Consider the following 70,735-nt stretch of genomic DNA (forward strand, 5'->3'; position numbering starts at 1 on the left):
AGTGACTAATTGTAGTGTCTCTACAGAACAAGTCTGCATTTTTAAATAAACAGTCAACATCCCGAGTAATAAACAACTTTTAGAAGTTTACAAAATTTTAGTATTCTTTGCAATTGTAGTATTGTACCTTACAAACATCGTGGTTGGCATGTTTTGAGCACGGTATAAGCGTGTGGCATGAACACAGCATAGCAAATTTGAGATAACCGATGCTTGTAACAAAAGACATTTAATTCACGTTATTCGACAAAATTGACAGAACACATTTAATTTGCATTATTCATATATTTTAGCAAAAGTTCAAGCATGGCCCAACTTGGTGCGTGTAACGTTTGCAGTGGGCATGTTGATTTATTCCGAGTGTCGCACGCGCACCTACACACATTCTTCAGCACTGTTCATGTTGAAAGCTTTGCCGCTTGAAAGGCAGTGTAAATTATGAAACAGAAGTGCGAGTCAGACAAGCCAGCTGACGTCACAAAGACTCGCTGGTGCGTGGCGGCCGGAGGATGTTGCGCTTCACGCACTGCGTGATCCACTCGATGCCTTCATTGATGCCCTCCCTGTAATGAGTTAAAAAAGAAAATGTGACGTTAGTACGAAGCTTGTCATTAACAAGCGCTCTAATGAAATTAATTGTTGCAGGGTGGCAAGGCCGCGCAATGAAATGAGCACAAGGAGAAGTGTAAGCAAGGGTGACGCTGCACTGGTGTGGCGCACTGTAGTGTGAAAAAATTACGCACATAATACGCCCAAAGAAAGAGGTGCGAGAACACAGTCTGGAGGCACGATTTACAGGAGTCCCACACTGCTACACATTCTTGAAAAATATGTCCAGTGTAATGTTCGCCTTTCCAATGCACTGGCTCCAAGATGCCACCATTCCACTTTTGCCCATGAAATGCTTACACAAGGCATCAGCCACATTTAAAAAAAAAATGGTTATCAGGGAGTACGCTGCCAAAACCATCTGCCAGTGGCAATTGAGTAATCGGCACTTAGTCAAGTTATGGCTTTTTTTCCTGTAGCCCTCTGCTAGATTGCGGCAGAAATAAATATTGATTGAATATAAAGAAAAGAAAACCAAATTCTTCACCACTAAATATGAATTCTCACATTAAATTTAATCTGTGCACAAGGTGTCACAGGTTTCAATAACAGTCACACTGCAAGCAGCCACCCTGTTGCACACGTGGACGACAGTTTGGTATGTCATGTGTGCCCAGTATAGCTTAAAGCTTGTATACACAGGGAATTTCTCCTGTCGTTTCACAATCTGCAAACTTGCAGCACTGTGCAGCAAGCTGGCCTGCACAATATTTGCCCAAAACAAGACCTTCAACACGTCAACTCTTGAAACCAACACGCGAACAGAATTTTTTTAAAAAGTTATGCGGTTTTACGTGCCAAAACCACTTTCTGATTACGAGGCGCGCCGTAGTGGAGGACTCCGGAAATTTTGACCACCTGGGGTTCTTTAACGTGCACCTAAATCTAAGTACACGGATGTTTTCACATTTCGCCTCCACCAAAATGCGGCCGCCGTGGCCAGGATTCGATCCCGCGACCTCGTGCTCAGCAGCCCAACACCATAGCCACTGAGCAACCACGGCGGGTACGCGAACAGAATTGCGATAAGCTAATGCGTGCCACAGGAGGAACCACTGGTGCATGGTATAGCACACAATACAGGTTGTAGGGCAATGGAAGATGTCCTGCTGACAACAAGAGAGGTGAAATGCCAAAATTGGATTTAGTGCCACAATTATTAGTCAGATAAAAGACAATGAAAGGGGTAGACAGTTTCTGAAGCTCATGCCAGTCGCAGCCCATTTCATTCTAGTGTGTACGAATACAGGCTTCCGTGCACTGTGGTGTCGAGGTGCCATCCAGTGCCTTGATAGTACACCACATAAGAGAGCCCAGACCCGAGCTTCGCAGGGAGCCGTTGATCAGCATGCTACTAAGGAAATACTGCTGCTGCTAGCTGTTTACAGCCTTGCACTTAATTTTGTTATTTTCTTTCAAACCTTCCACATACAAATATTGCATAGGCATGCTTTATGTGAAGTTAGAGTAAAACACAATGGCATTGAATCTTTGCATGGTCAACAAACATGAATGTACAACCATTTGTGTATTATTAAGAACTGGTTCAAGCGCACGGAAAACATGGCTGAATAAAGGTGCGCGCACACACACAAGCACAACTTTCAACAATTTATTTTTGATCCCGACGCTACTATTTATACATCGCAGTAACCTGGGCACATCAGTGCTCAAACCTTCCAAGTCACCTAGAGTCAGTTCTCATAGACACTAGCACCACAGTGATATCTAGTAATTTTTGTAGGAAGCTCTGCAAGTTGGACCAATCTGGAAAGTCTTACCCATGTAATGCGGATGCTCCAATCAAGTGACAGTCCCTCCTGCCGATGAGATGAGAGCTTTCCCGAAAGAGCTGACGCATTTCTGCAGCATTGTAGCATCCCTGAAATGAAATCGACAACAGCAAACACTAATAGAGGCATTTCATAAAAAGTAGCAATTGGTTGACTTTATTAAAAATACATAGTACATAAAAAAGAAGAAAGAAGGAAAAGTCCTGCTGGCCACACTGCTAACAGGCTATAATACTCAATGACAACTTAAGAATCCTGCACAAGATCGGCCCACAAGTTGCACTGAATCTCCCCTCTGTATCTCCACACTCCAAAACACGAAACAAAGGTTTTCAGCACAAACAAGACCAGGATACAAAGAAACATGTAAAAACACTATTAGCATAACAACTGAGACGTAAATCAATGCTGATCCTGTATTTACGTGTGTTTTACCGGTGCAAGAAGAAATCCTCGTAAAAACAGGACCAGCACTAAATTGCAGCTCACTTTTAGGTCAGCATGGGTCCCGTTTTTATGTTCATTTTCTCATGTCCTGGACTTGTTTGGCTAAAAACCTTCATTCCAGATGAACCTGATGATGATGATGAATTTCATTTATGATATTTTTCTTCGCGAACGTATTTTCCGAGCATTTCTGATATTCAAAAGAAGTTTCCATACTGTGATAACTGAATGAAATAAGCTCCCTAACAAAGTGGGGTTTTGCTGCATTTCCACCAGTGATATGTTCCATGTGGCATGCCTTTTCTTTCTATTGTAGATTCTGGCACTTTGATGCTATCTGTGTACTTTTCAGTGATAGAACAAAGCTGGAGCCAACATTCGACAAAGAGACTTGACGAAGCCTCTGTTCTGAAACGTTGACTCCAGTGACATTCGTTGTTCGACGCCTGTTAAGCACTACAAGCCTCCATCCTTCTCTGAACTTCTGTCTTGTTTGCAGTGCATTCTATTTGTGTGTTTACTGTCTTAAACTCACGAAATCAAGCTATAAAGTCGAGTCACCTTGTAGTACCATTGGCTCCAGCGACCTACCACCTCTTTTGACCACTGTCAACGAGTTTAGTGAATCATAACTTAAACAACAACATTGTTAAAGCAGCAAGTGTGTGCGAGTGTGACTATGTAGCCTAAATAAGACCCTAGCTTATACATCAACCAGTATTCTTGTTATCACTAGAACAACTGGTAACAAAAGTGTTGCGCGAACTTACACTAATGTCTTGCTTGTTGGCCACCAACAAGACAGGAACACCGTGAAGTGCATCATTTCCAATCATCTTTGCTGAAAAAAAGCACGGCATCAATAACTTGGTAAATCAGTTTCGTGTCTCCTTTTAAATTTGAGAGACCTTGTAGCAATGCTTACCGAATGCAGCCTTGGATTCGTCGATACGGCTTGCATTTGAAGAGTCCACAACGTATATGACGGCATGAGATTCTGCATAGTACTGAAAAAGACAAATATTCACACAATTATTTTTCTATGGGACATGCCACTTGACAAGGACATTAACCAATAATAGTCTTCCAGTCATATTAATTGTTTCAAATGATTCTTTCTTTCTCTAGGACAATAACTTAATGGAATATGCTTGCTAATAATATAGTTTTACAGCTTTCTACTAGCTTGTTTTCGTAGCATCCAAACTAGTGATGTGTTCTATGTGACGTTCTAGTAAACATTTTATTTTGGTTGACTTGATGAATTGCGGCATGTTGGTGCTACCTGCATGCTTTTCTTGAATTTACTCTAAAAACAAATAGCAAAATTAAGTGACTGTTATTCAGCCCTGCATAAATCGTGCTTTGAGATCGCAGTCTGAATAATTAAGTGTAGAATTATTGTTCATCCTTACACAATAAGAAGCCTGGGAATGACAGCTTAAGAATGTAGTTCTATGATTATTACTTCCAGCAAGAACCTGATAAAGCATTTCCTGGCATGATTGAAAACCCAGTGGAATGCCATCCAGTCGGGCTGAAGAACCATAGCAATGACAGCAACTGAGCAATATCAAATTGTGAACAGCTCAAGCATAAAGAAGTGGCTCATAACAGTTCAGTTGTCAAAAATTAATGTGAGTAGATGCTACTGCAACAAGGTGTTTTCTGGCAGTCACTAGTGGATTGCTTTACTGTGAAGTGCACGATACTGAGGACCAAAATTTGAAAAAGGTCTTTTTCCTTTTGAGGTGCTATATCGACATTTTTCTAGTGTCAGCCATGGCTTTCTTTAGTTCAATACCAGTGACTACTGCACGACTTGGTGGCCTGTACGTTATTGAATTGGCACAACAAACTCTGCATGCAAGTGGAAAATGTATAACGTGACGCGTCCGCTACTTTGCAACTGCTATGCACTTGAGCCAGCGCTCCACCACATGTACGTATTACCACGAATGGGCACACAAGAGTTGGTTGCGGAGAAGTAATGGCCCATTCACGGTCACCAAACATACCTGTGGACACAACAAACTTCAGTTCTTATATAATTATAGCGTGTGCAAACGCCATCCACACAAGGAATACACTCACAACTCACGCACGATGTTCTTTAAGTTCTTTAGTGAAATAGAAACCGACTGAGATTGAAGGCAATCACAACACCGCCCGAAGTCCTCGTTTGTGAATATTTCATCACTGAGGTGTCAAGTGGCTGTAGTCAAACTGAAAGATTGATAGTGAACGCTTGTACGCAAGGTAACGCGTCAAAATCAATGCATATATGGCGCTGTCCGCGCTACTGTTAGCGCATATAAAGCGTTATTACAAACTTGAATTCAACAAAACGTAGCAGAATGCGACTTCCTAGCTTCTTTTTATTATTTTGTTTTGGTTTTTATTTTATTTTGCTTGGAATCGAAAGGGATTCCATTTTTAACTCTTAGCTCTTGAAGTACGTATCATGCTCAGACACTGCCAGGAATAAGCGCATGATTATTACAAGAGCATCAAAATTCGTAGTGCGTCAACGTCCCAGAACAATGGATGAAGGCCTCCCCTGACTTGTCTATGACGAGCACCCTCGGGAACGTTAGGTCAACTGTCAGTGACGGCGCTTACCTTGTCCCATAGCGACTGTAGCGAGTCTTGGCCCCCAAGATCCCAAAAGTTTAGCCGTATGCCGTGGATGTCGATCTTGCCGACTGTTTGAAAGAGAACGATACATTGTCAGACTGTGTACAGTAAATATAAGCAACGAAAGAACACATAGTGATAAAGCAAGCGTTTTGCACTCACTGTTCAGGCCGACAGTCGTAGTAATCTTGTGAGGGTTTAAGCCCTTGTACCCCTTCGAGAACTTCGTTTTGGTCTGCTCCAGATAAGTCTGCACAAAGCCGACGACATGCGTTTTGTTTACATCCCAAGTTTCTATTGAACTGGATCGATTGTGAATTGTAACTCAAGCAGCCGCCAAGAAGTATCGGCATACCCGAGTACACGAAAATGAATGCGTGCGACAACACTTTTACTGTTCATACATGCAAACGTCGAGAAACACGAGCACAATTACCGTTTTGCCAGCGTTGTCAAGCCCGAGAATCAGCACATAGTACTCGTCGCGCTGGCTGATGTACTTCCATAGGCCGGAAAGCAGCGTGAACATCTTAGCAACTGTCTCAAAAAAGACCACGCTTTCATTAGTGCACTAACGATCCAAGGTGCGAGGCTTGCAAACAAGTGGGCGAACTTCTGTAGAAACTAACTTCGTAGCAACGAAAGCAGCGTCGTCCACGATGTGCCTGTAAAAGTGCTTTCTCCTGACAGTTTTGAGCAGCGTTGCCAGACTTCAGAGCGGATTATGCTATGGTCAGCGACTGGGTTTGCGTTGGCGCGAGCTTTGTAACTGTGTGGTCACTATCGTCGCTTTTTATGGCTTTCCTTCAGCTTGTACGAGATCCATTTATTGTTAAACGTAGCAGCAAATTTATGTAATTGTAGATTCACCTAAATGAACGAGGCAAGCAGTACAACTGGTACGCATAGAGCAGTGTGAGATGTCGAAGGCAAAATACTAAGCAAAACGAAACCGTTGATGAAGCACAGCTGTTGGTCCCCGCATAAAGGGACCGCCTCGCTTCCTATATTTGCTTTCGCTCACTTCAAGATCAGCAGAGATATGCTGCTACGTAAAGTGTACATCACGTGCGTACTTTTCGGTTCCCTTTATAGCTGCGTGGGATCAGGTGACTCGGGTGAGTAAGCACGATTGTCATAACAGTTTCTCTAGAATGCGTCAGAAGGAGTGTATCTTTCGCAAAGGTAAAATGTTGGCCGAGACATGATGCATAATTTCAAGTACAAAATCTAAGCACACATCAAATACGCCTGGAAACCATTTGGAGTCGCGTACAAATTTTGTAATTGTATAACTCTGTGTTTCCAAGCGGAATATCTTAGAAATGCGTATCACTATAAATCATGCAAATATTTACGCATGCGTCGTCTCTGAATTTAACATTATTTTTAACAGCAGACGCAACCCTCAAAGAGGTGACCAAGCTAGAGTACCAAATTAAACAAATTTTACAGATTCACATTTTGATTACATTTAGATCACGAAGGCGCGTAAACATATATGCGCTCGTAGGCTAAACTATCCTGTAAAATAACGCATTCTTTTCTTTTTTTTAACCTACACAATATGCGGATTCGAGAGCTAAAAGCACCACCTTGCGATGCTTCTCTACCTATTTAATGACGTGGTGAAAACGTCCAGCGTGCCGAGATAGGCCGCCACCGTAGCGTCCAAAAAATTGCCTATTCGCGTTCTAAACAATTTCTCATTTGCTGTGCATTTGGGCGTCGTTGAATAGCCCCTGTTTTAAACTAGGCAATACAAAAACTTTTCACATTTTAATGACTTCCAGGTTATGCAATAATAAAAAGTGCACGAGAGAAATGCCTGGGTGGAGCTGCTATCAATATCTACGTAATGCAATTGATTATATTTACTTGTAATATTTTATTTGAGAATGGAGCTCACCCTTTTCCCGATGTCGCTGTGGTGTTTGCGCATATATAGGATCAATACGCGTATTTATGTAGGCGACTGCGTGTCAAATAAAATAGATATAAGTGTGCGTTGCAACGCGTCTGTGTGTGCTACTTTGACGCTTATACAACTTGACACTTTGCATTACTGATAACTGCTCTTTTCAAAACGCATCTGTTAACAGATTTGAACAGAATCATTCATCACAGGAATCTTCTGAAACACCTTTTCGACCCAGAGAGGTACACCAACGACGTTCGTCCGGTCTTCTATCACACGAACGTAACGGTGTTGACATTAGACCTGCTGATCCAGGAGATTGCCGATATGGTGAGCATGTGCATTCCCACGTCGTGTCCACAACACTTCACTTTCTGTTCGTTTTCAGGACCATTCAAGGCAGACGGTCAAAGTGAACGTTATCATCTCCGCGGTAAGCCTTTAGTTTATTTTTTTTCGTGGGTTATGACGTGCGCGAAACGTGCCTACGAAATGGTTTTACAACAATTGCGTACTGCGTGCTACAATGACGTCATGAAACAACTAGTCACGGGTGTCATTCTCGAATCTTGCCTGAATTCTTCTACAGAAATGGAGAGACGAGTTCTTGACGTGGAAGCCTGACGACTATGGTGGCGAAGATTTTATCACAGTCCCAGCTGAAAAGATATGGGTACCGGAAATCGCCGCCATGAAGTAAGCCAGCAGTCGTCGTTTGGTTTATCGACGATTCTCTCTAGTTCGTGACGACAACATAACTTGTGCTCTCCTGACGGCGTGTAAAGTATGTGCGCAATTTCTCACATCATTGAGCATATACCGAATTCGTCTTGTACTGACCTACTATAACGGCATTATCGTGTTTTCTTTTTTTCGATTAGTAAAAGGTGATGACTTGGAAGGGGACAACGCTATACGTTTAGCGTTCCTTTTTTTTCTTTTTTTTTTCTTTTTTGGGTAATGTTCGCATGATTGATTTCAAGATTGCCCGACGGTACTGAGAGAGAGAGAGAATAAACATTTTTATTAGGTAAATGCAGCTAGGGAGAGGCGTCCTCATTCCAGGATGCCTTGAGCTCGGGCCGCGTCCTGGGCCCTCGCAATCAGCCGTTGCTGATCCTCGAGGTCGAAGCTGGCCAAGGCTCTCTCCCAAAGCTCGTTAGTGGGGTAAGGGTTCGGATGATTTAATGGTGCCGCTCTGCAACCCCCTACTATGTGCCTGAGGGACCCGGGCTCTGCGCAGAAGCGGCATTGCGGAGAGAATTTTGTAGGGTCTATGAGGTGATTTCCGGTTGGGTGGGGGAATGTATTGACCTGTAGAGCTCGGAGGAATCGCTCCTGCTCTCTAGGTAGTGACTTGTGTGGGGGTGCATATGTTCTGCGGGTTAGCTTGTAGTGTTGTGTGATGTCTTGGTAAGAGACTAGAGGGTGCATGCGCTCGAGTTCAGATTCCTCGGCGTCGGCTCGGTGGGTCAGATCTCGAGCCACGTGGTTGGCGACCTCGTTGCCAGGAATGCCTTGATGAGCTGGCGCCCAGATGATCATGACTGATCTCGTTGGCGGCTTTTGCTTGATGATCCGGAGTGTAGTGGCATGAATTCTGCCGCTAGCAAAGTTGCGGCACGCCTGTTGGGAGTCGGTCACTATGACTTCAACCTCTGTTTGGGAGAGAGCGAGGGCTATGGCCGCTTCCTCGGCTTGGAGGGGATTGTGTCGTGTGAGCGAAATGCTGCTCCGATGTTCTGTGTTGACGACTACGGTGGCTGTTGTGGCTGCGCGTCTGGAGTAAGAAGCCGCGTCAGTGTAGGCTGTAGAGGATAAAGTTCCGTATCGCTTGTGTATGGCCAGGGCGCGGGCCTCCCTTCGCTCTGCGTGGTGCACTGGGTGCATATTGCGAGGTAGAGGACGTACGGTGATGTTTCTCCGGATGGCATGGGGTAAGCTCACAGTCTGAGGCGGCGGATGGCTCAGAGGGTACTGAGGTACTGACGGTACTGAGCTCTAGCCTTGTCGTGCATCCTATAGTGTACTCAGTCATGCTTTTGTTGTAGATGGTGGTTCAATCAATCAATCAATCAATCAATCAATCAATCAATCAGTCAGTCAATCGGTTAAAGCAGAGTAACAAAATAAATACATGCAAGCACGTGCTTTCTTTTCTGCTACCCCTCTGCAGAGATCTTTCGCCTCTCCTGACGTCATCACGACCAGGTGGCAGTTACGGCCGCCCGATGGCGCGCGTGAACGCGTCCGGGTCCGTTTCGCTGGACCACTTGAAGCAGCTGCCGGCCAGTTGCATCGCCACGCCGGAGGGTTTCTGGTCGAGCCGCTACGACTGCCAAATGGTCGTGCACACGTGGGACATCGACGGTCGCGAGGTGCGCTTGCAGGGCAGTGTGCGCGTCGACGTCCAGGACAACCCAGCCTGGGATGTGTCGCAGCCGAGGGTCAAGATCCTCTTCCATGCCGCCATGGGTGAGCAGAAGTGGAATTGTGTACACAGCATAGGAGGGGCTGCTTACGAGCTAGTTGGTTCGTAATGGACTTGCATATGGTTTCCATCGGCGTATTGGAACAAGATCAGCGAGAAGGCTGACTCAACACAATTTAGCCGCAGGCGGATCCGGGGAAGTCTCAAAGGAAGGAAGGGAGGGAGGCTGGCATTCGCCAGTCGCTTAAGCCTTCTGTCGTGTTCGCCTTGTTCTTCACTTCCTTCTGTTCCTTTTGTTTGCTCTTCGGTAAGATAGGCATGGCGTTTAAGAGCCCCCACAATGGGACCCGCAGGAAGAGTACACTAGTAATGAAGCGCCGTTTGGGGAGCGTTCTACCAGGTTAGCAGCGGCCGAGAAGCCCAATAGACTGTCCTCCTGGAGATGGAAGAAAATGGAATGACTTGCCTGGAGGCGAGCCACCCTCCATCAGCACTTGCTCGCCTCCACTTACTTCGACCGGCGCCCTCAAGCGACAATTATCCCCATGCGTTCCGAAGACGCGCCTCCATCTCTGTTGGAAGACTGACTGTTGGCCTTATTGGTCTTGCATTCTGTCTATGGTAACTCAGTACAAAGTGGCGGCAGACAGACCCAAAAAAACGGATGCTACAATCGACTGTTCATTCACCCACCGATATATGCATACCGTTTGGTACGCATGCGCCCCATAAACGTCATCACGTCGTTGCGGGAAAATTTGTGACACAAACATTGCGCATATGTACCTCAATTTTGTCACGAACGCTCCCCACGCGACTGCCGCCTTCTTTTTCTTTCTTTTTTTTTTTTAATCATCCCTTGCTTTCTTGCAAGAGGAATGCGCTGCACAAGTGACAGTGATGCGCGCTCTGCGTTTCATGGCGATCGCCGAGTTGCCCGGATGGTATACGGTATACGCCTACGTGGTTGTCCCGTGTCTCCTTCCTTCGTCCGTTATTTTATTTGGCGCCTTCGTTGTAATTATGCATAATGAACTCGCCCACCAGCACGTGCTCGGTATACGGGTTAAGGTGCTTGCCACATAGGCAGTGTTAACGTGGCAGTCTTGGCCGGCAATGGCTCCGCGCGTGCGTCTTTCTCCGTGCAGGAATTTGCTATTTTCGCGCGGGTATGTGCTAGTTAATGATGAAAAACTTTATTTATCCCTCTTTAAAGGGAAGGGGGCAATGGAATAGAGGGCGGAGAGAGGAACTACTTGAAGTAGGTCTCCTTTATCCTCTCAGCCCACTCCAGGATGGCCTCCTGAAGATCGGGCCTCGAGCTGCGCAAGGCAGCCTCCCACTGCTCCTCACTAGATATTAATTGCTTGAGGAAAGGGGGAAGCGGGTGCTTAGGGCACCCCTTAGTTAAAGGCGGTAGAAAGGCTGCACATCCGCAGCCTTTCGGGGAACATTAGAGAGTTTTCGCGTATCGTTATCGTCTTGCCGTTACCAATACCGGATGCCACGACTCCACATGCCTGGGCAGCGCCCAGACGTCCCCAGTTCTATTCCAATTCGCCCGCGTTACTCATTCTCCGTTGTGACAGCAAGAAATAGATTATAAGCACTCTTTCATTGTTGTTATTAAGTTCGGTTCTTTGTTTTGATGCTGCTAAGCCTAGAGGGACGGAATCGAGGAGGGAAAGTGTCTAATTACACCTAAAGGGTGGCCTCACAGCTATGAACAGCGTTGATCGACGCTAAGCCACTCGGGCGGTGACCTGTTAGTCCACTTAGCCACAACACGTACAGACCAGTCCAAGTCAGTGCCATTCTACCGCCGACAGACGGCGTATTGGGTCCCACAAGGGTCCCATCAAGGGTCCCACACCTTGGGACTTTTGATATAGAAAAATGTGTATTCAGAATGCAGTGTAACTAAACCCCCTCACTCTATTTTTATTTTCATGAGACCTTATAAACATGTGTATCCGAATAGAGGAATGTGATAAGCAGATTTGACGTACAAATAAAGACATGAAAAAAAAAGCTGCACCAAAATATGTAAAAAAAATATCCTAGAAACTCGAAGGAAATGCGACCGCCGCGGTAATTCAATTCCAGAACACCGCACACGTAATGCGGAAACTGTACTTTCGGCGACAAGTTGGGCCCCATTTTGCACATTTTCAGCAAAATTTCTACCTTTTCCAGTTTTTCAAAATTGGGGCAGGTAATTATCCCAGTGTGTTCCCTGGCATTGTTGTCCGTTTGCTTCACTCGGTTGCAACTAAAGAAAGGCTTGGTGCTATAGGTTGAGGGTTTTACACTACTTATTCTTGACTGCTTGGCAAACAGGCTGTCAGATGGTGCTGAGAAAAAGGTACGAGCCGAGCTTGGCGTGCCCGACCGTGGCGGTGGTGTTGCTGACGCTGGCCACTTTCTGGCTGCCCACGACGGGACCCAGGGTGACGCTGTGCTGCGCCAACCTCCTAGTCGCTATCATCTGGCTTTCAACGCTCACCGAATACCATGCGGGATCAATTAGCACCGCGCCTCATGGTACGGAGTGCCAGCTTTCTCCTTTCTTTTTCCCGTGCTTCAGTAACGATTTCATTTGGAGCTAGTTGACACTTACTTACCTTAGCGTGTGGTCTAAGACTGTAAATACGATAGGAAAGGCAACCACTAATCAGCCACTAATGAACCATGTAATCTACCATACTAATCAACCATATGTCAACTTTCTGGCTGCCCACGACGGGACCCAGGGTGACGCTGTGCTGCGCCAACCTCCTAGTCGCTATCATCTGGCTTTCAACGCTCACCGAATACCATGCGGGATCAATTAGCACCGCGCCTCATGGTACGGAGTGCCAGCTTTCTTCTTTCTTTTTCCCGTGCTTCAGTAACGATTTCATTTGGAGCTAGTTGACACTTACTTACCTTAGCGTGTGGTCTAAGACTGTAAATACGATAGGAAAGGCAACCACTAATCAGCCACTAATGAACCATGTAATCTACCATACTAATCAACCATATGTCATCTTGCCTCCTTCCTGTTTCTCTCTGTAACCCTAAGCTTAGGATCTGCGATTTTACCAAGAAACAGCTACAAAATAGAAACGTGTGTGGCCAATGGAGGACGCGATGATAAAGCCGGTCGAAGTCGACCAATCACTAATCTCAATGCAGCTCGAAAACTATAGTTCATGGTGCGATGCTTTTCTTCGTCTTCGTCGAAAGAGGCAGAAAAGCGAGTGCGCTACGCTCCAAGAACAAACATCCTCTGCAAGATTTGTGCATACCGTATATGCATGCGTGTAGTACTGGCTAGCAGATGACGCGGAGAAGCAATCTACACCCCGGCCTCCGAGATCGGGAGATGCGGTCCGCACGCGCCGGCCGATCTCGGAAACCACGTCCACAGTAACAATGTTCCGTCGCAGGCCGCCTCGCGGCGATTCCGTTCTATCTCGCTGCATAGCGTACCTGATTAACTCAAGCAGGCTTGGTAACTATTTATCACCGTCCCGTTTCAAAGGGGATGCCAATAAATCGTCATCATCGTCGAGCTGCGAATTACTCTTTTATCGGCAGGTCAAGAATAACAGTTTATTTATTTATTGTCCATTTACACTTTATAAACAGATTTAAAATAAAAAAACATAGTGGAAGGAGAGAAAAGCCCGCGGCTGCACGCACCGTATATGCGTCGCGATATTTTATGCAGAATTATTGGTTGTCATCCCAGCAGTACGAAAACTCCCCATATGTATTTCTTCAGTGTTTATAATGAACGACTCCATGTCCGTTTATTTTGGTCGGACAGTGCCAATTAACCTATAGAACGTTCTCCGAAAATTTCTTTCATTTATTGCCCGACAAACAATACTAATTTTCAGCACCTCAAGTTCTCCTGGCACAGCATATGGTGTTGCACTAGGAAACTTGAAGTTTAATTTACTAAACTGCTTTGTCGAATACCACTGTTTAATTTTATTCACGCTTGTCTGGTTTGGTTCCTTCACCTAATTGTTATTATTGCGGTAAAGCTGAAACCATCGACGATTTCTTTGTAGAATGTCGTAGGTGTAGAATTCAAAGGAAACGAGTTCTGCAGAGTCCTCTTCGCGAACTTGGGCTCGTCCTTACGCTTCCAGTGATTCTCTCCCTAGAGGCGTTGGCAATAGGTTACTGCAATCAACCTATGTGTTGTCATGTTTAATATTTATGTACGAAACAAAGAGACTCTCATGCAAATTTTTTCAGGGTTTTGTTCCTATAAATAATCATATCTGATAAAATTCACATTAACAGTTCAGATAATGGCGCTATTTTAACACGATTGTTCATTTATGAACAATCGATAACTTAGTTCTTTTCAGTTATTAGTTTAAATACGATAATTAATTAATTATTACTTGATTCCTTAATTATTATCTCTTTATCTACAAAATTCATTTTAGTGCTATTTTAGTATCATAGACACATCGGCATTGTGCTCGTGTATAGTGATGACCTCGGAGTGAGCGAAGCCCTCTAGCAAGTCATACTCCCGATACTCCCCGACCACCACGTACGCGTCTGCTGCAGGACCACATGGAAATTTTGGACGAGCTGGCTACAGAGTGCTGCCGCTCCACCAGCTATTCGTCAAACCTAAAGTCCGACCTCCGTGGAATCGCAGAAAAGAGTTCGCGGGTTACAAAATAAAATTTATGCTAACTTCGGTTTCTTCATTAGCGCACTAAATCATCTCCGCGCTCTCTACTGCTTCGTAAAGGTAGCTTTTCCTGTGGTATGCGCGCTAAGGGTGGAAAACGCTTTACAGGAACAAATAGTTGGAGTGAACTCTTTGTTTTGCAAATTGCAGAAATTAAGATACCTACAGAAAATAAGACGATGAGCAAAACGTGAACAAGGTGAATACAGGAGCCAACGTTTCCACAAGTGGACTTGTCTTCTTCAAGGCAGAAAATAAGAATTTCTCAAGCTCAGTGACCTTGGGAGCCTTTGATAGGAATTACGAGTAAAGTGAAGCCCGTTTGTTACCTTGGGACCGCAAACCCAAATAATCAATAACTCTATTAATCTCATTAGACGTCACGCCGCAAAGATTATCACCGTAAAGTCGGAGTTGAACCAGACCCAGAGCAAACTATTAACTGGACTGCTTCACAGAGCAAATATGAGAACTCGCACAAATTTGAGCTATAAAAAAATAAAGGAGGAAAATACCAGTGACACACGTGCGTACATTTTAATGATTAATGTTCGCCTAGTGTTACCGACTAGCCCAATACATTACCAAAGTCGTATTAAACTATCAAAGGGCTCTGTTATTACGCAAATGAATCAGTCAATTAGTCAAAAATCTATGGGCACTTTGCTGAGCTAAACTGCGATAGGCGAAAGCCTATCTATGACTGCCTCTGTTGCTGTTGTCCGAACTGTTGGCTACGGACGCCGCCGTGGCCGCCAGCAACGGATGCAATCACAGCCACATGGCTGCAAGGTTTGTCGCCGATGTGCGCGCACCCCCCCCCCCCCCCCCGCGCATGTCCGCGCCCTCCCACGCGCCCACTCGCACAGCGCTACTGGCATAGCCTCTCCTCTCCTTGCCCCCCTCACCGTTGGCGCCTCCTCTCCATGCTCCCCTCGCCGGTGATCACCTCTTTCCTCCGTCCACGACGGACTGCGTCCAAACACTCATGAGCAACTAAAGGCTTACGCCTTAATAAATCACGCTGAGTCTCGCCGACGCTCGTAAATGCCATCTTAGCTTTCTTCCTCTTCCTTTTCTCGCCAGTGGTGTTCCTGTCCCTATCGGCAACGCTTTCTGCCGTGTCCCTGGCTTGGGCCGTCGCCACTCACAAGTTGCTGCACTCCGCCGACCGATGCGAGGCTCCCCGAGGCCTGGTCCACTTGTTGGAGACGCCTTTCTGGCAGTTCCTCTGCGTCGGCGGCTTCCAGCCGGCTTCGGCGGCGGCCGCGCGGGAAACGGAGATGGAGCACCTCAGCCACGAACCACAAATGGCGGCCGAGGTGGCGGCCCCGGCTTCGACCAATCAGGAGCCGCGACTCAGGGAGGAATGGCGCGCCGTGTCGCGAGCTGTCGACCGGGCGCTGTTCGTCGCCTTCGTCGTGTCGTTCATCTCGTTTCGTCTGGTGTTCGGGGGGCCCCACTGGGGGGCGAGTTCGCGCGTTGATGAACAACACTAGCAAATCCCGCTGAAATGACGACGACAACAACAATAATAGTAATAATAATAATAATCAATCAAACAAATCAAACGTTTATTACAGTGACATAAAAACTGTTACAGCGCAAACACATGCAACCACAAAGTATAAGGGACAGGACACAAGTGCCCAGGAACAGCTACGTAGCTTTCGTACTGGTGCGCTTAAAAAGTAATACGCGAGACAAAATGTACAGAGAAGACAAACGCGGTTGACAAAACGACGTGAAGTGGAGAAACGAAAATCCGGGTACACCTAAGCACTTCTTATGAGCTGTGAATTAGAAGGCGTTAATGTCCAATTGAACGCCGCTGAGTGGTCCTTCGAGTTTTGCGCTGCGAGTAATGTTACCTTAGCCACGGCCGCTCAATACTAGCCGTAACTGCACTGGAACGTTACGATTTTTTCTACTCTCGAACGAAACCGAAAAGAAAGAGATAAGTGACGCATCAATCCGTTAGAGATTATTGGCGGATTTAATGCGTAATTTATCTGATGGTTAGTGCATAATTGGTAATACGTTTTGTGTAATGATTATTACGACAGGTGGCACATACCCAGGGACACATACCCAGTGACCCAAGATGGTATCACAGAGGTTCATTAAAAATTAAATTATGAGGTTTTACGTGCCAAAAACCACGATCTGATTATGAGGCACGCCGCACTGAGGGACTCCGGAAATTTGGACCACTTGGGGTTCTTTAACGTGCACCTGAATCTAAGTACACGTAGGTTTTCGCATTTCGCCCCCATTGGAATGAGGCCGCCGTGGCCGGGATCCGATCCCGCGACCTTGTACTTAGCAGGCCAACACAATAACCACTAAGAGAGAGAGAAAACATTTATTTGGACCATCGAGGTCATCGATCTTGAGCTCGAGCGGATGGTGTCCTTATTCCCGGACTCCACTGGCCATGGCTGCTCGACGTACTTGCTGGACGAGGGCTTCTTGTCCCGCCAGGGTATCGCTGGTCAGCTGTACCTCCCACAGCTCAAATGACGTGCTAGGCGTCTTTAGGTGTTGAGGTTTGCTCCCGCACCTCCACGAGATGTCAAAGAGTGTAGGGCGTGTGTCGCCTCACCAGGGGCAGATGCCGCGATATGTATGTGGGTACATTTTGCTGTATCTGCAGCAACCACGGAGGGTGAGAGGTTCATTGAAAATCTGCACGTGCCCAGTGACACGTGACCGGTGACCCAAGTTGGCAGATACCCTGTGACACATACACAATGGCCAAAATTGTCGCGAAACGAAAACAGTTATCCCGATAGATGCCGCAAAGTGCGCTAAGTATACTAAGAATTCTAATAGCAATGAAGTTTTTGGTTCAGGCTGGCCACCTTCTCGTGAGCCTTACACTCGGGCATTGCCTGCAGTTGCGGCTCATCTGTGTTACCTCATCTCTAAACACGCGCGAGTTTGTCGTCAACAAAGACGTGTCGGCACCGTTAGTGCGGCTTTCGACGTGTCGTGTCGACAGGAAGCCATGTTAGTTTCACGCGGGGTTATTGGAGAGAGAGAGAGAGAGAGAGACAACTTTATTTGCCACTTCAGGGTAGGAAGTTAGGGCAGGTAGGCCTAGTGTGGCTCCCAGGTGGGGGCGACGTCTTGGGCCCACGAGACGAGTGCCAGTTGCGTTTTCTTTTCTGCTCTTGTCTGCTTGTCTTCTTGTCTGGTTTTTGGATATTGGTGACAGTCAAATATCATCTGGTGGCGGGAGTATATGTAAACGCTGAAATGGAAAAGAAAACGGCATTCTAGATTGACGCTTGCTTTTGAGTACACTGTCATATAAACGGAAGTAGGTAAACTGAAGCAAAACACGCCATGATAGTGGTAAATGGTGAGTGGTCCGCCTTGCATGCTGCTAATTAAAAGCGCGAGAAAATGACGAGGAGAAAGAAGAGGATGGTGCTAGCGGTTAAATACACCCAACTGCTATACCTATTTTCCAGCTCAACGTGATATGTGTGAAATTGGAGGACCGAAGAATACAGGAAAAACCACGTACGAAAATCACGGGCCACAATATAAAGTAGAGCGAACAGTCATATTTGCCTAAGCGATGTGTCCTCCCCGTGCAACGTATAAAAAAATCGTGGCTCGTTTGTTGATGAATAAGTTCAGGGTACGGTGGCGCATGACGCGTCGTAATGCTTTTGCGGCTAGAGTTTAACGTTGATGTGGAAAAATGGAGTCGTCGAAGTAATTGGTTGGCCCTGTCGTTTTCTTTGCCCCCTTCTATTTCTCACACTGTTGCTTGCAGTGAGTCACCACTTAGACCCACACTGTACTGCTGCTCCAGTTCTTCGACAGCGCCGAAACCAAAGGCAGTGGGTGGGCATGTACCAAATGCGGGAGCGACATCCAAGCGGCACAAATGCCGAAATATTTTGCGTCGGTCTGTTTGTCCACCCGTGCGTCCGACGCTGACAATGTTCACTGCAGTCGCCGCCTTCGGTGGTAGAGTGACGCAACTGAATGAAGACAAAGACGATCGGCGACAATCTCGACGAAGAAGACGATGTCACAACAGCTTCGATCAACAAAACGGATACGATTTTTTACAGTCGAATTTTTATAAATTTTCCTTGCAATATTCTTGTATTTGATCCTAGCATTACTGTTATATAACTTGTTATGTTTAGCTATGTTTAGGAAAATTGTTAATCTGTCTATTTCTATTGCTCCATTGCACATTACTTGTTGTTCCTTGCAATATTATGTAAAAGTTCAGGTGCCCCATTCTTGGCCAATCCCACAGGGTGAGTATGAGCCATATTATATGGTCATAATCATCATCATCAGTTTGAAAAAGGCAGCGCTCGGTGGGCCAGTAGTTTTTTGTTTTGTACCATACTTTACCTTGCTAGCGGTGACAAGATTCCGAAGACAACAACACTTTCTCGGTCAAAAAAGAAAAAAATGACTGGTCCTTTGCTGCAACGGATTACAGACGTTTAGAAGTTACATGGAATGTCCGCTTGTGTCAGCTTCACGGCAATGCGAAGTTTCGATTGCCCTTCTATACGATGTCGAATTCAGCAGTTAAATCTATCATGAAAACGAGTGGGTTCACACCATCAAACTTGTTTTTTTTTTTCGTCGTGCGACGACCACTGGACCATTTCCTCCTCTTTTGCCGAAAATATAATCTAGAAAGAAAGGCCTTCTTAGAGCAACCCATGTCGCTTATTGGCCTTCCTCTCTCTGTGCTTAATATTTTACCTGTTGATGTGAGCAACCTTGGTCGAGCACGAAAGAAAGTGCGTCAGATTGTGCATGAGTACCTCACTGCTACAGAGAGACTGTCATGTTAAACACCTTTTCCTTGTTACTAGAGTGGATTCTTTAAATACCTTCTAGCGGCTTCGCCAAAAATTGGCGTGACTCCTTTTCTAATATTTCCTTTTAGAATTTACAATCGACATTGTTTAAATGTAGGCACTACAGACCGCTAAGTTAACGGGAAGCAAGGAAATACATTACATTTCATTTGCGAACACTGACCAATTCCTAACAATAATTAATTAAACTTCTAATTTACAGTACTATCGTCCCACGCTCCACTATACAAATCTAGTTTGTCTCTACTTGTAACCATACGGAAAACCGCCTGCTTCTTGGCCAATCCCCCATAGTGGGTACGCGCCACTCTCAAGGCCACAAGACAAGACAAGACAAGACAAGACTGACCAATCCCACCTCGTGGGCGCGCGCCACGTGTTAAAGACGACAACGAGGACGGCGTCGCGAAGCCTATCGGGAGGGCTGGCTCTTCTTTAGGCGCACGAAGCCCAGAAGATGGACGGTGGCAAAGTTGGCCTCAGCGTGTCGACCCGTGCGCAGCCGGGTGAGACTAGCGACGAGCGACGCGAGGCCAACTCCCTGCCGGAAGACGGCGCCGGTCCTTCGAGTCAAGACCGGGTCGCCGCCGACGTTGAAGCCCGGCGCCAGAAGCCAGCCACCGACGACGCGGGAGAGACGTCGAAGGAGCGAGAGCCACCCGCTCCACTTGCACCGATCGGTTCCAAGAGCCAATCCAGGGATGGTCGTCGCGGCTCACCTTCCAGGAGGAAGGTCATACTCCAAAAATACATTCCCGAGTCCCAGGTCGTCGACTACGAGGAGCTGGACACGCGCAGGGTGAAGTTGTCCGGCTTCCCCAAGGGCGTCAAGACGGAGGACGTCCTGCGCATCTACTGCCAAGACGCCGTCGAAACCAAGCACCTCACCAAGGGCGATATTCTGATCCACGTCTTCGCGGTGTACGACTCCGTCGAAGAGGCCGTCGTGGCCGCTGCAGCGCTGGACGGCTTTGTGATCAAAGGATCTCCCATCAAAGCTACGTTCATGGCCGGGCGTTGGAACGACCCGGGAACGCGCCCGAAGGTGTCGTCCCGCACGCTGGACATATGGAACGTGCCGAGCGAGTTCCTCAACAAGGAGAAGCTGGCAGCTGTCTTTAAAACCGGCGACGTTATCAAGGTGTCCTCTACCGGGCCTTGCAAGGTTAGGTTCTCGTCGCCCAGTAAGCTCATCGGCGCTGTCAAGGACCCCGCTTGCCGCACTCTGGCCGGGCAGAACTTGAAGTTCGCGATGGCCATTGACTCCGCGGAATCAAAAGGTCGTGCCAGAGCCAACGCCAAGCGAAATGCCAGGGCAGCTAAGCGACCTAAGAAGAGCAGTAAGCCCGGAACCTCGAAGCCCAACTCGTCTGGTCAGAACAAGAAAGCCCGAAAGAAGTAAAGCACAAGCACGTGACACCGCGCGGCAGCTTCGATGCTGCTGAGCTTCAGCACGTTGCTGCAGCAGGAGTTCGTCTTTCTTGCAAAACGCGCAACCTGACACAAGTACCCGAAGGCGGCTCTGATCAAGCATTGGGTTGAAAGATGGTCTGTGGTGGAAACTTGCTTCCATTGGCCGAAGCGCAGCGGTCTCACAAATGATCACATATGGCAACGGACACCTTCATGCAGCAGCCGAAGGTTTGCTTGAAAAGACCGAGCTTCACGTTACTGCTAAATAAATACATCCAATGATAGTCGCACGGGATTGTCTTTTTCAGCTACAAATACTTTCTTTTTTACTTGTATTGGCTCACAAGTTCCTGTGGTGATACGGTCACGCCAAAGCCCAATAATTGCTCCCAGAGCAGAGCAGCTGCGGGAAAGTGCGGTTTTATGAGTTGACAACTGCGCTGGCGCTGGACAGCAGCACAGAAGCTGCTGAAAGACAGCAGCCCCGAAGAGTTCAACGCCAGGCCGAGCTGTTGCTTTATGATTTGCAATGTCCGTTTCCTCAATGAGGAGAAACGCCGATAGTGCAGTAAGTAATGTTCAATTGCTTCTATTTGTTTCTACTTCGTTGCAAAAGTGGCACAAAGAGAAATCTCCAAACCAGATCGGTGCATGCATAAATGTAGGGTTGACGACTCGACACCGCAGCCTTTCATGCTCTAGGACAGTTGGATGAGGGGCGCGCTGCATTCTTACCAATTCTTCTATGAGCAACGACATCATACCTAGTATTATCACCAGACGACGTCAGCATATCTTGCTCTGTGTCTTGAAGTCACGACATTGTCACCAACCCTAAACCCAGTACTTTGAGGCCAACTTTATTATCAAACTAGAATACCTTGTCTCTCAAACATTTATGCTTCCCATGTCACCAGTGTAGTAGACGTGGTAAAGTTTCGAATGTAAGTGTCGCCACTGCTTTAAAGGCGAAAGTGGTGAGCGCTTGGTCTGAGGAATATGCTTCTAGCGATTTGATGTCGGTTTCTCTTCTTGTTGCTCTTAGCCACCCGCATCACGGCCAATCCCCCAGTGTGGTTATGTGCCACGAATATTGAGAACAGCAAAAATACTGCTCGTGCATTGTCCGCTTCCCCGTAGTGGGTTTAGCCATAGTGGGCTTGTGCCCCTGAGGTATAATAATAATAATAATAATAATAATAATAATAATAATAATAATAATAATAATAATAATAATAATAATAATAATAATAATAATAATAATAATAATAATAACCATAGTCGAAGAGCTCGGTGTCTCCTTTAAAGCCGTTCGCTATTTTCCCGTTCCCTTTGCTTCAACAAGTGGGGAAGAAGTGGGTAGCTTCCCAAGCAAGTTAACGTCATATCAAAGCCATATCACATCAAATGCCACGTCCATGTGCAAAGGAGAAAACGATGCGCTCGTCGTTTGTCAGCCGCTACTGGCCCAAATCAGAGGGTGCGCTGAACTGATCTTCCAGTAGCGTAGCTCGGCGGCGATTTCCCGCTGTGGCCGCCGAACTTGTGCAGAATGCTGCATAATTAGAACAAACCGCTTAAAAAATTATTTAAATTATGGCGTTTTACGTGCCAACGCTACGATCTGCTTATGAGGCACGCCGTAGCGGGGGACTCGGGGTTAACTTGGGCCACCTGAGGTGCTATAAGATGCACTCAAATCCAGAGAGAGAGAGAGAGAGAGAGAACAACTTAAGTGAAAATGCCTGCAGAGTCGGTTAGGCTCCCTCCACGCAGGGAGGACAAGCTTTTACCGCGACGCGGCCACTACGTCAGTCTCGTGCATTGTGCTCCTCGAGGTCTTGGTTCCTCGCTACTTCCGCGGATCCGAGAGGGCCGCCGCCCCCTTCCTGGGGGTGCTGCCCCCCTTCTCCTCGGTTTCGCGAGGTCGCTGCCTCTCTAGAGCTGCCGAGACCTGCTGGACGGCCTTGAGTTGCGTATCTTGGTCATAGCTCCTCGTTGCAGCCTCTAGCTGCGGCGGGATCGTCGTCTTCTCGCTGGCTCAAATCCAAGTACACGGGTATTTTCACAAATCAAAATATTAAAAAACACTTCATGGCATGCTTTGTGTGGCAAATCCTTCGAATTAACACAAGATTCCAATAATACCTAAAATCTGCGTATAATGTCGCCACTATTTTTTTTATTATTTCACTCCAACCAATCATTTTTAATTCGATTTCCTTATTTCACTTGCGTCGGAGGGCGTATTGCGAGTTGGTCTTGGGCCAAAAGTTTCGTCTTGCGGCGCTTGGCAACACGGTTGAACGCAGTGCTAGCTCGATGCATATACTATGTGAACCAGTGTCACGTGAATTAGTTTCGCTTCATTATACATGTACATATATAAAAAAAAAGAATTGTCGCTGTCTCAGAAGTGAAACGCGTTGCCGGACGGCATCGTCAGTTGTGCGGGGCGTAGGAAGCGCTCGAGTCGCTGCAGTTTTGCCCGCCGCAGTTGGACATGGGCGAGCGCAGGCCCTTGAAGAAGTACAGGACCACGATGAATAGCATGGAGCTCGCCGTTGTGCCCACCGCGAACGAGCAGAAATCCAAGCCTCCCTCGGGAGGGTTCGGCCGGCCGGAGGTCCGCGCTGCAGCAGGCTTCGGCTGGGCTGGGAACCGAAACACTTCTGTAGGTCGAATAGCCGTAAACGCGAAAGAAGCCGCTTTGCTGCGCTGAGTAGTTATGAGTAGGGTTGCGTGTTGGCTGTATTTACTTTTCTTCAAATTTGGGAGTTATATCTATCGGTGTTTATTATTGCGATTGCGATCATGTGGACACTCCAGCCGCATCTTTGCCGTCGCCGTGATGTTTCGTGTAAAGTCCGAGGGTGATATGACCGTCGCCCCGCGTCGTGTGCTGTACCTGCGAATGAAAGCACGCGAGGGAAACCGACGATCTGGGCTCAATCTGGCTCGAGCGAAGGCGGAAACCGGAGAACAAACGCGCCGACTTTCGTCGCGCGAAAGGCCCTGGGTGGATGGGAGGGAGGGAGGGGGGTGCGTGAGGCGTTGTGCTCCGACAGCAATGAAGATAGCAATAGGGGCTTGTTGGTACGGCATATTTTATTTGGTATAGAATTTGTTCTATATTATTATTTGTTCTTATTTTGTTCAAGTGCAAACCAAGAGTTAAAGAAACAGTGATCATGAGTAGAAGCAGGTGTGAAATGACGCGCTTGATAATAGAAGTCAGACACATATCAACATTCGGCGATGCATGCGTCAGTAAACCTTCCATTTCATTATCTTCGAGAGAGCTGAATTATCTTTGTTCGCGTTGAACGTGTACATGTCTTTGAAAATGTGAGTCAAGAAACTGCCTACGTGTGGTTACCAGTTTATATCTTTTGTTTATTTTTCCAAAAATGTTACACGTGGTGTGTGACGGGTCGAGGGTGTATATATAGCGACGAGAACGAGAAATAAATCTGTTGTTGAAAATAGCGCTGTGTGTGTCAGATGTGCCTTCTGTTGTCCTTGTCAAGCTTGCGCTATAACAAAATAAGCTCCGACAGCAAGTGCGCATTTCGCAATCAGGGGCGAGGGCAACTGACGATCGAGGCTCAATCTGGCGCGCCATATATGGAAGAATGTGAGGACTCGACGCGAGAGGGAGGAGGGGAGGGGTCGGTTCCGACTCCGCCAACAAGTGCGTACTTAGCACGAACGGGCACGGCTGCGCGCGCCGTATATTGAGAGGGATCCGCAGACGGCTGATACCTTTGCGGGCGCTGTGTTCTCGCCGCATTGACCGCGCTCATCGAGCGTGCTGTGTTCACGTTTGCTTGCGCGCGCTAAACACCCTACTTGTTAATTCAGTCAGCAATTTTTTCGAAGTTTACATGGCTAACAAAACTACTATCCTTATTTCGCATAACTGTGTGCTAATTTGTTATCGCAATCGATGCTTCGCCTTTAAGGCCAAACTGGGACTTCTTTTTTTTCTCCCTTCCAATCGGTGTTTTTCGACGTGTAATTTGAATGCCGGAGAGAAATGGATCTTTATTGGGGCTTCGAAAACGTCGAAGGGTGAGGAGGAATCCGCTCTGCTCGCGTGCAAAGAGCTTTGCGAGGAGAAGCTTGTCCTCGGTACTATCTAGTCCTCTTTTCTTGTCACGCGGAAACTTATGCCTGGCCTAAATATTTGGAAACAGCAATGCTGCTAAAGACATAAGAGAAAAGAATGGGACGTAGAATTGAAAGTAAACTTAAGACAACGAAATGCCCGCTTTTTCGTTTTTCACACCGATTCAAAGAAAACGGCCGGTGTTTGTCGGTATGTACCGAAAACAGGGAAGCCTAGTTATGAGCTAGGCATAAGGATAACCCTGTAATTCACGGTTTATGTGCAATCACAGTTCCTTGTAATATTATGCTTGAAGTCACGGAAAAAAGATAAATAAAGCTTAGGATGAATTTTTCCTCTTGCAAGGGCACAAAGTGACAACAGCGCATGGTGGCGCTCAAGTGAGCACGCAACTTGAGCGTATACTTGCGCAAACTATCATTCGGAAGTGGGAGTGGGATAACTACGCCATGTGAAGGGCTATATTGCGATGGAGCTGCTTAATGATGTCGTTGAACTGGCCACTGAGTGTCTCTTTTTTAATGCGTAAGCATTCTTTGGCAAGCACCCGAGCAAAATATGTACGCGAAAGGTGTAATGTAATGCACAAAAATACGTAATTTGCGAGGTCAAGACATTTCATCGCTATAATATTGTAAGCGTAGATTACTGGTAGCTGTATGAGCGATAAGGAAAAAATGAAAGAAAAAAATTGATCAGAGAGAAAACAGTTCTGGTCAGGCCACCCTGAAAGCTTGCTTTCTCGCATTACGAGTCTGTGTGCAGAAAAGCGTAATGTGGGGCTGCTGAGTATAAATATGGGAATAACTGATTGGTTCAAGCGATAATGGTATAATAGTAATATTAATAAATGATCGGTGGCGTTCACAAAAAATTGGTGACGTCGCCGTCGTCATGTCAAGGTCGTGAAAAAAGAAAGAACAGAAAATAAACTTTGAAAATTGGAAAGAAGACAGCTGTGGGGAAACTGGTTGTGACGTCGTTCCGGCTCAGTTGATACGATCGCTTTGAAGGGGCCATGCGGCTTCCCGGAAACTCATCTCCATACCGTTCAGTCATCCAATTTCAAAACTGATTGGTATATGCAATAATAATAATAATAATAATAATAATAATAATAATAATAAAAACGTTGCCGTAGCCGCGTCAATGCGCGGCCGTGCAAAGTACGAACTTGTTGGCGGAGTCGAAGCTGCCCCCCTCCCTCCCGCGCTGCCTCCCCGCTTTCCTCCATATATCGCGCACGCGAGATCGAACCGTGATCGTCAGTTCCCCTTGGGCCCGGTCGCGAAATGCGCAATTGCTACCGGAGCACAACGCCGCTACCGCTCCCTCCCTCCCATCTCCCACCGTCTTCCGTCGCGCCGCCTCCCGCGCGACGGAAGACGGCGCGTTTGCTCTCCGCTTTCTTCCTTTGCGCGCGCCAGATTGAGCCACGATCGCCGACCTCCCTTACGCGCTTTCACTTGCACTTACAGCATACGACGCGCGGCGACGACAAAAAAGCGCCTGGATGTAATTGCTATCGCAGTACAAGAAAATAATGAGATCCAACGCACATGCTGGGATCTAATGGAAATGCAGCTTTATCGAAGCGGTGAAATAAGCGCTATACAGTTGTTCATCTTCCGCACCACGTTTGGCAGCACGGTGATCTCGTGTGTGACATCTCTCGACAAACATCAGACGTCGCCATCCTCCTCGCGAGCGACGTCTTTGTGTCGACGTGCCACAGCTGGTATGCCTCCGCGTGAACTGCTGCTTTTATTTTCGGCAGAGCTTGTCGTTGCTGTAGTTCATAAAACGACCTGATGTTGTTCAGAAAGTTGTTATGGGGATTCGTGTTGTCTAAAGGCAGGCGTGGCAAATGTGGATGTACGAACGCACGGCAATCGATCGTGCTCTAATTTCTGGTTCCTTCCTGTGCTCCTGTTTGCTCTAGCCTTCTTTTCAGGAATATATTCAGGGCATAAACGCCTGATAAACACTACACGAGATCGCACGTTCCCCGAAGTTAAAGCCCACCGTACGCATTGCGTTTAGTTGTGTAGCATTTAAGTAACCGCTTCGCGAAAGCTTCACCTTACACCGATTCCAGATTATATAATACGCTGACGAAGACGTTTTAAGCATGGTCCGAAGACGACGACGCTCTGGGCACCGTGCACTGTCTACCATCTTGTCAGCTGTACAGGTATCGTAAATATTCTGCACTTACATTTGTGAATTCTTTTAGCCCCGTAGCAATATATATATATATATATATATATATATATATATATATATATATATATATATATATATATATATATATATATATATGTATATATATATATATATATATATATATATATATATATATATATATATATATATATATATATATATATATATATATATATATATATATATATATATATATATATATACACGCTGTGTCCAGCAGCTAAACCTATGTCAAGATATTGCGAGTCCTATCGGGGAGCTGAAACGTCAGTTACCGGTCCCGGTAGTGGACCTGAAAGGGAGCCTGGGCACCGACGTCTGCTCGAGGGCGCCCGTCTGCCAGGAGCAGCGCCTGCCCAAGTCTTGCGTCACTTCCCTCAGGTCGTCTACCAAGACTTCCAGGAGTGGCGCCATCGTGTACGGGTCCGGAACTTCCGGCGCCTTCGTTTGCGGCGAGATGCCGCTTCCGGCCGTGCTGTACACTGCGTGCACATCATTGCTGGAGCGCGTTCCACTTCTAAGCGTAGACGGCAATAAGTGTGACTGTAAAGTATGAGCGCATAAGTGACAAAATTTTTTACTTGTCACTGCCCAAAAAAGAAAAAAATAATAAGAAAACGAAAGGAGCCTTAGGTGTCCGCACGGACACCTTGTTAACTAGCACGCTAGTTAAGCACCTGTCTGAAAACGTTAATTTTCGCATCGTAAACAACCTGTAAGGTATGCGTGTGGTGTCTTGAAACACGAGTTTTCCTGCGATGTGAGCTAGTTGGTGCAAAAAAAACATGGATAGACGCGATGCTTAAAAGCGCAACAAGGATTAGGTTAGGTGCCACAAGAAGAGAAAGTGAAGCGCTTCACATTCTCCGTGTTCTTTTATTCCGGCCGCTCACTTTGAAGTCAAACTGCAACAAAATTTGACTTGACTAAATTGGTTATAAATTAGTATTGCGCATACAACTGACGCAATCTTGGCAAAGCTTCTAGGACTGTTAATGGTCTAACTGACGTATTAGCCGCCCTTAAAAAAGCGTCCAAGCAGGCAACGCGTGCCCCTTGTAGTTAGGTGATATGACTAAGTCTCAGAACATCCCCTCCCAGACTCGAGCGGCACCCTATCTCTGAGGTCATGCTGCGGAGCCGCGCATTCTGAGTCATGCGCCACTTCCGGCAAAAGATTATGGCGGCGTTGCTCTTTGGTTTTTTTTTCTTATTTTAAAAATTTTGGTATCAAACACGTCTACTCTTACGGCCCTATTACGCCCGTATATAAAACCTCACATTTTGCACGGTGGTTGCTCTATGCCGACACTACCCCAAGCTAGACTCATTGTTTCGGCAAAAAGATTTTCGAGCCAGCCGTACCCAGGCCCTAGCTCATGTGGCGCAAGGAAGCTACTGAATTATTTAAATTTCTCAAGCTAAAATACGTAGAAAAATCGTAAAGTACGACTTACACACAACCTACAGACATGATGGGCGTCGGATTGTAATTTGACTACACGAAAACCAAATAAACCCCTTTTCCTGCGTTTCTACCAGTCATAGACTGGCTACGGCGTCCGCCATTTGCACGCGCCGGTGCTTGAGTATCTCGGGGGCCACGGAGCGGTGCGCCTAGTTTCTTGCAATACATCCAGATGGCGCTCACCTCTGCCGCATCGTGGCCACGCAAGAGGCCGCGTTTCTACCAGAAAGCCCGCCTTCTTGCATAGCGTTCGCGGCCAGCGTTAACGAAAAAAAAAACATGTAAAACGCAAAAACGTTTTTCTGAGATAACTCCACGACCGTTTTTAAAGAAATCTGTCGTATTTGAGAGATAAAGTTAAATTCTAGTGACTGTTGGAAACGGAATTTCAATTTAGGGCCTGAATTTTATTAAGAATCTTTTTTTAATTTGAAAGCTTGAAATAAATGGAAGCACGAAGTCTACAAATTAACAGCTCAGCATCAAGTACAGATATTGGTTTTCACGGCATCCATTATATCACTGAAAGCAGACAAATTAAATATGTCTATTTATATCTTGCATATATTTATTACCTTGTGTACAAGAGTTCTGCGAAAGCTGTATTTCCCTATTACAATGTTTTAAGATTCATGTTTAACATATCCATTTCGTCCGCTTTAGATGTACTGTTACATTCAATTTACACAGTTGTGATATCTTTTTTCATTGCTGAGTGACAGAGCTGAAAACTTGATAGTTTCGGTTTCTGAAAATTTTCGACACTTGCCACTTTTCATAAAAGATTGACTACTTTAATCGAAAATTCGAGACTAACAGGCACTAGACGTTCAGTTTTTATTTTAAATGCAACAAACTTCGTCAAATTTGGTGCAGTGGTTGCGGAGAAAAACGAATTCTCCTTTTACATGTATTTAGACAGGAGCACGCGAGCTAAGGCTTCGTAAGCTTTAACTCGGGTGCTCCTATCTAAATACATGTAAAAGGTGTGCGTGGGCTTACATACATACATACATACATACATACATACATACATACATACATACATACATACATACATACATACATACATACATACATACATACATACATACATACATACATACATACATACATACATACATACATACATACATACATACATACATACATACATACATACATACATACATACATACATTACTACGTAATGCATTCGAGAAATGGAACGAACTTGTGGTCCCAGAGGACGTCCTGGACGTCCGGAACGGCTTCGTGGAAGGCCGGCTGGAATCCGCGGAGGCCGCACCCTGCCGATGCCCGGCGGCCTGCGTGCCGCTGGACGACTCGTCCGCCGCCTGCTTCGACGGCGCCTGCATCGCGGCTCCCTTAGGGTCACTCCGCGAGCTCCTATTCACTTCCTCGGGCATGGCCGGCGCTTTCTTCTGGCTCGAGCTCGTAGGTCGCGTTGGCAGCGGAGGCAGCTGCAGGTCGTCGTTGCTCACCTCCTTCGAAAACGACACGAGGGAATCGCTCGGCGTCGGCGTCGGCGTCGACGTCGCCAGTGGACCGGCTGGGACCTGCGTTGATGACGTAAACGAGTGGTACGGTGAGCCGACAAGTGAAGTAAATGAAATGCGGGATAACCGCGGACGTGCTTGTAGAGCAGAAGACGGCAACCAACAAGTACCTGAAGTGATTCGTTCTTTCATTGCGTCCGCTAGGCGGAGAGGCCTGAATGCCAGTCCAACGCAGGCAGACAGGGCGTCACTATGACCGGGGTTGAAGTTTATTTTGGTTCATTTACAAAAGAACCAAGCCACGCAGAGCGAGGCTAAAGGTGTTATTCACACCGAAATAAGGACTACCCTCCAGGAACAATAAAAAGCATACATTGGCAGTTCATAAGCACGTACCTGTATGCAGTAGTAATGCAAGCGCATACAGGAGTTGCAGATATAGGTGCACGTTATCGAGGAAACACAAAGTACAAATGCTAACAAAAACTTCCACAGCGCAGAAACAAAGCTAGCGTACTTAGGGCTAGATTTACTACGCATAAATACCCAAGACAGTCACTGGCCGTCGCCGCAGCACCGCCAGCCGTACGCATTTTAAATCAAGGATCCGGGACCTCAAAGATGTGCGGCGTAATGCTGACGCATTTCTCCAGCATTCACCGCTAAATCACCAATGGACATATTTGCATCGAAGACATTTATGTACCGTTCGTTCTTTCATTGCGTCCGCGAAGGACAGAGCCGTTAACCAGTATATCTGTAGCGATGCCGGAGCCCTCTCCCGCGTCCGCCACAGGTTACTAAACCGACTATAGTTACTAGACTTACTAAAACTTCAGACGTCCCTAAGCTCTCGCGCGAAAGCATTTGCCGGCAAGCACAAAGGGAAGTTTATTTGGACATTACAAAACGTAAATACACACAACCAGAAAAACTGCGACTTATAATTATTTCTTCCACATAACGAAAAGACGGTATGCCAGCAATAAGTTTATTTCCACAGTGATGTGTTGCTACCGCGGAACGAGAACAATACCAGCAGCCACAAAATTATGAACAAACAGGCAGGACTGACTGCACGTCAACAATGCAGCGGAGTTCTACCCTTGCTTTGTCACCGATTTACCTATTTTCGCGAACCCCGCAGCAGCACGGGTTATTTAACAAAACATGACGAAATATTTATCCTACCGTTGAAAAATGCTGTTTCTAGAACCTGTATAAGTCTGTGAGAACTACGTTCTCATAATTTTTTTTTATTTGGCTTACTGTTGGCGTTCTACGGTGAACGTGCCCTGCAACTATAGGCGGCGCGTGAACGCGCAAATTTTTGCATGGGCGCCTTTTTGTACGACCAAGAAAGTCCGACCACCGACCGCGAAAGCGTATATAAGAGTAAAAGATTGTTACTGTCTTTTAAAAGTAAGCCACTCTTTTTGGTTCCCTCGATTGTTTCGCAGATAAAAACGCAGCGCACTCTCTCCATGGCCTCCGACATCCGGAGGCGCGGGCTAACACCGTGCGCTGCCCGATCTCCGAGGCCGTGCTTCGCTCATGTTCTGTCTTACCTCTTGCGCCTTCAACTTAGCCGGAGCAGGCGAAAGAGGAGGAGGAGGAGGAAGGGACGGCGCAGGGTTCCTGGCCTTCTTACTGTCCGTGCTTCTGGATCCGCTCAGCTTCGACGCGCTAGTCCTGGAGCGCGAGCGATCCTTGGACGGGACGGAGCGCTGCTTGTCGCCCCTGGTCTGAGCGCGTGCCTTCTTCGCCTTGGACGGCTTGGCCTTGCGCAACCGGGAGGCCCGGGGGTGCAGCGGTGGCGTGGAACCCGCTGTGGCCCGCAACGCTTCCGAGTCCATGGGCACGCTGGTCGTCACCGTCTCGGTCACCGCCGCGTCGGCGTCCTCTTTGGACGCCCCGTCCTCGTTCTGCCGTGCACTCATCTTCGCGAAGGCCGCACTTGATCGTGATCCTTGAGGACAACGGTTGGAGCTGCTTCTCGCCCTGTCTGGTCTTCTTCTTCCTCTGCCCGCGTGCCAGCTTGTGTGTTGCCATTCGCGTTCTGGGAAGCTTTAGCTCGGGTGCTCCTACATGATGATGATGATGACGACGATGATGATGATGATGAAGTCTTAATTAATGTCCTAAACCCACTATGGGGGATAGGCCACGAGCTGGGTGGTAATATGATTAAAAAAATAAAATTAATTAATTAATTAATTAATAACACAGAAAAGGAAATCCTACATGATGATGATGATGAAGTCCTAATTAATGTCATAAACCCACTATGGGGGATAGGCCACGAATCGGGTGTTAATATGATTAAAAGAATAAAATTGATTAGTTATTAAATAAATAACACAGAAAAGGAAAATAAATGTATAACCCAAGATGAAAAATAAACTGTGATGCTTCTATCTAAATTCATGCAAAAAGAGAATTCGTTTTTCTCAGCCACGAGTGCACCAAATTTGACGATGTTTGTTGCATTTAAAAGAAGAACTTAAAATGTAGTGTCTATTTCGAGTTTTTTTATTTACGCCGCAAATTTTTTTATTAGAAATTGGCAAAAATCGAAAATTTTCAGAAAATGATACTATCAAGTTTACAACTTGATAGCACAGCAATGAAAAATTATATTAGAATTTGATGGATTGCATCTAATAGTGCATCTAAAGCTGCCAAAACTGGTATGTTACACATAAATCTTTAAAAAAATTGTAGTATTGAAATACACTTCTTGCAGAAGCCTTGTACACAACGTAAGAAAATCATGTAAGACATAAAGTGACACATCGGATTTGTCCGCTTTTGATGATCTAATGGATACCGTTCACAGAACCGTGATATCCGTTCATGATGCAGAGTTATTAATTTGTAAACGTCGTGCTTCTAGCTTTGTTTAGAAATCTGGGATTTCTGAAAATTCTTTCAAAAATATTCAGGCCCTACATCAAAATTCCGATTCCAAGAGTAACTAGAACTTAGCTTTCTCTCTCAAGTTCAACAATTTTTTTTTAAGTTGGTACAGGGGTTACCTCAGAAAAGCATTTATGCATTTCACATGTATATGAATAGGTCGCGTCGGAGTTGGGCCCCAGCTAAAGCTTCCTGCCGCACGCAGCCCCTCTCAAGCTTATAAGATATCAATTGTATGTGTTATTAGGAGGCTAAATTCTAACAAAGTGCGTTAGTCATCATTGCGTGTTGCTTTGCCAACGGTGGTATCTGTGGTCGATCCGACGTGCCCGGCACACGAGGCTGCACGGGACCTAACTCACCGTGCGATCCCGGACTCCCTGTCGGCAGGATGGGAGGGCGAGCGCGACATCCTCGTCACTTACAACTATTCATTTCCTTGTCTCCACATGCTGCATATCTTGTACCCTTCCTGTATCCTGTATCCTACATCCTGTACCCTTCCTGTTGTCCCCACTGTGGGGCCAAACCCATGGTGTATCACTCCATATGGGAATGCCCTAACCCTTCAGGTGTTCCTCCTGTACACGACCCTACCCTTTCCTCTTAGGAGTCTGCGCTGCTCAGCACAAGCCAGCAGGAACAGCAACGGCTGATCCAGCGGGCTCGCGAAGTCGAGCATGGCAATGGAGCCCTGGACTGAGAGCCCCACTCATCGAGGAAATTTTCTACTTGCTTTATGAAATAAATGTTTATTCTCTCTCTCTCTCTCTCGCCTAGCGTTATAAGTTAGTCAAGAGAAGCATGCCGCTACCGCACAAAGCACTCAATAAAGCACGAGGAGTCACGTACAGGCGGCTTCAGACGGGCACCTGCCCGTGCCCGGCCTTCCTGCACAAAATCTTTCCGGACGCGCACCCTCACAATGCGTGCCGCTACTGTAAGGATATAGCGAGCCTTGCTCACATGCTTTGGCCTAGATGCTCACATGCTAGATGCCTAGATGCCTCGCATGTTCACAGGCCTAGAAAATTTCGATTCTAGGAATATTTTTCACTTCTCCCAAAAAGCGCTTTTTTGTCGCTTATGTCGTTCCCTGCGATAATACGCGTGCTGTACAGGGGTATACGCGAAGAATAGGCTGAAATTTGAAAATCGGCTTTTTCGGCAAAAAGGTAAGGCCTAGAAAATTTCGATTCTGGGAAGATTTTTTACTTCTGCCAAAAAGCGCTCTTTGTCGCTTAAGTCGTTCCCTGCGAAAATACGCGTGCTGTACAGGGGTATACGCGAAGAATAGGCTCACATTTGAAACTCGGCTTTTTCGGGGAAAAGGTAAGGCCTAAAAAATTTCGATTCTGAGAAGATTTTTCACTTCTCCCAAAAAGCGCTTTTTGTCGCTTAAATCGTGCGCCGCGATAACACGCGTGCTTTCAAGGGGTGCAAGCGAAGAATAAGCTGACATTTGAAAATCTGCTTTTTCGGCAAAAAAGGTAAGGCAATGAAAATATCGTTTTTCCGACGAAAAATAAAGTGTCTCTAATGCGCCGGTTCTCCGCATGTATCAGTCCCAGGGCATGCGCAGAGGCCCTTTAACGCGCGAAATGAACGATTAGGCAAAGAATAATTGTCCCCTAAAATTGAAAGAATGGTAAGCCTATAGCCCATGAAAATATCGTTTTTTCGACGAAAATTGAAGTGTCTCATAGGCGCTGGTTCTCCGCATATATCAGTCCCAGGGCATGCGCAGAGGCCGTTTAAAGCGATAAATGAACGATTAGGCAAAGAATAATTGTCCCCTAAAATTGAAAGAATGGTAAGCCTATAGCCCATGAAAATATCGTTTTTCCGACGAAAAATAAAGTGTCTCATAGGCGCTGGTTCTCCGCATATATCAGTCCCAGGGCATGCACAGAGTCTGTTTAACGCGATAAATGGACGATTAGGCAAAGAATAATTTTTCCCCTAAAATTGAAAAAATGGTAAGCCTATAGCCCATGAAAATATCGTTTTTTCGACGAAAAATGAAGTGTCTCATAGGCGCTGGTTCTCCGCATATATCAGTCCCAGGGCATGCGCAGAGGCCGTTTAACGCGATAAATGGACGATTAGGCAAAGAATAATTTTTCCCCTAAAATTGAAAAAATGGTAAGCCTATAGCCCATGAAAATATCGTTTTTTCGACGAAAAATGAAGTGTCTCATAGGCGCTGGTTCTCCGCATATATCAGTCCCAGGGCATGCGCAGAGGCCGTTTAACGCGCGAAATGAACGATTAGGCAAAGAATAATTGTCCCCTAAAATTGAAAGAATGGTAAGCCTATAGCCCATGAAAATATCGTTTTTTCGACGAAAAATGAAGTGTCTCATAGGCGCTGGTTCTCCGCATATATCAGTCCCAGGGCATGCGCAGAGGCCGTTTAACGCGATAAATGGATGATTAGGCAACGAATAATTTTTCCCCTAAAATTGAAAAAATGGTAAGCCTATAGCCCATGAAAATATGGTTTTTTCGACGAAAAATGAAGTGTCTCATAGGCGCTGGTTCTCCGCATATATCAGTCCCAGGGCATGCGCAGAGGCCCTTTAACGCGCGAAATGAACGATTAGGCAAAGAATAATTGTCCCCTAAAATTGAAAGAATGGTAAGCCTATAGCCCATGAAAATATCGTTTTTTCGACGAAAATTGAAGTGTCTCATAGGCGCTGGTTCTCCGCATATATCAGTCCCAGGGCATGCGCAGAGGCCGTTTAACGCGATAAATGGACGATTAGGCAACGAATAATTTTTCCCCTAAAATTGAAAAAATGGTAACCCTATAGCCCATGAATATATCATTTTTCCGACGAAAAATAAAGTGTCTCTAAACCGCTGGTTCTCCGCATATATCAGTCCCCGGGCATGCGCAGAGGCCGTTTAAAGCGATAAATGAACGATTAGGCAACGAATAATTTTTCCCCTAAAATTGAAAAAATGGTAAGCCTATAGCCCATGAAAATATCGTTTTTTCGACGAAAAATGAAGTGTCTCATAGGCGCTGGTTCTCCGCATATATCAGTCCCAGGGCATGCACAGAGTCCGTTTAACGCGATAAATGGACGATTAGGCAAAGAATAATTTTTCCCCTAAAATTGAAAAAATGGTAAGCCTATAGCCCATGAAAATATCGTTTTTTCGACGAAAAATGAAGTGTCTCATAGGCGCTGGTTCTCCGCATTTATCAGTCCCAGGGCATGCGCAGAGGCCATTTAACGCGATAAATGGATGATTAGGCAACGAATAATTTTTCCCCTAAAATTGAAAACATGGTAAGCCTACAGCCCATGAAAATATCGTTTTTTCGACGAAAAATGAAGTGTCTCATAGGCGCTGGTTCTCCGCATATATCAGTCCCAGGGCATGCGCAGAGGCCGTTTAACGCGATAAATGGATGATTAGGCAACGAATAATTTTTCCCCTAAAATTGAAAAAATGGTAAGCCTATAGCCCATGAAAATATCGTTTTTTCGACGAAAAATGAAGTGTCTCATAGGCGCTGGTTCTCCGCATATATCAGTCCCAGGGCATGCACAGAGTCCGTTTAACGCGATAAATGGACGATTAGGCAAAGAATAATTTTTCCCCTAAAATTGAAAAAATGGTAAGCCTATAGCCCATGAAAATATCGTTTTTTCGACGAAAAATGAAGTGTCTCATAGGCGCTGGTTCTCCGCATATATCAGTCCCAGGGCATGCGCAGATGCCGTTTAACGCGATAAATGAATGATTAGGCAACGAATAATTTTTCCCCTAAAATTGAAAAAATGGTAAGCCTATAGCCCATAAAAATATCGTTTTTTCGACGAAAAATGAAGTGTCTCATAGGCGCTGGTTCTCCGCATATATAAGTCCCCGGGCATGCGCAGAGGCCGTTTAAAGCGATAAATGAACGATTAGGCAACGAATAATTTTTCCCCTAAAATTGAAAAAATGGTAAGCCTATAGCCCATGAATATATCGTTTTTCCGACGAAAAATAAAGTGTCTCTAAACCGCTGGTTCTCCGCATATATCAGTCCCCGGGCATGCGCAGAGGCCGTTTAAAGCGATAAATGGACGATTAGGCAAAGAATAATTTTTCCCCTAAAATTGAAAAAATGGTAAGCCTATAGCCCATGAATATATCGTTTTTCCGACGAAAAAATAAAGTGTCTCTAAACCGCTGGTTCTCCGCATATATCAGTCCCCGGGCATGCGCAGAGGCCGTTTAAAGCGATAAATGGACGATTAGGCAAAGAATAATTTTTCCCCTAAAATTGAAAAAATGGTAAGCCTATAGCTCATGAATATATCATTTACCGACGAAAAATAACGTGTCTCTAAACCGCTGGTTCTCCGCATATATCAGTCCCCGGGCATGCGCAGAGGCCGTTTAAAGCGATAAATGAACGATTAGCCAACGAATAATTTTTCCCCTAAAATTGAAAAAATGGTAAGCCTATAGCCCATGAAAATATCGTTTTTTCGACGAAAAATGAAGTGTCTCATAGGCGCTGGTTCTCCGCATATATCAGTCCCAGGGCATGCGCAGAGGCCGTTTAACGCGATAAATGGACGATTAGGCAACGAATAATTTTTCCCCTAAAATTGAAAAAATGGTAAGCCTATAGCCCATGAAAATATCGTTTTTTCGACAAAAAATGAAGTGTCTCATAGGCGCTGGTTCTCCGCATATATCAGTCCCAGGGCATGCGCAGAGGCCGTTTAACGCGATAAATGGACGATTAGGCAAAGAATAATTTTTCCCCTAAAATTGAAAATATCGTTTTTCCGACGAAAAATAAAATGTCTCTAAGGCGCTGGTTCTCCGCATATATCACTCCCCGGGCATGCGCAGAGGCCGTTTAAAGCGATAAATGAACGATTAGGCAAAGAATAATTTTTCTCCTAAAATTGAAAAAATGGTAAGCCTATAGCCCATGAAAATATCGTTTTTTCGACGAAAAATGAAGTGTCTCATAGGCGCTGGTTCTCCGCATATATCAGTCCCAGGGCATGCCCAGAGCCCGTTTAAAGCGATAAATGAACGATTAGGCAACGAATAATTTTTCCCCTAAAATTGAAAAAATGGTAAGCCTATAGCCCATGAAAATATCGTTTTTCCGACGAAAAATAAAGTGTCTCATAGGCGCTGGTTCTCCGCATATATCAGTCCCCGGGCATGCGCAGAGGCCGTTTAAAGCGATAAATGAACGATTAGGCAACGAATAATTTTTCCCCTAAAATTGAAAAAATGGTAAGCCTATAGCCCATGAAAATATCGTTTTTTCGACGAAAAATGAAGTGTCTCATAGGCGCTGGTTCTCCGCATATATCAGTCCCAGGCCATGCGCAGAGGCCGTTTAACGCGATAAATGGACGATTAGGCAACGAATAATTTTTCCCCTAAAATTGAAAAAATGGTAACCCTATAGCCCATGAATATATCATTTTTCCGACGAAAAATAAAGTGTCTCTAAACCGCTGGTTCTCCGCATATATCAGTCCCCGGGCATGCGCAGAGGCCGTTTAAAGCGATAAATGAACGATTAGGCAACGAATAATTTTCCCCTAAAATTGAAAAAATGGTAAGCCTATAGCCCATGAAAATATCGTTTTTTCGACGAAAAATGAAGTGTCTCATAGGCGCTGGTTCTCCGCATATATCAGTCCCAGGGCATGCGCAGAGGCCGTTTAACGCGATAAATGAACGATTAGGCAACGAATAATTTTTCCCCTAAAATTGAAAAAATGGTAAGCCTATAGCCCATGAAAATATCATTTTTTCGACGAAAAATGAAGTGTCTCATAGGCGCTGGTTCTCCGCATATATCAGTCCCAGGGCATGCGCAGAGGCCGTTTAACGCGATAAATGGACGATTAGGCAACGAATAATTTTTCCCCTAAAATTGAAAAAATGGTAAGCCTATAGCCCATGAAAATATCGTTCTTTCGACGAAAAATGAAGTGTCTCTAAACCGCTGGTTCTCCGCATATATCACTCCCCGGGCATGCGCAGAGGCCGTTTAAAGCGATAAATGAACGATTAGGCAAAGAATAATTTTTCTCCTAAAATTGAAAAAATGGTAAGCCTATAGCCCATGAAAATATCGTTTTTTCGACGAAAATGAAGTGTCTCATAGGCGCTGGTTCTCCGCATATATCAGTCCCAGGCATGCACAGAGTCCGTTTAACACGATAAATGGACGATTAGGCAAAGAATAATTTTTCCCCTAAAATTGAAAAAATGGTAAGCCTATAGCCCATGAAAATATCGTTTTTTCGACGAAAAATGAAGTGTCTCATAGGCGCTGGTTCTCCGCATATATCAGTCCCAGGGCATGCGCAGAGGCCGTTTAACGCGATAAATGGACGATTAGGCAAAGAATAATTTTTCCCCTAAAATTGAAAAAATGGTAAGCCTATAGCCCATGAAAATATCGTTTTTTCGACGAAAAATGAAGTGTCTCATAGGCGCTGGTTCTCCGCATATATCAGTCCCAGGGCATGCGCAGAGGCCGTTTAACGCGCGAAATGAACGATTAGGCAAAGAATAATTGTCCCCTAAAATTGAAAGAATGGTAAGCCTATAGCCCATGAAAATATCGTTTTTTCGACGAAAAATGAAGTGTCTCATAGGCGCTGGTTCTCCGCATATATCAGTCCCAGGGCATGCGCAGAGGCCGTTTAACGCGATAAATGGATGATTAGGCAACGAATAATTTTTCCCCTAAAATTGAAAAAATGGTAAGCCTATAGCCCATGAAAATATGGTTTTTTCGACGAAAAATGAAGTGTCTCATAGGCGCTGGTTCTCCGCATATATCAGTCCCAGGGCATGCGCAGAGGCCCTTTAACGCGCGAAATGAACGATTAGGCAAAGAATAATTGTCCCCTAAAATTGAAAGAATGGTAAGCCTATAGCCCATGAAAATATCGTTTTTTCGACGAAAATTGAAGTGTCTCATAGGCGCTGGTTCTCCGCATATATCAGTCCCAGGGCATGCGCAGAGGCCGTTTAACGCGATAAATGGACGATTAGGCAACGAATAATTTTTCCCCTAAAATTGAAAAAATGGTAACCCTATAGCCCATGAACATATCATTTTTCCGACGAAAAATAAAGTGTCTCTAAACCGCTGGTTCTCCGCATATATCAGTCCCCGGGCATGCGCAGAGGCCGTTTAAAGCGATAAATGAACGATTAGGCAACGAATAATTTTTCCCCTAAAATTGAAAAAATGGTAAGCCTATAGCCCATGAAAATATCGTTTTTTCGACGAAAAATGAAGTGTCTCATAGGCGCTGGTTCTCCGCATATATCAGTCCCAGGGCATGCACAGAGTCCGTTTAACGCGATAAATGGACGATTAGGCAAAGAATGATTTTTCCCCTAAAATTGAAAAAATGGTAAGCCTATAGCCCATGAAAATATCGTTTTTTTCGACGAAAAATGAAGTGTCTCATAGGCGCTGGTTCTCCGCATATATCAGTCCCAGGGCATGCGCAGATGCCGTTTAACGCGATAAATGAATGATTAGGCAACGAATAATTTTTCCCCTAAAATTGAAAAAATGGTAAGCCTATAGCCCATAAAATATCGTTTTTTCGACGAAAAATGAAGTCTCTCATAGGCGCTGGTTCTCCGCATATATAAGTCCCCGGGCATGCGCAGAGGCCGTTTAAAGCGATAAATGAACGATTAGGCAACGAATAATTTTTCCCCTAAAATTGAAAAAATGGTAAGCCTATAGACCATGAATATATCGTTTTTCCGACGAAAAATAAAGTGTCTCTAAACCGCTGGTTCTCCGCATATATCAGTCCCCGGGCATGCACAGAGGCCGTTTAAAGCGATAAATGGACGATTAGGCAAAGAATAATTTTTCCCCTAAAATTGAAAAAATGGTAAGCCTATAGCCCATGAATATATCGTTTTTCCGACGAAAAATAAAGTGTCTCTAAACCGCTGGTTCTCCGCATATATCAGTCCCCGGGCATGCGCAGAGGCCGTTTAAAGCGATAAATGGATGATTAGGCAAAGAATAATTTTTCCCCTAAAATTGAAAAAATGGTAAGCCTATAGCCCATGAATATATCGTTTTCCGACGAAAAAATAAAGTGTCTCTAAACCGCTGGTTCTCCGCATATATCAGTCCCCGGGCATGCGCAGAGGCCGTTTAAAGCGATAAATGGACGATTAGGCAAAGAATAATTTTTCCCCTAAAATTGAAAAAATGGTAAGCCTATAGCTCATGAATATATCATTTACCGACGAAAAAATAAAGTGTCTCTAAACCGCTGGTTCTCCGCATATATCAGTCCCCGGGCATGCGCAGAGGCCGTTTAAAGCGATAAATGGACGATTAGGCAAAGAATAATTTTTCCCCTAAAATTGAAAAAATGGTAAGCCTATAGCTCATGAATATATCATTTACCGACGAAAAATAACGTGTCTCTAAACCGCTGGTTCTCCGCATATATCAGTCCCCGGCATGCGCAGAGGCCGTTTAAAGCGATAAATGAACGATTAGCCAACGAATAATTTTTCCCCTAAAATTGAAAAAATGGTAAGCCTATAGCCCATGAAAATATCGTTTTTTCGACGAAAAATGAAGTGTCTCATAGGCGCTGGTTCTCCGCATATATCAGTCCCAGGGCATGCGCAGAGGCCGTTTAACGCGATAAATGGACGATTAGGCAACGAATAATTTTTCCCCTAAAATTGAAAAAATGGTAAGCCTATAGCCCATGAAAATATCGTTTTTTCGACAAAAAATGAAGTGTCTCATAGGCGCTGGTTCTCCGCATATATCAGTCCCAGGGCATGCGCAGAGGCCGTTTAACGCGATAAATGGACGATTAGGCAAAGAATAATTTTTCCCCTAAAATTGAAAATATCGTTTTTCCGACGAAAAATAAAATGTCTCTAAGGCGCTGGTTCTCCGCATATATCACTCCCCGGGCATGCGCAGAGGCCGTTTAAAGCGATAAATGAACGATTAGGCAACGAATAATTTTTCCCCTAAAATTGAAAAAATGGTAAGCCTATAGCCCATGAATATATCGTTTTTCCGACGAAAAATAAAGTGTCTCTAAACCGCTGGTTCTCCGCATATATCAGTCCCCGGGCATGCGCAGAGGCCGTTTAAAGCGATAAATGGACGATTAGGCAAAGAATAATTTTTCCCCTAAAATTGAAAAAAATGGTAAGCCTATAGCCCATGAATATATCGTTTTTCCGACGAAAAATAAAGTGTCTCTAAACCGCTGGTTCTCCGCATATATCAGTCCCCGGGCATGCGCAGAGGCCGTTTAAAGCGATAAATGGATGATTAGGCAAAGAATAATTTTTCCCCTAAAATTGAAAAAATGGTAAGCCTATAGCCCATGAATATATCGTTTTTCCGACGAAAAAATAAAGTGTCTCTAAACCGCTGGTTCTCCGCATATATCAGTCCCCGGGCATGCGCAGAGGCCGTTTAAAGCGATAAATGGACGATTAGGCAAAGAATAATTTTTCCCCTAAAATTGAAAAAATGGTAAGCCTATAGCTCATGAATATATCATTTACCGACGAAAAAATAAAGTGTCTCTAAACCGCTGGTTCTCCGCATATATCAGTCCCCGGGCATGCGCAGAGGCCGTTTAAAGCGATAAATGGACGATTAGGCAAAGAATAATTTTTCCCCTAAAATTGAAAAAATGGTAAGCCTATAGCTCATGAATATATCATTTACCGACGAAAAATAACGTGTCTCTAAACCGCTGGTTCTCCGCATATATCAGTCCCCGGGCATGCGCAGAGGCCGTTTAAAGCGATAAATGAACGATTAGCCAACGAATAATTTTTCCCTAAAATTGAAAAAATGGTAAGCCTATAGCCCATGAAAATATCGTTTTTTCGACGAAAAATGAAGTGTCTCATAGGCGCTGGTTCTCCGCATATATCAGTCCCAGGGCATGCGCAGAGGCCGTTTAACGCGATAAATGGACGATTAGGCAACGAATAATTTTTCCCCTAAAATTGAAAAAATGGTAAGCCTATAGCCCATGAAAATATCGTTTTTTCGACAAAAAATGAAGTGTCTCATAGGCGCTGGTTCTCCGCATATATCAGTCCCAGGGCATGCGCAGAGGCCGTTTAACGCGATAAATGGACGATTAGGCAAAGAATAATTTTTCCCCTAAAATTGAAAATATCGTTTTTCCGACGAAAAATAAAATGTCTCTAAGGCGCTGGTTCTCCGCATATATCACTCCCCGGGCATGCGCAGAGGCCGTTTAAAGCGATAAATGAACGATTAGGCAAAGAATAATTTTTCTCCTAAAATTGAAAAAATGGTAAGCCTATAGCCCATGAAAATATCGTTTTTTCGACGAAAAATGAAGTGTCTCATAGGCGCTGGTTCTCCGCATATATCAGTCCCAGGGCATGCCCAGAGGCCGTTTAAAGCGATAAATGAACGATTAGGCAACGAATAATTTTTCCCCTAAAATTGAAAAAATGGTAAGCCTATAGCCCATGAAAATATCGTTTTTCCGACGAAAAATAAAGTGTCTCATAGGCGCTGGTTCTCCGCATATATCAGTCCCCGGGCATGCGCAGAGGCCGTTTAAAGCGATAAATGAACGATTAGGCAACGAATAATTTTTCCCCTAAAATTGAAAAAATGGTAAGCCTATAGCCCATGAAAATATCGTTTTTTCGACGAAAAATGAAGTGTCTCATAGGCGCTGGTTCTCCGCATATATCAGTCCCAGGGCATGCGCAGAGGCCGTTTAACGCGATAAATGGACGATTAGGCAACGAATAATTTTTCCCCTAAAATTGAAAAAATGGTAACCCTATAGCCCATGAATATATCATTTTTCCGACGAAAAATAAAGTGTCTCTAAACCGCTGGTTCTCCGCATATATCAGTCCCCGGGCATGCGCAGAGGCCGTTTAAAGCGATAAATGAACGATTAGGCAACGAATAATTTTCCCCTAAAATTGAAAAAATGGTAAGCCTAAAGCCCATGAAAATATCGTTTTTTCGACGAAAAATGAAGTGTCTCATAGGCGCTGGTTCTCCGCATATATCAGTCCCAGGGCATGCGCAGAGGCCGTTTAACGCGATAAATGAACGATTAGGCAACGAATAATTTTTCCCCTAAAATTGAAAAAATGGTAAGCCTATAGCCCATGAAAATATCATTTTTTCGACGAAAAATGAAGTGTCTCATAGGCGCTGGTTCTCCGCATATATCAGTCCCAGGGCATGCGCAGAGGCCGTTTAACGCGATAAATGGACGATTAGGCAACGAATAATTTTTCCCCTAAAATTGAAAAAATGGTAAGCCTATAGCCCATGAAAATATCGTTCTTTCGACGAAAAATGAAGTGTCTCTAAACCGCTGGTTCTCCGCATATATCACTCCCCGGGCATGCGCAGAGGCCGTTTAAAGCGATAAATGAACGATTAGGCAAAGAATAATTTTTCTCCTAAAATTGAAAAAATGGTAAGCCTATAGCCCATGAAAATATCGTTTTTTCGACGAAAAATGAAGTGTCTCATAGGCGCTGGTTCTCCGCATATATCAGTCCCAGGGCATGCACAGAGTCCGTTTAACGCGATAAATGGACGATTAGGCAAAGAATAATTTTTCCCCTAAAATTGAAAAAATGGTAAGCCTATAGCCCATGAAAATATCGTTTTTTCGACGAAAAATGAAGTGTCTCATAGGCGCTGGTTCTCCGCATATATCAGTCCCAGGGCATGCGCAGATGCCGTTTAACGCGATAAATGAATGATTAGGCAACGAATAATTTTTCCCCTAAAATTGAAAAAATGGTAACCCTATAGCCCATGAATATATCATTTTTCCGACGAAAAATAAAGTGTCTCTAAACCGCTGGTTCTCCGCATATATCACTCCCCGGGCATGCGCAGAGGCCGTTTAAAGCGATAAATGAACGATTAGGCAAAGAATAATTTTTCTCCTAAAATTGAAAAAATGGTAAGCCTATAGCCCATGAAAATATCGTTTTTTCGACGAAAAATGAAGTGTCTCATAGGCGCTGGTTCTCCGCATATATCAGTCCCAGGGCATGCACAGAGTCCGTTTAACGCGATAAATGGACGATTAGGCAAAGAATAATTTTTCCCCTAAAATTGAAAAAATGGTAAGCCTATAGCCCATGAAAATATCGTTTTTTCGACGAAAAATGAAGTGTCTCATAGGCGCTGGTTCTCCGCATATATCAGTCCCAGGGCATGCGCAGATGCCGTTTAACGCGATAAATGAATGATTAGGCAACGAATAATTTTTCCCCTAAAATTGAAAAAATGGTAAGCCTATAGCCCATAAAAATATCGTTTTTTCGACGAAAAATGAAGTGTCTCATAGGCGCTGGTTCTCCGCATATATAAGTCCCCGGCCATGCGCAGAGGCCGTTTAAAGCGATAAATGAACGATTAGGCAACGAATAATTTTTCCCCTAAAATTGAAAAAAATGGTAAGCCTATAGCCCATGAATATATCGTTTTTCCGACGAAAAATAAAGTGTCTCTAAACCGCTGGTTCTCCGCATATATCAGTCCCCGGGCATGCGCAGAGGCCGTTTAAAGCGATACATGGACGATTAGGCAAAGAATAATTTTTCCCCTAAAATTGAAAAAATGGTAAGCCTATAGCCCATGAATATATCGTTTTTCCGACGAAAAAATAAAGTGCCTCTAAACCGCTGGTTCTCCGCATATATCAGTCCCCGGGCATGCGCAGAGGCCGTTTAAAGCGATAAATGGACGATTAGGCAAAGAATAATTTTTCCCCTAAATTGAAAAAATGGGAAGCCTATAGCTCATGAATATATCATTTACCGACGAAAAATAACGTGTCTCTAAACCGCTGGTTCTCCGCATATATCAGTCCCCGGGCATGCGCAGAGGCCGTTTAAAGCGATAAATGAACGATTAGCCAACGAATAATTTTTCCCCTAAAATTGAAAAAATGGTAAGCCTATAGCCCATGAAAATATCGTTTTTTCGACGAAAAATGAAGTGTCTCATAGGCGCTGGTTCTCCGCATATATCAGTCCCAGGGCATGCGCAGAGGCCGTTTAACGCGATAAATGGACGATTAGGCAACGAATAATTTTTCCCCTAAAATTGAAAAAATGGTAAGCCTATAGCCCATGAAATATCGTTTTTTCGACAAAAAATGAAGTGTCTCATAGGCGCTGGTTCTCCGCATATATCAGTCCCAGGGCATGCGCAGAGGCCGTTTAACGCGATAAATGGACGATTAGGCAAAGAATAATTTTTCCCCTAAAATTGAAAATATCGTTTTTCCGACGAAAATAAAATGTCTCTAAGGCGCTGGTTCTCCGCATATATCACTCCCGGGCATGCGCAGAGGCCGTTTAAAGCGATAAATGAACGATTAGGCAAAGAATAATTTTTCTCCTAAAATTGAAAAAATGGTAAGCCTATAGCCCATGAAAATATCGTTTTTTCGACGAAAAATGAAGTGTCTCATAGGCGCTGGTTCTCCGCATATATCAGTCCCAGGGCATGCCCAGAGGCCGTTTAAAGCGATAAATGAACGATTAGGCAACGAATAATTTTTCCCCTAAAATTGAAAAAATGGTAAGCCTATAGCCATGAAAATATCGTTTTTCCGACGAAAATAAAGTGTCTCATAGGCGCTGGTTCTCCGCATATATCAGTCCCCGGGCATGCGCAGAGGCCGTTTCAAGCGATAAATGAACGATTAGGCAACGAATAATTTTCCCCTAAAATTGAAAAAATGGTAAGCCTATAGCCCATGAAAATATCGTTTTTTCGACGAAAAATGAAGTGTCTCATAGGCGCTGGTTCTCCGCATATATCAGTCCCAGGGCATGCGCAGAGGCCGTTTAACGCGATAAATGGACGAACGATTAGGCAACGAATAATTTTTCCCCTAAAATTGAAAAAATGGTAACCCTATAGCCCATGAATATATCATTTTTCCGACGAAAAATAAAGTGTCTCTAAACCGCTGGTTCTCCGCATATATCAGTCCCCGGGCATGCGCAGAGGCCGTTTAAAGCGATAAATGAACGATTAGGCAACGAATAATTTTCCCCTAAAATTGAAAAAATGGTAAGCCTATAGCCCATGAAAATATCGTTTTTTCGACGAAAAATGAAGTGTCTCATAGGCGCTGGTTCTCCGCATATATCAGTCCCAGGGCATGCGCAGAGGCCGTTTAACGCGATAAATGAACGATTAGGCAACGAATAATTTTTCCCCTAAAATTGAAAAAATGGTAAGCCTATAGCCCATGAAAATATCATTTTTTCGACGAAAAATGAAGTGTCTCATAGGCGCTGGTTCTCCGCATATATCAGTCCCAGGGCATGCGCAGAGGCCGTTTAACGCGATAAATGGACGATTAGGCAACGAATAATTTTTCCCCTAAAATTGAAAAAATGGTAAGCCTATAGCCCATGAAAATATCGTTCTTTCGACGAAAAATGAAGTGTCTCTAAACCGCTGGTTCTCCGCATATATCACTCCCCGGGCATGCGCAGAGGCCGTTTAAAGCGATAAATGAACGATTAGGCAAAGAATAATTTTTCTCCTAAAATTGAAAAAATGGTAAGCCTATAGCCCATGAAAATATCGTTTTTTCGACGAAAAATGAAGTGTCTCATAGGCGCTGGTTCTCCGCATATATCAGTCGCAGGGCATGCGCAGAGGCCGTTTAAAGCGATAAATGAACGATTAGGCAACGAATAATTTTTCCCCTAAAATTGAAGAAATGGTAAGCCTATAGCCCATGAAAATATCGTTTTTTCGACGAAAAATGAAGTGTCTCATAGGCGCTGGTTCTCCGCATATATCAGTCCCAGGGCATGCGCAGAGGCCGTTTAAAGCGATAAATGAACGATTAGGCAACGAATAATTTTTCCCCTAAAATTGAAAAAATGGTAAGCCTATAGCCCATGAAAATATCGTATTTCCGACGAAAAATAAAGTGTCTCATAGGCGCTGGTTCTCCGCATATATCAGTCCCCGGGCATGCGCAGAGGCCGTTTAAAGCGATAAACGAACGATTAGGCAACGAATAATTTTTCCCCTAAAATTGAAAAAATGGTAAGCCTATAGCCCATGAAAATATCGTTTTTTCGACAAAAAATCAAGTGTCTCATAGGCGCTGGTTCTCCGCATATATCAGTCCCAGGGCATGCGCAGAGGCCGTTTAACGCGATAAATGGACGATTAGGCAACGAATAATTTTTCCCCTAAAATTGAAAAAATGGTAACCCCTTGAATATATCATTTTTCCGACGAAAAATAAAGTGTCTCTAAACCGCTGGTTCTCCGCATATATCAGTCCCCGGGCATGCGCAGAGGCCGTTTAAAGCGATAAATGAACGATTAGGCAACGAATAATTTTTCCCCTAAAATTGAAAAAATGGTAAGCCTATAGCCCATGAAAATATCGTTTTTTCGACGAAAAATGAAGTGTCTCATAGGCGCTGGTTCTCCGCATATATCAGTCCCAGGGCATGCGCAGAGGCCGTTTAACGCGATAAATGAACGATTAGGCAACGAATAATTTTTCCCCTAAAATTGAAAAAATGGTAAGCCTATAGCCCATGAAAATATCGTCTTTTCGACGAAAAATGAAGTGTCTCATAGGCGCTGGTTCTCCGCATATATCAGTCCCAGGGCATGCGCAGAGGCCGTTTAACGCGATAAATGGACGATTAGGCAACGAATAATTTTTCCCCTAAAATTGAAAAAATGGTAAGCCTATAGCCCATGAAAATATCGTTTTTTCGACAAAAAATGAAGTGTCTCATAGGCGCTGGTTCTCCGCATATATCAGTCCCAGGGCATGCGCAGAGGCCGTTTAACGCGATAAATGGACGATTAGGCAAAGAATAATTTTTCCCCTAAAATTGAAAATATCGTTTTTCCGACGAAAAATAAAATGTCTCTAAGGCGCTGGTTCTCCGCATATATCAGGTCCAGGGCATGCGCAGAGGCCGTTTAACGCGATAAATGGACGATTAGGCAAATGATAATTTTTCCCCTAAAATTGAAAAAAATGGTAAGCCTATAGCCCATGAAAATATCGTTTTTTCGACGAAAAATGAAGTATCTCATAGGCGCTGGTTCTCCGCATATTTCAGTCCCCGGGCAATCGCAGAGGCCGTTTAACGCGATAAATGGACGATTAGGCAAATAATAATTTTTCCCCTAAAATTGAAAAAATGGTAAGCCTATAGCCCATGAAAATATCGTTTTTTCGACGAAAAATGAACTGTCTCATAGGCGCTGGTTCTCCGCATATATCAGTCCCAGGGCATGCGCAGAGGCCGTTTAACGCGATAAATGGATGATTAGGCAACGAATAATTTTTCCCCTAAAATTGAAGAAATGGTAAGCCTATAGCCCATGAAAATATCGTTTTTTCGACGAAAAATGAAGTGTCTCATAGGCGCTGGTTCTCCGCATATATCAGTCCCAGGGCATGCGCAGAGGCCGTTTAACGCGATAAATGAATGATTAGGCAACGAATAATTTTTCCCCTAGAATTGAAAAAATGGTAAGCCTATAGCCCATGAAAATATCGTTTTTTGGACGAAAAATGAAGTGTCTCATAGGCGCTGGTTCTCCGCATATATAAGTCCCCGGGCATGCGCAGAGGCCGTTTAAAGCGATAAATGAATGATTAGGCAAAGAATAATTTTTCCCCTAAAATTGAAAAAATGGTAAGCCTATAGCCCATGAATATATCATTTTTCCGACGAAAAATAACGTTTCTCTAAACCACTGGTTCTCCGCATATATCAGTCCCAGGGCATGCGCAGAGGCCGTTTAACGCGATAAATGGACGATTAGGCAACGAATAATTTTTCCCCTAAAATTGAAAAAATGGTAAGCCTATAGCCCATGAATATATCATTTTTCCGACGAAAAATAAAGTGTCTCTAAACCGCTGGTTCTCCGCATATATCAGTCCCCGGGCATGCGCAGAGGCCGTTTAAAGCGATAAATGGACGATTAGGCAAAGAATAATTTTTCCCCTAAAATTGAAAAAATGGTAAGCCTATAGCCCATGAATATATCATTTTTCCGACGAAAAATAAAGTGTCTCTAAATCGCTGGTTCTCCGCATATATCAGTCCCCGGGCATGCGCAGAGGCCGTTTAAAGCGATAAATGGACGATTAGGCAAAGAATATTTTTTCCCCTAAAATTGAAAAAATGGTAAGCCTATAGCTCATGAATATATCATTTACCGACGAAAAATAACGTGTCTCTAAACCGCTGGTTCTCCGCATATATCAGTCCCCGGGCATGCGCAGATGCCGTTTAAAGCGATAAGTGGACGATTAGGCAAAGAATAATTTTTCCCCTAAAATTGAAAAAATGGTAAGCCTATAGCCCATGAATATATCATTTTTCCGACGAAAAATAACGTTTCTCTAAACCACTGGTTCTCCGCATATATCAGTCCCAGGGCATGCGCAGAGGCCGTTTAACGCGATAAATGGACGATTAGGCAACGAATAATTTTTCCCCTAAAATTGAAAAAATGGTAAGCCTATAGCCCATGAAAATATCGTTTTTTCGACGAAAAATGAAGTGTCTCATAGGCGCTGGTTCTCCGCATATATCAGTCCCCGGGCATGCGCAGAGGCCGTTTGACACGATAAATGGACGATTAGGCAAATGATAATTTTTCCCCTAAAATTGAAAAAATGGTAAGCCTATAGCCCATGAAAATATCGTTTTTTCGACGAAAAATGAAGTTTCTCATAGGCGCTGGTTCTCCGCATATATCAGTCCCCGGGCATGCGCAGAGGCCGTTTGACGCGATAAATGGACGATTAGGCAAAGAATAATTTTTCCCCTAAAATTGAAAAAATGGTAAGCCTATAGCCCATGAAAATATCGTTTTTTCGACGAAAAATGAAGTGTCTCATAGGCGCTGGTTCTCCGCATATATCAGTCCCAGGGCATGCGCAGAGGCCGTTTAACGCGATAAATGGACGATTAGGCAAAGAATAATTTTTCCCCTAAAATTGAAAATATCGTTTTTCCGACGAAAAATAAAATGTCTCTAAGGCGCTGGTTCTCCGCATATATCAGTCCCAGGGCATGCGCAGAGGCCGTTTAAAGCGATAAATGGACGATTAGGCAAAGAATAATTTTTCCCCTAAAATTGAAAAAATGGTAAGCCTATAGCCCATGAAAATATCGTTTTTTCGACGAAAAATGAAGTGTCTCATAGGCGCTGGTTCTCCGCATATATCAGTCCCCGGGCATGCGCAGAGGCCGTTTAAAGCGATAAATGAACGATTAGGCAAAGAATAATTTTCCCCTAAAATTGAAAAAATGGTAAGCCTATATAGCCCATGAATATATCATTTTTCCAACGAAAAATAAATTGTCTCTAAGGCGCTGGTTCTCCGCATATATCAGTCCCAGGGCACGCGCAGAGGCCGTTTAACGCGATAAATGAACAAGGCAAGAAAATTTCGATTGTGGGAAGGTTTTTCACTTCTCCCAAAAAGCGCGTTTTTCTCGCCTAAATCTTTCCCCGCGATAATACGTGTGCTTATAATAGGTGTACGCGAAGAATAAGCTGACATTTGGAAATCCTTTTTTTATTTCTTGAAAATTTTTTTTGTTTATTTACATTGACTGACAATGACCAACGCTGGACACACGAGTGCCGCGATTACTAAGACATTCCGGGTGCTCAGGACTTTCTCGTCAGTGCCGCGATGTACACCCAGATGGCGAGCACGCCGGACGGGTAGGGATGGATGTGGACGGCCAAGGCAAACTCCACATTTCTGGACTCGGTCAGGTGGACTCCGGTGGACAGCACGCCTTCGATGACCGTCTCCACGTCGGTGAAGCTCATCGACAGCGGAAAGCCACTCATCTGCAAAGCGAGAAGCGACGCGATATTACTGTGCACTGCAAAATGTTAGCGCGAAGCTTTATCGGGATAAAGGCCCGGGAGCTCCTGATACGTCGGGCCAGGTGATATGGCTTAATTTTAACCGACACAAACTAGCGTTATCGAGCACACGTCTGTTCGGCGTAAGCAAACAATAAGCCCCGACATAAAGCATATGTTACGTGCTATAAGCTCATAATTTTCTTCGAAGGGCAAAGATATCACAATGAAAGAGCGTGATACACAACTTTTTCTTTGAATTGTTTATATTTTCGCTATTATTTTGTACCAGATATGGACTATAAGGTGTCTCAGCTCATTTAGCACATACGACTTGTAGGTATCTCTAAAGGACGAAGACCCCTTAACCAAATAGTATGTTATTGTCAACGGTTCTCGTGATTTCTTTTAATTTTTTTTTTGTTTGGTCTGACCCATTATTGGGCCAGTGGGCGTGTTACACTGGGTTATGTCGCCGTCCTGGTCACGTCCTCCTGAAATTCGTGTGTGAAATTGCGCCACGAAGGTCACAAAATCCGTAAATGTATTTAGATATGTGCCGCAGTTTTCTGCGCACACACCTCTTACCAGCCTCGTTTCCTTTTCATGCATCATACGTCGACTTTGCCCTCACGTTGTCGCTGCGAGATTTGGGAAATCCGCATCGCCATAATGGGGAGGCCGCGTTAATTTTTTTATATATATAAGGTGGTATGAAGCATTTCTTAATAGGGTAGGTGGTGATAAACTTTATTGAAAATAGAAGGGTAAAGAGGGACGTGGCTGAGGGTTAGGGCTCAAGTAATGCCCTGGGCCTGCTTGGCCTTTTCCGCCCAGTCCACCAGTTCAAGTTGTCGGTCGACGTCCCCGGAACTGAGCCAGGCTGTCCAGTCAGTCTCGCTGCTGACGGGGGGATGAGAGAACGGCAGCGAGGTGTATTCCCACATTATGTGTGTGAGTGTTCCTGTTTCTGAACAGAGCCTACATTTGTCGCTTTCTCTGCCCCCTGTGATTTTGTTAACGTATTTTGGGTGTGGGTATGTATTTGTCTGAAGTCGCCGAAACGCGACCGCTTGCGTTTTGTCGAGTTGCTTGGCCGTGAGCCAATCATTGGCTTATGTGACCGAACAGTGTAATAACAGAGGTGATACGAGAATGTGTTTGCGTACCTATCATCACGATCACCGCTGATCAGGACAATGAAGTTGTTCGTACCTCTGTTCAAGACTCTGTGTCACATCTGTATCGTGTGCTAAGCAGCTGGGCTGGTCATCCACCTTTGGAGTGAAATGGCTCATGATTCTTTTCTGAATATGCGCACTTCATGCGTTGGTGAATGAAATCAAATTAAACATTTTGCCTCCATCAGTCCCTAAAGTTAAATTCTTTTTTTGTTTTGTTTTTAACAGGCACAGACTTTCCAGACGCAGAGCGGACTAAATAGCAGGAAACATGAATCACCTTGTAAGATGTGAGTATCTCGGAGAGTTCCTGGATGTCGTCGGTGCTGGTCGATGTCGACGCCATCGACTCGAGCCTGGAAAAAAAAGTAGTGCGAAAGTTGAACAGACGGACGACTCTACGGTGGAAACCTCTCGTGCTTCTGTTGTTGATGGGAACATGTGCTTGGAAAACAGAAAGGCACTCCCTTGAATTCGGGGATGTACGCTACTATGACAAGGTCGATGTGCTCTGACCAGGAAACGTTCTCGGGCGTAATAAAATAAGTGCAGAAGTAGAGACCGAATTTGTTCTTGCTCTACATGGAACAGAAGGCAAAACGAAGAGATACGGCCTATAGACCAATATCCGTAGGTTAATGGTGCGGCTGGCCCATTCTCACATGAAGGCAACGTGGCATCAACTGCTTTTACAACGTTATCCTTAAATAAGAGAAGCATTCGATTATTCCAATGTGTTGACTTATGTAACTCGTACTTCGAGCTGAACATAAAAACTTGAGAGCGAGCTAGTAAGCTCAAAATGAGCACTGCAGCTTAAACTGGTAGGTCCGTAATTCCTACAAATATAAAGACAGCCGTGTGAATTATGTAGATCAAGGTCGGGTTGACTCAAGCATTGTTTCCTACAATAATTACTAAGAGCAACTCTGGCGTTGCGATCGTGCAGCAGCCGCGGGAATCGTGGGTGGTAGATGGATATGTCTGATCTGCGTGCTTGTGGTTTCAGACCGTCTTGTGGCTTCGTTTATTACGTTTTATCTGGACCTAAACTTGGCGTAAATTTCAAAGTAATTTATACTTTTTTTAATGCAGGAGATAACAAGACTCTGCAAGCACTCATAATCGCTGCAAATTTCCGTGTTTCCGCCTGTTCGTGGGTCCGTGGCGTAATGTTCCCAGTATCGGGCTTCCGTTAGAGGTCCTTTGTTCCAATGCTCCCGTAAATCAATTTCATTAATGTTTATTTAATTATTTGCAACACAGTAATTTCTTAAATGTGATCACTTTGCAAAGTCCTGAGGCCGTTTTAAAGGCAGGAGGACGAAGTTTAGTCAAATACGTGTATCCTACCCACCATCCCCATACTGACTGAACTGCCCTGCTTGCAGACCCCATAGACACTAGTGCCACAGTTCGACCTCCTAAGTGTATTAAACCTTATGACCACACATAACTTACCCCGCACAGTTGCCAACCGGCTGTGCTGACTTGCGGATAGATTCAAATGGAATCAATGACTCGATTGTAAGGAGACACTGGTGTGTTTAGTCAATGCCTCCTTTACTAGATGCCCGCCGCGATGCTCGCTTTCCCATTGTAGCGGCGGTTCCCTTAGTTGGAGTTAGTTCAGCATAAATTCCGTGAGGCGGCGCTCGTTGCCTTTTCAACTTCCGGCGAATGTGGCAGCGGCGGCTGAATGCATACGCCGGCGCGTTAAATGCGCGGGCGTCTGTTAGCGAGCGTTATCGCGGGCCTCCGAGACGGTGACAGATGACATGTTAATCTCAGAGGCCGCAGCACGTGATTGCAAGTTGCAGGCGTTCGCCAAGAGAGGCGCTCATTGCCTTTTCGCGGAGCAGAGAAAAGGAAGAGGGCCCGGAACCGAGCTACTGGACAACGCGGCAGGCATCTATAGTCGGATACAACTTTAGAAAAAAGGGGGCGCTTACTCCTCCGAGGCGGATGTACACGAGCATCCACCAATGGGCGCGCACTCTGGACCGACGTCGTGCGCCGGACGGCCAGTGACTTCGCCGCTTCGGTCATCTGGGCGGGGCCTCCCCTTTTTTCTAAAGTTGTATCCGACTATAGTAAAGGAGGCATTGGTTTAGTTAGCCGAAGTTCTCCGCGTATGTTTACCAACAGCGTGCACAGACTCGGTTGTAGGCCTAACTGAATACGGAACACAACAACGCCGACGTGGCGCGGCGCTTGCCTGGGCAGTATCTTGCGAAGCACCTGGCTCGCGTAGCGGTTCCAGGAGGTGCGGAACCGCTTGCGCCACTTCATCACACTCTCCTTCAGCGCATACTCGATCTTCTGCTGCAGCCTGGACACGTACGAGTTGTCCGTCGGCTCGTACGAAAGCTCGCTGGGCTGCGCCACGATTGAGGGGTAGAAAAGCAAACGTTTCGCTGAAGGTGTGTTTGAATAAGTAAAGTTTTCCAACGCGAAATCGGAAATGCACCGCTTTGATGTATCTATTCAAAACGACCAATGCTTTCTCTATATGTTCTGATGCTTTAAAGTACACTCTAAAAACAGTTTGCACCCTTTGGGGAGTATATTTGCCCCACAACAATAATCGTCATCTGCCTTGCTTGCGTTTCTTTTCTTGAACACTCGGCGCTCGCTACTTTCCTGTCGAGAATGCTGCGTCACACTGATAACGCGCATGCCGTTCGTGACTGGGAAGTATCCGGCTCGCAGCGTTAAAGAAAGGAAACGCGGGCAAGACAGATGACGATTATTGTTGTGGGACAAATATACACCCCAAAGGGTGCAACTATTTTTAGAGTGTATAAGAGAACCTGAACAGGAGATGCGACGGCGTTTGTGACACACGACACCAGAGGGAGCTGCATCGTTGCCCTCTGGAAGTTGTGCAAGCCGGTGAACTGTGCTCATGTGCTCTCTCCTTTCGTTTTTTTTTTTCTCCGTTCTCTCCCTTTTCTTTTTCTTATTTCCAGCTTTCTCCTTTTCTACCTCGGCCAGGACACAGCTTCTGTGTGAAACCATTACAAAGGACAGGCCACAAATCATTACCGTCGTCATTCAAATGCCATGGTAATGATGGGTAGTACAAGGATTTGTCTGTAAAATTTGTGCTTGTGGCTTCTCACATTCTCGTGGTGTTATTTATGACGCATCATCTTTCTAAATTCTAAACCAATTATATATTTTTAAACGCTTAATGCTACTATGTTTCTGCGCACACTGCATTGTTGTATTTATAACAGAATATGTTGTTGAGAATAATCAATTTAAAAATTCACTAGGCCGCTTGAAGCCAGAAGTTTATGCAAATCAATGTACCACCCACCTTCCGGCTGTATCGTCGTACTTACGGCTCCCGTAAACACAAGCACCTCAGTTACCTCCAGTAATTCTTGTACGAGAATGCATGGGAGAGGCAACAGAAACGTTTGATTTGTCTGTTTTTGTTTCGCCAATACACTCACTACTACTGGAAGCCTATTCCACTATCCAGCTGGTAAATGAGTAACAAGTGAAAAGTCACCATCGTTGCTTGAGTTGGTCCGCGTATGTTTCTTTCCTGCACACGTGAGCAATCACAGCAACGCCGTAGAGTTAGCGAAGTAATGGAGACTTTTCGCGTGTCCGCTATTCCGACAAACGGGGGTGGTTGCGACGGATTGCCGGATCGGCGGGGGTATAGACGTGAGCGGCCGGAACGTTGCAGCCGCCTGGTGGCGTAAAGCTCAACCAGACAAAAACAGAGCTAAAATTGCAGTAAGCTACTAAAGTCTGCTTACCTGCTGGTGCAAATTTTCCGCAGCAGCTTTGCACCACCAGCTGGCGCCACCAATCTGGCCGCTCACGTTTACGCCCCCGCTCACCCGGCAACCCACGCCCGCGCTTGCCGGAAAACCGGAAGCACGAAAATTTTCTAATGATACCAGAACTAAAGAGAAATCGGATGTGTGTTTCGCACGTGCGTGGTGCCCAGAACCAAAGCACAATGCTTGTAATTCATCAGGTGCTTAACGAAGAATGGACACACCTGCACGGAGTCGAGGGTCGGGGGCACTTTTCCTTTGGCGAAGAACGGCTTCCAGTGACTCGACTTGCTCAAGTTGTAAGAAAGCCTCGAAGGGTGCTCGTGCTTCTGCACGTTGGCCCAGATCTGGAAAGAGACAACGCGAATGGTATTGCGAGATATTGTAGCTCGTAAGCAACTTCGGCTATCACACGCCAGGCAAGAGGTTAAAAAGGAGACAGAGATGGCGCTGAGGTATCATGAACTTCTATGTGATACTTCTTTAATTATATTCAACGAGCGTCGTTGAAATCGGTTGGACGGATGCCGAGCGAATTTCTTTCTCCATTTTTCATGCATTTAGCTTACGTAGGACCCATACCATGTTCCCCAATTCGAATGCGTGTTAACACTTTCGTGACCGCACCTATTCCCGTCGACAGTATGTTCTCGGTGGTACAAGTTCGAATTTTGGTGCCTCTCCGAGCGCCTAGGACAGCTAGCGCCATCGTACAGGTTAAAGAGAGACTATTTTATCAGGTTCAGATTTGTGTTTCTCTTTTCCACCGTGTAGGGATTTTTAAAGCGCCTGCATGGTCGGGGTGACGAGCGCTCGTTGTTTTCGAGATGGCATTTACGTCGTGCGCATCCGCTCCATGGAAACGGTGAGTTTCGATGGATTCCGACGCATCTGGACTCGAATTTGTGGATGATCACAGCACCACAAACTCGGAAGACGACTTCGATTCGTCGGACTTCAGTACGGACGACGACAGTGCAGCAAACTGCCGTGGAACATCGGCAGGCATCCGCCGGTGAGTTTTGCTTTCTTCTCGGACCATGTTATCGCATCGTAAGGATTTCCGCCGTGTTCTAAGGGTTACAGTTCCTATCTGCAGGTTGTCAATGTCATTCAGACAGGACCATTTGCCGGCGGCCACGCAGGGAGTGGAGTTTTGTATATGAAGACCGCCGGGAGTGGACCTTGGAATCGCGCTCCGGAGTGCTGCGCGGCGGTTCGTAAGAGCCATCAATTCCTTGTTGTTTTTCGCCGCCGAAATCATCAGGGATATATGCAACAACACAAATCAGTATGCGTGGATGCATATTTTCGAGAAGCCCACGTACAGCGAGAGATAGATCGCGGAAGGAAGTCACTCAAGAGGAGATGTTCAAGTTCATCGGACTTCTCGTGTACATTGGAATCGTGCAAGTCCCATGCTTGCATTGTTATTGGAGCACATGCAGATTATTCTCCGGGCTTCTTCTGCCTACAGTGATGCCAAGGAAATGGTTCAAGGTGTTGCTTGCCTTCCTGAGGATGTCTGATCAGGGAAGCCGACCGTCGCATCCCATGGCAAGCTTCACCGCATATCCTCTCTGCTTCAGCACATCAACGATTCTTCCACGTTATTTTTTCAACCGCGTCGGAACCTCTCCGTCGGGGAGAAAATGGTGAAATCAAAGGGTCGGTCTGGAATTCGCCAGTGCATGAGGGATAAAGTGTTAAAAATTATGGGTTTTGGCAGATTCAGAAACGGGGTACACTGTTCAGTTCAGCGTCTACACGGGAAAACGCGAAGAGCCTAGCGTGCAAGGTTTGGCATTCGATGTTGTGACGCGGCTGTGCAAAAATTATCTTGATCAGGGTTGCATCATTTCTTTGGCCAATTCCTACACCTCCACATCTTTGTTTGTTCATTTACTAGAGCGCAAGACACTTCCATGTGGGATAATGTGGAAAGATCGGCGTGGCCTTCTAAGTGAACTCAAAGGCACACAGTGGGAAAAGAAGGCGAAAAGCGAAAAGAGAAGGCAGAGTTCGATGGCTGCAGGAGCAGGATGTTTTGTACTTGCAATGGAAAGACAGGCGGGTTGTGAATATGTCTACCGCGCAGACAGCGAATAAACTTGTCCTTACAAAGCGAAGAAATAAAGTTGGGAATATGAGGACAGAAGTGTCCGTGAAGAAGCCGGTGCTGATCAAGAAATACAATGTGGGCATGCTTCGAGGGGATAAATCTGACCAGCTCATCAGATCCTACAACATTCTTATGAAGTCCGTGCGTTGGTGGAAGACAGTGGAAGACAGTGGAAGACAGTGGTTTTTCCACTGTATCGATATAGCTGTAGTAAATAGCTTTATGATGTTTCACGAGCATCATCAGCAGCATCCAGAAGTCCCAGAATTATCGCAAAGTTTGCACTTCAACCAGTTTGCCTAATCGACCAGCTTCTGGGATATGATGAGCCACATTTTGCGGACCCCCCAGTTGCGCCTGTTGTTTCCTCTCGGAGTGCACCTTAGGTTCAACAGCATAAAATACAAAAAATGGAAAGATATAGAAAGTGTAAACTCTGCTATCAAGAAAGAAAAGTTTCGCAGAAAATAAATCTGCGAAACGTGCAGCTAACCTCTGTTTCACTTCATCGAGAAACTGCTTCGCACAGTGGCACGATAGACGACACTAGGTCTAATGTTTTCTTGTGTACCTGAAGAACTTTTGTAGATACAGCGCTAATATTTGCAGGCTGATTTGATATGGCCCTCTTGTTGAAAATGTATATTTCGATTTTTTTAAATATTTTTTTTGTGCAAAGCAGCATTGATGTTTTTATCGATCTTTCTCATTTTTGTTGCAATTTTTTCGTTTCGCTTAATTTTTTCGTACTATTAATAATAAAAATGTTGTTTGAAATTAATACCGTTGGAAAGATAATTTCTTTTTCTACAATTTGATATTATACACTTCAACATGAATCATTTCCTGTGGCAGGAAAAAAAATAATTACCAGACTACCCTAAAACTACCGATTTTCCCGCAGTCACGAAAGTGTTAAACACAGAACAGACGGTCTCATTACGCAGCTGCTTGACCCATTTTCGGTTAAGCATTACCGGTTTAGCAAAGTACAGTCACTAAAGCGCTTACAGACAACATTGGTGGTATCACGTGGCGACGCTGTACTCGGCACTTCAGTAGACAGCCTTAGAGGGCCTCAAATCCCGTTTTATCGAAATCGAGCAATGCATTTGATGTTAAAATAGGTAATTTCAGACAAAAAAATGCCGGAAAAAGTGCTTGAATGAGTTCAGCAGAAGCAGAGTTATCGGTAATCAAAAACCCCCGTCGCTGACATCTTGCAATGCTTCGTCCAACCTAGGCACGTTAGGGACGTTGTCCTGGTAAGTAGTTGCTCTTGTCGAAGAAAAAGAAAGAAGGTTGCATATTAGCGATTACGCCGCTGTTGACAGTTTACACCAGCAGCTAAACAGAATATTCATGGTTGACGCAATAACCGGTCTGTGTCCTCTCTGGTTAAACGGGGCGCTACCAGATGGCTCCACCAACGAGGCCACGCACCTTTACGTCTCCGGATATGCGAAATTCCACCAAGTTCAATACGTTTACTGACAAGCCTTTAAAGCGAAAGTTTTACTGGCCGCGAACTTGCGGTTACGACGTGGCGGTGCTCCGGCAGGCACATGACGTCACAACGCGAGCCTCGCCGCAGATATTTCTCTCTCTCTCTCGCTCCCTAGTCACTACTGCGCGTGCGCCACTAGTAGCACCGAGTCACAGGTGTTCCGCCTCTGCGCAGCGCCGCGCCTTTCCTCCTCCGCCGTTTCGTATGACGTTACACCGCGTTCCTTGTCACTGTGCTCGCCTCCGCTCGCTTCGCCAGCTGCGTCGCATGCCTGATAACATGTCGGAGGATGGGATAACATGTCAAAGGAGAGCTCGCCTGCGCCGCAACCACAGTTCAGGCGGCAGTATGGACGGCGACAATTCTGATAAGCAGGAGGAGGCCTGGAATCGAAATCGGAACGAAATGAAGAGGAAACGAATCGCCCAGGAAACAGACGAACGGCGCGCTGAACAACTGGCTAAACGCCGCACCATAGCTAGACAACCAGAGTAACATGGACTTGCAATCAAGATTAACGAAGGCTAACCATGCCTTAGCTTTCGCTACGTATATCCTGGCATACCCGAGCTAAGCCACTGCCAATTTCTTTAACGGTTTTTATTAACGTCCTCAATTCCATGACTGCACTCACGTTGTCGGTGCCGACGAGGCACCCCACGCTGTGCAGCGGCCCGTAGCTGTCGGTGGCGCTGTACGAACGTCCCGTGACGGCGTTCCAGATGCGCACGTCGCCGTCGCGGTTCCTAGCGGAGCTGTGCTCGCGGGTGAGCACGTACGCCGTCTGTCCCTCGGGAATGCCGCTGCCCAGCAACAGGTACGCCTCGGCGCCCAGGTGCAGGAAGTAGTTGCAGAGCAACAGGGCGTGCTCCTCTTCGTCGCCCGTCAGAACGCGCAGGAATTGCTGCGGGAGATAAAGTTCCATCACATACCCATTCATATAGGAGGTTCCGTAACTCCGTAACTCTTAATGACCATCGGTTATCTAATGAGGAGGGAAGATAACCGATGGTCATTAAGAGTTACGGAATGGATTCCAAGGGAAGGGAAGCGTAGCAGAGGGCGGCAGAAAGTTAGGTGGGCGGATGAGATTAAGAAGTTTGCAGGGACAACATGGCCACAATTAGTACATGACCGGGTAAGTTGGAGAAGTATGGCAGAGGCCTTTGCCCTGCAGTGGGCATAACCAGACTGATGATGATGATGGTGGTGATGGTGATGATGATGATGATGACATACCCATTCCAACGCCCTTGTGTGCAACCCCCTCCACCGCCCCCCCCCAACTTCTCATCCGAAGAGTCTCGAGTACCTTATCGCCATATCTGCAAAATGTTATCGAATCAAAGCCTTACCGCAACCTCACAGAACGTAGTGCTGCGCGTAGCACGTTAAAGGGACAATAAAGACAAGCTCGATTAGTTTAGTTTCTGAAATAACAGCCTGGTCACCCTTACCATGAGATAAGGTTTGATAAAGGCTTGACTGAAGGCCTATTTGGTTGATATAGTTACAAACAAATAAAAAGAACAACGCTGCCTGACGGTTGAATACAAGGAGGAGACATGCGCAGGCTTGGTAACACAGAGAAGATACGCAAATTGAAAACCTAGTCATCCAGCCCAATGCACTCGAACTTGTGCCGCCGTGGCGACGCAGAAAAAAAAAAAAATATTCGGCTGATGCGCCCATCGCGGAGCTGAGCTGAGTTCCGACGCCCACTTGGCCACCAAGATCGGTGCGCCATGCCGACCAATCTGGGAAGCCATATTGTCAAATCGAATTGCATTGGGAGCGTTAGACGTGGCGAGTTGTGGACGAAAGACAGAGAACCGAGACCACGGAGAACCGAGACACGAGACACGCTGGCACAAAATACGGTCACGAGCTCTGAAATAAACTCAGTTTCTGCCCACGGGGTGTCCTGTCCTGTCACTTATTTTGTCTTTTTCACCAAGCCTACTGCACATGCTGATCTCTACTAACTGCATATCAACAATTTATAAGAAGCCAACAAACACTGACACCAAGGACAACATAGGGGAAACTACTTGTACTTAATAAATGAAATAAAGAAACGATAAATTCATGGAAATAAAAGTGGATGAAAAAACAACCTGCCGCAGGTGGGAAACGATCCCACAACCAAACCATAAATTAATGAAAATTTCCATTAATTTATCGCTTCTTTAGTTTATTTATTAAGCGCAAGTAACTTCCCCTATGTTGTCCTTGGTGTAAGTGTTTGTTGGCTTCTTATGATATGACATAAGAATCGGGCCCCTCGGTTAACCCCCTTCTCGTTTATATCGTCAATTTAGAGTTGTATGGCGCAATTCTTCCCCACCACTAAATGGCGCCACCATCACAGTAGCGATGGAATTTCTACATTTACTCTCATTCCGCAGGAACTTCCTAGTCCTGACGTCTAAAACAATTTTACTAATAGTCTTGTTTAGTGGGGCGGGACAGCAACGTCGAAAAACGGCAGGGATTCCGAAATGTTGAAGGAACTCCTCCTGCTTCTCACAGCGGAAAAACAATCGGATCACGTTTCCACGGGGTCATCGTCGAAAAACGGCAGGGATTCCGAAATGTTGAAGGAACTCCTCCTGCTTCTCACAGCGGAAAAACAATCGGATCACGTTTCCACGGGGTCATCGTCTAGCAACACGATACGTTTATTGACAATGCTTGAAAAGTACCGCTGGCTTAAATACCAAAGCTTATTCTGCAGCGCGAAGGCAATGAAGCAGCACTAGGAGAAGCAGCGAACAGGACCTAGCACCGTGCTTTTTATCCTGGTTTCTCTGTTTTCCCTTTGGGTATGGGATGTTACAGGGGTTGCAAACGCACAATTTAGACCAGGATATCTCATCGAGCGCCCTCTACTGAAACCAGCCTTGTCCCGGAAGTTGGGGCTTCGTGTGCACGTAGGTTGGGCATTTCTTATTTTCTTCCCTTGAAATAGGTTCCCTTTGTGCCGCAAGCTATAGAAACAGGCCGGAGAGCTCTTTCGGGAAAATGTGAAGAATTTTCCACCGCAGCGCCTACAGCGCCGCTAACTCGAGTGGCGCGCGCTGGAAACACAGGTGATTGAGAAAACTCATTACGTAACTTAAAAGAAAAAAACGCATACGGATTCAGATTACCGTTAGAAGCTCTTACCGGACATGTAGAGACAACGACACCCCGTAACACGATGAAAAAAATAAACACGAAGAAAAATTGCTACGGACGCAATATTATCCGACCGCATAATTACTTCGTTTAGCGCAAAACAACGTACACAAGAGAGACGACAGGACAAGGCGCTACACTCAACTGACCTAATTTTTTTTGCGTCGCTCCTTTGGTGGTGGTGCGTGGTGCTCACTGCGCATGTTCTTATAGATTCTGCTCCCTATCAAGGAGTGACGCAAAAAAAAAATGATGTCAGTTAAGAGTAGCGCTTTGTCCTGTCGTCTCTCTTGTGTACGTTGTTTTGCGCTAGACAAAATAATTATGCATTCGCACCAACAAGCCCGCCAACGCATTGAGCTGAATTATCTGACCGCACGCAGTAGTAAGTGCAGCATGTACCCCCTGATTCCAGGACAAGCCGCCACACGACACCGCACTTGTGCTGGCTTCGCCTGTTCAACGGCGAAGCAGCATCCAGGACAACATGGCAGAGATCAATGAGACCAACTCTGCTCTTCAAATGCTTTTGAAGGAGTAGTATACTCACGTCGCAGGTGCTCCAAATGTCACAGAGCCCTGGAAACAGCACGCTGTCTGAGAGCGTCGGTATCAGGGACACGAAGCGAGCAGCCAGCGCCTGTGATAAAAATATCACTGCGGATTGTACACGCGAAATGTCCTGTCTAATACACGAGAACAAAAATATGTTGTTGTTGTTGTTGTTTTCTGGATATCTTCCGTAGTTATCTTTGTGGTGTTACGTTGCATTACGAAGAACAAAATCAACTCAGTTGGGACTAGACTTTTTCTGACTATACCTTATATGCTATTTCCTTACAAATTGCAGAATATGAAAAAAAAGCATCAAGATTACAACAGCCCGATTCATCAATTTGAAAGCAATATCGCGACATCACAAGCTCTGCGTTTGTACATCACACGTGTACGTTTCGATCGACTTAGACTATGCAGTTTGCAGAGTATTTCATCATCGAACATCCAGTGTAACTACCTCGAAAAAATAGTCAGTCTCCCTTAATTCCCCTGTCATGCGCCGGAAAGTCTCTCGCCTCTGCCTATCTATTTCTGGCCCAGAGTGACAGGGTGGAAAACATTTTGCTTAGGCAGATTTATAGTTTACCAATATTCAGCAATTCATTTATTAAAATATGAGACATAAGCCAGAATATTGCTTCACATATTCGATAGAATTCGGCTTTTGCTGTTAAATGCAGAAAATTTCACTTAAATTGCTTCGGCTGTTCTTTCGCCTTTTCACACGTACCCAAGTCGGGGATATTAGTGTGTGCCTAGACCAAAAGCTGCCTTTTCGCATCGAAAGAAGTTATCTCAAGCGAAAGGTAAACTGCTTCGAAAGCTTTGAACAGCTCCGAAAGGCTGGAAGCAGTCCGAGATCGCTCAGTATGTTCCATGTCGTCGAACTATCATCGAACATCCAGTGTAACTACCTTGAAAAAATTGTCAGTCTCCCTTAATTTCCTTGTCATGCACCAAAAAGTCTCTCACCTCAGCCCTTTTTCCAAAAGATCTATTGTAACAATCACGTACTTCAATCGCGCTTGATACAACCCGCTCGTTTCGTATCTTGACGCTTTGATCATCATTGCAAAGTTCATATTCCTCCAGGAAACACAGTAACATATTCCCGTGAAAAAAATTCTACCCAAAACATACCGTGACTGGAATCAGCTGCCCGCCTAAACCGCCACTATTACTAACCCTGACATATTGCACGAAGAACCTAACAGATCCTTTTGATGTATTTTCCTTTTTCGTTTTTAGATCTGTTTTTCGTTGACTTTGTTTCTTTTTGCGTGTGTATGCGTGCATAGGGCAATGACCTATGTGCCACCATCTTCGTCATTCCGTGTACCTTATGACAACATACCATCACATTTTATTTTAGTATTGTTGTTGTTGCTTTTTTTCTTATTTTCTGTTTTACGTCAGTGCTCCTTATCAAATATGTAAGTGTTCTTTATATGCCCCTCCACCATACGATACTGTAAAGCCTTGAGGGCACAATAAATAAATAAAACACGGATCAGCTTCAATAAATCAACCAAAGTGGTTTTATTTTTTTACAAACAGAAAAGAACCAGGCCGCTCTGGCGAAGGAACACATACCTATACTTCTCGTAAGTCATGGCCCAGACAGTTTTAAATCGCGACTCGACGAGTGATGAAGGCTTTTTCGCTTTGAAGGAGTATTGCCATGACATTTACGACTTGTCATTTTTTTGCGTTAAATTTGGGATGCGAACCCTCTAAACCTCGAAAGAAAATACTGGCGTGCGCCGGAGAACCATAAATTATTACTACAATACTTGTTTCTACTAACCGGTTTTGGTTTCGTTACCCATGAAGTGAATACGTCATGATGTCATGACACGTCGATCCGCTCCATTCATGCGATCGCTGAGGCTCCCACGCACAAGTAACGTCATCACATTTAGTCTTATTGATACATGATGTCAGCAAATCTTTTTTATTCGTCATGACGTCACGGTAATGCCAAAGACGCGAGGCCTGGCATTCAAGGACCAACTATAGTGTCATATTAAAATATTTTGCGAGTGCCTCCCAAGTACTTTCCAAGTGTCGTCTTTCCAAGGGCAAAAATCGTGTAGTAAATTCTACAACTTCGAAACTAAGTTTCAATACTACTTTAACCTCATGAATCACTGTTGTCATTCTCTAGGCCAGGTTACATGCTCGTCACCTCGACTGGATCAGAGGGGCAAGTCAGGAGATTGTCGAAATTTCGTCATATCGTCGAATTCGCCATTTTCTTAGCCCCAATTGGCTCAGAGGGCTGCTACAGCCTCTACCATTGGCTTAAGATGTCGCCATTTCACAATATGACAAAAATGGCGGAATTTGACGTATGACATATATTAGAAATTACACCCCACGGACTCACCATGATGTCCTTTGCCGTAGCTGAGGCGTCCTCGACGAAGCTAGGGCGCCTGGCCGACTCCATAAGCTGCTGGGGTGGCGCCAGGGGTCGCAGGAACCGCGGCACGAACACCCACTTGCCCGAGGCGTCCATGGCGAGCGCCTTGAGGAAGCGACGAGGGTAGCGGGACTCGAACGAGCTCTGCCACTCCTCGGCTTGCTGCAACAGCTGCGGGGGCTCGTTGCTGTCACACTGAGCGAGCGAAGGAAAGAAATATGGCATATTGTTATATACTGCCCCGTTCTGAAGGCAAAATCTACTTAGCTGACTACACGCGGAGTTGTCGCATCTCGGTGCTATTGTAACCACTTCCATAAAATATAAAGACAGCCCTTTCGCATCTTCAGAGCATCGTAGCGACTCGCAAAAGAGGTATCAAAATGCAGGTCTCAACGAGAAAAAAATGCGATAATTAGTTGGGGAGAAGGTAAAATGACCGGGACGGGCGTAAATCGCGCCAATATAGTAAAAAAATTAACCACATTGCACTTTACCCCTGTAAAGGGTGCACCGCCGTAGATATAGACATGTTGAGGCAAAGCCACCACACTGCACAATCTTGGGAAATTGAGTGAGTTCGCTTGATCTGAGCTGGGCTCACGCGAGGCGATGATGTGGAGGCAATGGGTTCCATCCATCCATCCATCCATCCATCCATCCATCCATCCATCCATCCATCCATCCATCCATCCATCCATCCATCCATCCATCCATCCATCCATCCGTCCGTCCATCCGTCCGTCCATCCATCCATCCATCCATCCATCCATCCATCCATCCATCCATCCATCCATCCATCCATCCATCCATCCATCCACCCATGCATCCATCCGTCCATCTATCCATCCGTCCATCCATCCATCCGTCCGTCCATCCATCCATCCGTCCGTCCATCCATCCGTCCATCCGTCCATCCGTCCATCCGTCCGTCCATCCGTCCATCCGTCCATCCATCCATCCGTCCATCCATCCATCCGTCCATCCGCCCATCCGCCCATCCGCCCATCCATCCATCCATCCATACTGTTGTTCTGTCTTCACCATTCATAAGGTCCCACTCCTCCGGTATCATCACCTCCTCGGTTACCGAGTGATCAGGATCACAGCATAACGAGAAACTTGACTGGTTCGCAAGAACCACACCTCTGATAACCGAGTGGGTAGGCGGCGGGTTCGAGCAGTGGTAGTGAGGATGCACCACACAAACCTCATCTCGAGGTGGACCCGCCTTCCAGCAGGAACTGTGGACCAACGGTTGTGACCCAGGTTGCGGCAAGTGCCATCCGCGGAAGCGCTTGTTCAGGGCGGAGACTCTCCCCGCCAGTAACGATGGGGTCGCAGGCGCACTGCTTTCAAGGTACATCCCGGAGCAGGAGGCAGAGGTGGACAGCGAAGGGTTGTTGAATGCAGGGCGGCAATGCCCGCAACTGGCCGCTACTTATAGGGCCGAGGTGGAGCTGCGATAAGGCATTGTCCGCAACTGACCGGTGTTTAAGGTCGAGGTAGAGTTGCGGTAGCGACTGCAGACGGTTGGTAGGAGAGTATCAACACGGTCCTGCTGTAATGTTATTTAGTTAGTCTTTTTTTAGTTCCTGGCAACTTGGGGCACTGAGTGCGTATCACTGCATTTGTGCCATTCGTCAATGGAACTTTTGGATGCCAACTTAGGCCACTGCTGTTTGCGTCTGCAAGCCGACTTCAAACTGCAGGCTTCTTACTAAATTCCCGCGGTGGCGCTGGTAGCGACGTAGAACCGCATGTGTGACCACACGGTGAAGTGAGCACTCACAGGGCAAAAAGAAAGAACAAAACTGCATGTCGTAATCGAATCCGCAACCTCGCGATCTACCTTATCATAGAGTTTGAGCCTCAGCCCGCCAAAGCTGTTCGGCGACGTCCCGGACGATCCCGATGCAAACACTCACCCGTGCCCTGAGCACCTCGGGCGACTGCAACCCCGGCTCCACCGTCATGTAGAAGGACACGTAGGTGCTCGAGGCAGGCGCGTCCCGCGCCGGGGACCACGGCTTCGCCTCGTGGGCGTAGCCCAGGAGCACCACGGGAACGTCGACCCGGAACGTGCCTTCGATCTGGAAAGCAGCAATGCCACACGGTTCGCGTTAACGAGACGCTAAAGAGAACAATCAAGATCGACCTTGGAATGATTACTTGATCTGTATTAGTAAATTACACTTCTGCGGTACCGAAAAGGGCACTGTAACCAAGATAGAGGGCTTGGTAGGCCGGGAATCACGCAAAAACTAAAGACAAGTGACGACTCATCTTCGTAGTTTCTGCATTTAGGTCCCAACTGAATTTCTAGAACCTTTACCAAGCCACAAAGGCCCAAATGCGGGGGGAAAATACTTTGAAATCCGTGACATCACATTTACGTACCGGAGCTATAGGAAATTTTTATTTTAAATGAACTTTGGCTTTCATTTTCTCTTGTAGCAATAAACCACTTAGAGGGAAATTAACAAAAATATAGTTCTGAAAGAATATTTTATCTGTCGAAACTGATTCAGAGTTTCGCTTCAGTGCTCCTCTGTGTCACGGAAAGCCGCTCACGAATACGTGTAGATCTCACCATCGGTGTATCTTACAGACGGCACCGATATATTTGCTATAAAGGGTCCCAAGCGCCTTGTCTCACCGAGCGCCACAACGTGGCCAGTTCCAAGATCTATTTCGCAATCGTCTGAGTCCTTCAGATAGGCGCCCTTTCTCTGAGGAAAAAAAGTTCGTGGATCATGGTTGTGCCCCAACAAACAGAGACTAGCTCTGACAGCTCCACGGGACTTTCTCAAAGGAAGCGAGTTGGTAAATTTCCTGTGAACAATAGCTTATGTGCATTCCATTGCTATGATAAATATTCGGACGCTCGAGGCGCATTCATGCCACCATCGCTGCCGCGTTCTCCGTCGTGTTGTCCGGCTATTAACGACGCATGCGCGGCCGGCACGTGGAAGAACGCGGCGCGCGTTTGGCTGCAAAAGCGACGAAGCGAAGTGGACGCATCATCTACGCTCCGCTCAGCCGGCTCTGTGGTGGAGCCAGGTCAGCATACTGCCTTCTGCTGCTGGCGTGAGCAGCGTGCGTACCCACAATAGGGCTATTTTATTTTACCTACACTGACTACACGAGTGTAGGTAGTGTATGAAGTCGCCATTCTTTTTACAGGTGTAGAAAAAAATGCAGCTCTGCCAACCTACACAAAGCCATTTCTTAAAGAAGTAGTGTAGCTTGAAAACTACACTTTCTACACCGCAGTTTCGATGAGTGAGGTAGCAGACGACAAACAAGAAGGCTGACCAGGCAAACGCGGAGCGCCGTTTTATCTGTGACTGTCGGAGCTGATATGGCGACGATAGGAGAGGTTCGCTGCTGGGTCGAGCAGCGAGGTGCTGGCGTGACAGTGTGTTACCGACGGTCACAGAGGGAGGTGAATTAGACCTCCGAGAAAACGAAATTATCTTACTCAAGGACGGTGCAGGCTAGAAGTGTCTTCGTGTGCTGCGCATTTGCGGTGTACTTAGCTGCAGTTTGTCTCGATTTGTTGCCGAAAGGAAACTCGCACATTGGCTTTTAGTTTCAGGCGAGTGAACATACGCAGCCAATAAGTGCGAAGTCAGGCAAAGTGCGAAGTCTGGCGCTTTTCGTCTGCTTGAGCAGAAGGCGACGCGCAGTCTGCTCTGATTCGCCACAGCCTAGTCAGCCAAGTGCGGCACACGACGCCATAGCCTCTGTCCGACATTTCAACACGTCATCACGAGCCCACACAAAGTTTAGGATAAAAAACATGGCTGTGGCTTAGCTAAGGTTAAGCCCAGGATGCGAAGCATACTAGCCTTTATTTTAGTTGTTGAACCACTGTTTAGCCTGGTGAACTGCTGTTGCTTGGCTATATTT

The 70,735-nt window shown here is 45.5% G+C and overlaps 4 protein-coding genes across 6 annotated transcripts in view; 1 reads left to right on the plus strand and 3 right to left on the minus strand.

Annotated features, from left to right (window-relative positions):
* Positions 1-210: 210 nt before the first annotated feature.
* Positions 211-6,166, minus strand: Arfrp1 (ADP-ribosylation factor related protein 1). The gene is made up of 7 exons (XM_065424702.1): positions 5,923-6,166; positions 5,649-5,736; positions 5,472-5,554; positions 3,775-3,856; positions 3,620-3,690; positions 2,391-2,491; positions 211-563 (listed from the first exon to the last, which is right to left on the minus strand). Exons 1-7 carry the CDS (start codon positions 6,013-6,015, stop codon positions 476-478), a joined length of 606 nt encoding a protein of 201 aa, XP_065280774.1. The 5' UTR covers positions 6,016-6,166; the 3' UTR covers positions 211-475.
* A 128-nt stretch (positions 6,167-6,294) lies between these two features.
* On the plus strand, positions 6,295-18,666 carry LOC135896332 (acetylcholine receptor subunit alpha-type acr-5-like). 2 transcript variants are annotated; one of them, XM_065424699.1, is made up of 6 exons: positions 6,295-6,604; positions 7,589-7,734; positions 7,793-7,837; positions 7,994-8,100; positions 9,581-9,879; positions 15,630-18,666. In XM_065424699.1, exons 1-6 carry the CDS (start codon positions 6,445-6,447, stop codon positions 16,040-16,042), a joined length of 1,170 nt encoding a protein of 389 aa, XP_065280771.1. In that variant the 5' UTR covers positions 6,295-6,444; the 3' UTR covers positions 16,043-18,666. The 2 variants fall into 2 exon arrangements, with proteins under 2 accessions (XP_065280771.1, XP_065280773.1); XM_065424701.1 differs by having other exon boundaries at positions 6,475-6,604; positions 7,614-7,734.
* Positions 18,667-22,972: 4,306 nt separating this feature from the next.
* LOC139046796 (uncharacterized) lies at positions 22,973-32,226 on the minus strand. 2 transcript variants are annotated; one of them, XM_070520703.1, is made up of 4 exons: positions 31,721-32,222; positions 29,867-30,212; positions 27,461-27,667; positions 22,973-23,481 (listed from the first exon to the last, which is right to left on the minus strand). In XM_070520703.1, exons 1-4 carry the CDS (start codon positions 32,090-32,092, stop codon positions 23,270-23,272), a joined length of 1,137 nt encoding a protein of 378 aa, XP_070376804.1. In that variant the 5' UTR covers positions 32,093-32,222; the 3' UTR covers positions 22,973-23,269. The 2 variants fall into 2 exon arrangements, with proteins under 2 accessions (XP_070376804.1, XP_070376805.1); XM_070520704.1 differs by lacking the exon at positions 27,461-27,667 and having other exon boundaries at positions 31,721-32,226.
* Positions 32,227-51,759: 19,533 nt separating this feature from the next.
* LOC135921025 (coiled-coil and C2 domain-containing protein 2A-like) overlaps positions 51,760-70,735 on the minus strand; it is a 51,978-nt gene continuing 33,002 nt past the window's right edge. The window contains exons 28-35 of the mRNA XM_065455325.2: positions 68,749-68,913; positions 66,785-67,015; positions 64,388-64,477; positions 61,292-61,561; positions 57,253-57,375; positions 55,444-55,604; positions 53,506-53,581; positions 51,760-52,026 (exon numbers count right to left, since the gene is read on the minus strand). Of these exons, the coding sequence (XP_065311397.2) occupies positions 51,838-52,026; positions 53,506-53,581; positions 55,444-55,604; positions 57,253-57,375; positions 61,292-61,561; positions 64,388-64,477; positions 66,785-67,015; positions 68,749-68,913 (1,305 nt within the window). The 3' untranslated portion in view covers positions 51,760-51,837. The remainder of the gene's footprint in view (positions 52,027-53,505; positions 53,582-55,443; positions 55,605-57,252; positions 57,376-61,291; positions 61,562-64,387; positions 64,478-66,784; positions 67,016-68,748; positions 68,914-70,735) is intronic.

This window comes from Dermacentor albipictus, chromosome 6 (assembly GCF_038994185.2).
Source record: "Dermacentor albipictus isolate Rhodes 1998 colony chromosome 6, USDA_Dalb.pri_finalv2, whole genome shotgun sequence".
Lineage (NCBI taxonomy): Eukaryota > Metazoa > Arthropoda > Arachnida > Ixodida > Ixodidae > Dermacentor > Dermacentor albipictus.

Coding starts and splice junctions, on each gene's coding strand:
- Arfrp1 (XM_065424702.1), bottom strand. CDS start 6,015: ATGTTCACGCTGCTTTCCGGCCTATGGAAGTACATCAGCCAGCGCGAC. Junction 3,857..5,471: donor TACAGTCGCTATGGGACAAG/GTAAGCGCCGTC, acceptor TGTCTTTTTCAG/TACTATGCAGAATCTCATGC. Junction 3,691..3,774: donor CGAATCCAAGGCTGCATTCG/GTAAGCATTGCT, acceptor GCTTTTTTTCAG/CAAAGATGATTGGAAATGAT.
- LOC135896332 (XM_065424699.1), top strand. CDS start 6,445: ATGAAGCACAGCTGTTGGTCCCCGCATAAAGGGACCGCCTCGCTTCCT. Junction 7,735..7,792: donor TCCAGGAGATTGCCGATATG/GTGAGCATGTGC, acceptor GTTCGTTTTCAG/GACCATTCAAGGCAGACGGT. Junction 8,101..9,580: donor CCGGAAATCGCCGCCATGAA/GTAAGCCAGCAG, acceptor ACCCCTCTGCAG/AGATCTTTCGCCTCTCCTGA.
- LOC139046796 (XM_070520703.1), bottom strand. CDS start 32,092: ATGAGTGCACGGCAGAACGAGGACGGGGCGTCCAAAGAGGACGCCGAC. Junction 30,213..31,720: donor CTAAGTTGAAGGCGCAAGAG/GTAAGACAGAAC, acceptor TCATCAACGCAG/GTCCCAGCCGGTCCACTGGC. Junction 27,668..29,866: donor GACGTCCTCTGGGACCACAA/GTTCGTTCCATT, acceptor ATGTGCACGCAG/TGTACAGCACGGCCGGAAGC.